General features: G+C 60.9%; 2 protein-coding genes across 3 annotated transcripts; one reads left to right on the top strand and one right to left on the bottom strand.

Annotated features, from left to right (window-relative positions):
* Positions 1–11,577: 11,577 nt before the first annotated feature.
* On the top strand, positions 11,578–25,201 carry AGPAT2 (1-acylglycerol-3-phosphate O-acyltransferase 2). Its single transcript, XM_036260417.1, has 6 exons — positions 11,578–11,771; positions 21,401–21,534; positions 21,794–21,969; positions 22,204–22,299; positions 23,794–23,866; positions 24,648–25,201. Exons 1-6 carry the CDS (start codon positions 11,590–11,592, stop codon positions 24,821–24,823), a joined length of 837 nt encoding a protein of 278 aa, XP_036116310.1. The 5' UTR covers positions 11,578–11,589; the 3' UTR covers positions 24,824–25,201.
* Positions 25,202–25,657: 456 nt separating this feature from the next.
* On the bottom strand, positions 25,658–34,343 carry EGFL7 (EGF like domain multiple 7). Of its 2 annotated transcripts, XM_036260418.1 has the most exons (10): positions 34,299–34,343; positions 32,732–32,822; positions 29,225–29,343; positions 28,943–29,059; positions 27,880–27,995; positions 27,664–27,759; positions 27,406–27,570; positions 26,758–26,822; positions 26,102–26,264; positions 25,658–25,923 (listed from the first exon to the last, which is right to left on the bottom strand). In XM_036260418.1, the coding sequence occupies exons 3-10, from the start codon at positions 29,299–29,301 to the stop codon at positions 25,901–25,903; spliced, it is 822 nt and encodes a 273-aa protein (XP_036116311.1). In that variant the 5' UTR covers positions 29,302–29,343; positions 32,732–32,822; positions 34,299–34,343; the 3' UTR covers positions 25,658–25,900. The 2 variants fall into 2 exon arrangements, with proteins under 2 accessions (XP_036116311.1, XP_036116312.1); XM_036260419.1 differs by lacking the exons at positions 32,732–32,822; positions 34,299–34,343 and adding an exon at positions 31,780–31,791.
* Positions 34,344–68,062: the final 33,719 nt, after the last annotated feature.

Below are 68,062 nucleotides of genomic sequence, written 5' to 3'. Positions count from 1 at the left end.
AGTTCCCTTCAGACAGGGGTTCAGGGGGGTGTGGAGAACGGGGGTCCCGCATGTGTGGGGGATGCCTTCAGGCCCAGGCCTGGGGAAGGTGAAGTCTGCATTGCAACCTGAAGGATGGGAGGTGCTGAGGTGGGCGAGGAACGCAGTTCCGGGCAGAGGAACAGAGTGTGCAGAGGCCCGGGGACACCAGGCTGTGGGCAGACGTGGTCCCTGTGTTTGTTTTGAGAGCTTGCTTGGCGGTCCAGCAGGGAGCACAGCCGCTCGTATACTCGTGACCGAAGACCGTCCTCTCCTCTGGACGGACCCACGTGGATTGGTGAGGCAGGAGGGGCACCCGCCTAGCCAGCCAGACCAGCCGAATCAGCCCCGGCGATCAGGGGGGCGACAGATGTGGCAGCCAGATCGCCCTCGCACCCGAGCCCGTGCTTTGTGCAGGGTTTGCGTGTGCAGGGCATCGCCACGGCTTCGGGAAGGGCCCGCCATAGAGGGGAGCCACCGTTCTGACGTGTGTTCATAGTAACCCTCACTCCCCGCGCCACGCCGCCTCTTGCAGATGTCCACGTTTCTGGGGGTTGAAGCTCCCACGAGGGTGGGGGGAAGGGGAGAAGGGGCTGAGCGCGGGAAAATGGGCTGGGACAGAAAGGCCTGGGCCTTGGACCGCTTCCCTGAAAACAGCCTCGCCCTGGCGATGCCTGTCCTTGCAGAGGCCTTAGATGTCCTGTGTAGAAAGGCAGGTCGATGTCCAGCCACGACAGATGGACGAATGGACAGTTCTTTGTTTGAATGGAATCCCGCTCCATGTGTGTGGTCCGCCCAGACAGTGGGCCATCTCTCGGCGGTAACGGAATGGAGCCTGCACACGCTGCTACACGGCCGAGCCTCACAGACGTGCGAAGTGAAAAGCCAGACACAGAAGGCCACGTGTCGTACGATTCCACGTACTTGAAATATCCACGTACTTGAAATATCCACGTACTTGAAATATCCACGGATTTGAATATATTCACGTACTTGAAATATCCAGACAGAAAACTCTACATAGACAGAACTCAGATTCGAGGTTGCCAGGGGCTGGAGGATTGGGGATTGGAAGTGACTGTCTGCAGGATTTGGGGGTTCCTTCCGGGTGATGCAAATGTCCTGGAACAAGACAGAGGTGCTACTTGCATGACACTGTGAGTGTGCTCAATGCCACTGAACCGGGCCATTGAAAATGGCTAATTTCACCCGGCCAGTGTGGCTCAGTGGTTGAGCATTGACCCTGCACCAAGAGGTCACCGGTTCGATTCTTGGTCAGGGCACATGCCCAGGTTGTGGGCCAATCCCCAGTCGGGGGCGTGAAGGAGGTGGCCAGTCGATGTTGTCTCTCACCGACATTTCTATCTCTCTCTCCCTCTCTCTCTAAAATAATAAAGAAAAAAAAGAAAATGGTTAATTGTATGCACAACCAGTGGACACAGACAATAGTTTTGGGAAAGCAAAAGAGGGTGGGAGTGGGGAGAAAGGGGTTAATGGTGGAAAAAGAGGGGACATCTGTAATGCTTTCAACAATAATACATACATACATACATACATACATACATACATAAAATTGTTAATTGTATGTTCTATGAATTTCACCTCAATGAAAAAAGACAGGTGAGCAAGAAAACATAAACAGCCCTGGCTGGTTTGGCTCAGCAGTTAGAGTGTTGGCCTGTGTCCAGAGAGACCCGGGTTCGGTTCCCGCTAAGGGCACGTACTTCGGTTGCAGTTTGTCCCCGGCCCTGGTTGGTCGTGTGGGTGGCAAGCACTCGATGTGTCCCTTTCATGTCAATATTTCTAGCTCTCTCTCTCCCTCCCACTCTATCGGAATAAAAAATGGAAAAATGTCCTCGGCTGAGGATTAAAAAAAAAAGAATACATAAACGTCTCCTGTAGCCTCGACATCCAACCGATGTTATCACTGTAGCACCCAAGTGCCTAGCTTTCCAGATGTTAGCATTCTCGTTATTGGTGAACACACACAGTCACACGCAGCCCACGGTCCCCGCACGCAAACGTGTGTCGTTTCTATAAATGGGGTCACTTTTCTTCGATAGTCTTTCTCAGCAGAACTGGAGTCCTCCGCCTGATTCCTGGGACCCACAAGCCCTAAGTGAAGTTTTAATCGCTGTGCTTTTACTTTGGTGACAGGTAAGAGAAACTGCTGAACCATCGCCACAAAAACGAGCTGCCCTTTGGCATCAGAAAGACTTGTTTTTGTCCTGGCCGGCTTGGCTCAGCAGTTAGAGCGTCAGCCTGCGGTCCACAGAGACCCGTGTTCGGTTCCCGCTGAGGGCACATACCTCGGTTGCAGTTTGTCCCCGGCCCTGGTTGGGTCGTGCGAGTGGCAGCCACTTGATATGTCCCTTTCACGTCGACGTTCCTCTCTCTCTTTCTCTCTCTCCTTCCCGCTCTATCTGAATAAAAATGGAAAAATGTCCTCGGGTGAGGATAAAAAAAAAAGACTTGTTCTCCCCCAACACCGTGGACTTCTGGGGGGCTGCCCTGGCAAGGTGGGACATCGCTGGGGGTGTCGGGCAGACCTCCTGGCCCTGGAGAGTATTCCTTCCTGAGAACCAGGCCTGGTGCCCCAGGCGAGGGTCGCGCAGCATTTTGTTGCCTGAGTGGACTCTGGTTTATGTAACCGGTCGCCTGTCGGCGCCACTTAGGATGTCGTGAACTTTCTGTTCACCAAACAAGGCTGGGTGAGTGACCTTCTGGCTACGTCTGGGACCGTTCGTTAATTATTAACTTAGGACAGGTTTCTACAGGTGACATTTCTGTCAAAGGCTTTCCATGGGCTGCTTTCCACAGCAACACACTGCACGGTGCCCAGCCCTGGGGGGCTTTGGGGACACTGATGCGGGCAGGCCCCGGCAGGGGGGCCGACCAGGAGGAGTCTGGGGCGGCGGTCCTGGGAGGTGGCTGCCCACCCGCTCCTCCGCGCCCACGGCGGGGCCTTGCGGCTCCGGTCCTTCTCCTTGGCCCCCAGCCCCCTTCTCCTTCGGATCCTCAGAACGTGCCCTCTCTCTCCTGCCGCGGAGCCTTTGCCAACGCTGTTCTCTGTGGGGAATTCCACAGCCCCACCCCGCCACAGCGACCCCTTCTGGTGGGTCCCAGCTCAAACGACCCGTGCACAGAGGCCCTTGGATCTGACGGGTCGCTGGAGCCCCCTTCATGCTGGGCTTCTGCCTTGGACCCGGACCCCCGCACCACCTCCCCATCAGGCTCTCTGCTGACCCTGAGCTCCTGCAGCCACAGCCGAGTCAGTGGACTCCTCATCCCGGCGCAGGGCGAACACAGACACACGCACGCACACGCACGCGCACAGATTCACACCCAGCTGGGCGCAGGCCTGGGCTGCTGATGAACCTGTGACCTTGCAGATGCTCACCGTGGAGTCCAGGCACAGGGGCCGCTAGAAGGTCGGGCCACTGACCCTGCAGCTCTCGACCCTGCTGAGTCCATGGTCCCCTCTGCCTCCTGGACACTGCAGCACTGTCCCCCTGAGAGGCACTGGCAGCGAGGGGTGGCGTTCGTTGTGGTCAGAGGCAGAGTCCTGGAGCCAGGCAGACAGGCCTGAGCCTGGCACGTGGCTGTGGCGCTGCTTGTCCTCTGAGCCCCACGTTGGCCGTCCGTGGAGCGTGGGGGGCAGCCCTGCATTTGGGGGGCCACCGTTTGGTATGGCACGAGGGCCTTCTGCACTGGCTCTAACTCAGTGCTAGGCTGTGGTTTAATCCCTGGAGTCCCCCTAGGCTGACTGTCCCAGGAGATGTGCAGAGGCCAGACCCCCAGGGGCCCCCCAGGGACCCTCACCTCCCAGCACGGCTGGTACGAAACTTCCAAGGACCCGCCTGTATTCAGTGAACTCGACCGACCCTCCAGCCCAGGATTCCGGGAAGGATTCGAAGCTGGATATTTGTTCGTTCGTTCGTTTACACACTCATTCATTCATCCACTCACTCATTCATTCACTCATTCATGCATTCACTCATTCATTCATTCATTCATTCATCGACTCATTCATTCATTCGTTCATTCATTCATCGACTCATTCGTTCGTTCGTTCGTTCGTTCACACACTCATTCATTCACTCATTCATCCACTCCCTCATTCACTCATTCATTCATCGATTCATTCATTCATTCGTTCATTCATTCATTCATTCACACGCTCATTCATCCATCCACTCATTCATTCACTCATTCATGCATTTACTCATTCATTCACTCATCGACTCATTCATTCATTCGTTCGTTCATTCATTCATTCACATGCTTGTTCATTCATCCACTCATTCATTCACTCACTCATTCATCCATTCCATATTTACTGAGAACTTGGACTCTGGAGCTGGATGTGGAAAAAATGGTGAGCAAAACCTGTGCCCTAAAAGCCAGCACCACTGGGCAGCAGAGATGGGCCCACATGGTTTCGGTCTGAGACACACCGTCGGACAGGGGATGGCTGCAGTCCTGGTGGCCGGGCAGCGGGGCAGGTCCCACCCAGGAGAGACATCACAGCAAGCTTCAGGGCCAGGACGGCCCATGGCAGAGGGAGCTGCCTGTGTGGCGGCGGGAAGGGGGGCTGGCTAAGCCCCCACACGGGGTGGCACGCTAGTGGCCTCGCTCCCGCAGGTGCTCGGGCACATCATGGCGGCCTCGGAGCCGGGTGGGGCAGAGCAGATGTCATGGTTCCAGCCCAAAGGGCCGCTGTGCACACACATGGATTGTCAGGAGATGTCGCCCAGCCCCGCGGAGGGACGCCAACCGCTCCTGTCCAAGCCACAGAGTGACGGGTGAACTCCTGATGTGGCCTGTCGGCCTCACTGTGAATGTCCCTCCAAGGTCCGCCTGGAAGGGAAGCTGGCCCTGCTGTTCACAGTGTCCAGGGGCTGGGCTAGGGGGCCCAGGAGGGGAGGTTCCACCTGGAGGCATGGGCCACGTTTCCTCTGTGGGCGACCACAGCTCAGAAACCACAGGCCCTGCCCACCAGACCTCTGCAGGGCGCTGCTCTCGGAAGGCAGGTTCTCCCCAGAGGGCTGCAGCCGGTCATGCCTGGAGACCCCTGTGGCCTGTGGGACAGGTTTCCGCAGCCTGCGGGCCCCTGCCGGGCTTCCACGCTTTGTCTGGCTGGCCGGGACGCATTTCCTTGGGCCAGGCTGGGCTCCAGCCCTCCTGTGAAAACAGCCTCCAGGGGCCACCAGTATGGGGCCCACTGAGGGGACAGGGAAGGACAGTGGGCTCTGACCCCACGTGGCCGGGGGAGTTTGGAGGAAGAAGCCGACGCTCGAAGGGGGCAGAGGGTGAGGAGGACAGCACCCTCCCCCAAATACCGCACCACTTCGGACACAGAAGTCACCCCCGCACCCTGGGCCAGGCAGAGCCTCGGTGCCTGCATCCGGGCCTCTCCAGGCTGACCAGTAGGCTGGGCACTGCGTGCTCACTGCCAGGCAGCTGGCTCTGGGCAGGTGGGAGGCCCTGGTCACTGTCAGGTGGTTGCTTCCCTTCCTCCCAGGGACAGAGGAGGGTCAGGGAACCTGGAGCCCCACCCTCCGTCCCTCTGCCCCAGGGCTGCTTCCTCCCTCCTGGGGACTGTCCACTAGAGGGCAGTGCCGCACAGGCGACCGCGGAGGCCAAGCTGCCCGGCAGGTGGGCACCGGGGATGCCCGACAAAAACCAAGGGCGTGTTCACCCTCAAAAGAGTCCATAACGAGTAACATGTCTTAGCACAAATATGTCCCAAATGTCACACGAGACATACTTAGGCTAAAACAGTGTTCCCTGTTTATCTGACATCCTACCCCGAGTCCTTGGCACTTGCTGGGCTGGGAGGCCCGCTCGGGGACGGCGCAGTCTGGGTGGGGCGGAAGCACCTGCGAGTTCCAAGCTCATAAGCTCAGTGACTAATACTTAATCAGGATGGATCACCAGGAGGCCACACCTGCCCCAGCTCTGACTCAGGTAAGTGCCTTGGGACCGCCTGACGACGCAGGACCTCTGGACTCTCACCCACTCACCACGACTCGGACTCATTATTCCGGACCTCTGGGTGGTGACGGGCGTGGTGAAGGTCACAGGCCAGAGCTCCAGGTGTGCTCGCTCCGGGAGGGAGGCCTCCACTGTGGTGGGCGTCGTCGGCACGCTCGGGGCTGGGCCCGGTGGTCCTGGGCCGTGTCTCCCCTCCTCGTCACCCAGGGGCTCGCCCTCACCCCCCCTGCCGGCTTCTGCTGCCTCCGCGGGCCTGCCGCGGGCCCTGAGCTCCTGAGGAGTTCCCTCGGTGTGGAGGTCGGGGACAAAGGGAGGCGCCGTGGAAAGGAACCTGATGGGACGCATTCCCAGAGGACAGGTCACGGTGTGCGGTCACGTCCAGGCTGCTCCCGTGCACCCATGTGGCCCTCAGCAGGTCCCCTGTCCCCTCCTCCCGCCTCCACAGCGGCTTCCTGGTGTCCCCTCCTTAGCGCCAGATGCATCAAAGAAGCTGCCAAACTCTTCTTCCAGGGAGCACCTGAGATCCTGTCCCCTGGAACATGTCCGTTTGTTCAAATAAACTTATTCAAATTCTCTCCAGGTGTGGACATTTCTTACATGGCCACCTGGCTTGGAGGAGGAAGGAAGACCTCTGGAAGCCCTGTGTGGGTCCCCTCTGTCACCCCAGGAGTGTGGCTCTGGGGCTGAGGACTGTCCTGCAACAGAGACCCCACCAAGTGAAGTCCCATGTTCCCACGTGAGGCCTGGCCCCTTGAGTCCCTGCCTCCCACTGGACCTGGACAGATGGCTGCCCCAGGGGGCTCACAGGCCACAGAGTGCGGGCAGAGCTCAGGCCCAGGTCCCTGCAGAGCCAAGCTCCTGACCTTGTGCCTTCTCTTATCAAGAGAGGGGAAACTGCTCCCTAAATTGGCCAGGCTGGGTCTGCAGACCGGGTTTGCGGGGTGTGACAGCACGGCCCGTGCTCACAGAAAGGGCGTCCTTCCTGGCCACAGTCCTGGCCGGAGCAGGCGGCTCGGAGCCCCCGGGCCGCAGAGTGCGGGGAGTTCAGCGGGGAGGTGAGGGAGGCCAGCCCAGCCCAAGAGCCCGCCTCCCTCGCCCGCCCCCCTCGCCCGCCCCCCCAGGGTCAGAGGCAGGTTGGAGAGGACACCCCAGCCTGGGTACTTCCCTAGGGCTTGTTGCCTCTGCCCTGCCCGGTGGCGAGAGGCAGGACAGACGCGCTGCCCCTCAGCAGCCAGAGCCGGGTGGTGCAGTAAGTCAGAGGGCCTGCTCAGTCCCAGGGGCTGGCCTGGGAGCACAGGGGCAGCTGACTGAGTCTGGATGCCAACTGGACCATGGGTGAGGTGGCCAGAGGGCAGCCAGCCTGGGAAAGAGCTGCTGACATCTGGCATCTCACACACAGCCCGTCCCGTTTAACCTCACTCGGCGCCCGAGACCCTTCATTGTCCTTTGGCACCGATAAGGAAACTGAGGCCCGAGAGGAAGGGCTGGTCTGAGATCCCCTGGGGGCCGGCAGGGCCACCTGGGCCCGACCCTGGGCTCTAGGGTCACCTAATCCTGTCTCCTCCCTCTCGCTGGCCAGGGACCTCGGAGGTCTTCTCAACCTTCTGGGCACCTCTGTTCCTGTCTGGCAGTGGGGGTTGGGCGAGGTCATCTCTGCGGACCCAACAGGACTGGAGTACCGGCCAATGTCAGAGGCAGGATGGCTGGTGGGGTGACTATGGCACCAGGCTCTGGGGCCCCATTTGGCTTCTGCCCTGTGATTTCTGCCTCTCGGCCCCTTCCTGGCCCTGTGACCAGGCAGCCCAGGGGCACATCCAGATGGCTTCCCATTGGCCTGAGAGTGGACCGCATGCTGCGGCTGCCTGTGCCCGGCCCTCACCCTCCTCCCCGCCTCCCCGGGGAGTTGGTGGCCCCAGCCCTCCGCAGAGCCTCAGGAATTGGGCGCAGAGGCCTCCGCTCATCTATTTTTAAACACAAGCCCATGAAAGATTCACCGGCTGCTTCATTTCCAGGTGGCAGGGTGGCTTCTGCTCCTGTGGCACACTCACCGCGGGGCCGGGAGCTCTGCCCACGCGCCGCAGCCCAGCTGGGCTCACGCAGGCCCTCCCGCCGGCCGCTCTCCCTGCCACCTCCCTGCCTCCCTTGGCCTGCAGGCCTGGGTCCCCCAATCTCCCCAGAAGGGAGCCTCCTAAAGAGGCCCCAGAGGGAGTGGGGGCTCCGGGGGCTCTAGGGGCTCCTCCCCCTGCCTGACCTGCTATGCAGGCAGAGGCTCCCTGGCCCACGCCAGCCCTGATCTTGTGGGATCTGAGGGCCTCTCCCCTCCCTGGCCTCGCCTCATCCTGGGCCGGTGTGAATGAAGCAGTCTCTGTGCTCGGACACCCCCACGAGAGGCAGTCAGGAGTGGCTTTGGGGACTGGGGACAGGTACTCCATTCATCCCAGCTGATGAGGAAACTGAGGCTCAGGTGCAATCGGGTGACCTGGGGATGGAAGCAGATCAAGGGACCTCAAAGGCTGGGCACCCCGGCCCTACCCCTAAGCCACGTGGCAGGTGCTGAGGGGTCACACGCCGATTCCAGGAATGGAGGGCCTCGGCCCTTCCCTCCAGACCCCAACCAATCTAAGTAAAACAAAAACCACAGGGCCCTACACTGGCCCCCCCAGGAGGCAGCCATGCTGGACAAGCACAGGGCCTGGTCAGCCTCTGGCCAGTCTTCACGCCAGAGCCCGAGTGCCCCCTGTGCCCCGGTGGTGTCCCCTCCCCTTGGCTGTGGGCGCCCAAGGGCCTCAGGAGGTGGTGCTAGCCCAGCTTTGACCATGTCACCTGATGCCATGTGCTGTCTGGCCGGGTCCCAGCAAATGCCCAGGAGGGCTCTCAGCTGTTGTCGGGCAGGGGATGGGCTGACTCAGCCATGAACCCACCCAGCAGCTCCTCTGGGTGGTTGTGGGGACTCAGGGCACCCTGGCCACCCAGGCAACGCTGTCCCTCTTCCCAGATGGTCTCGGGAGGCAACAGTGGAGCCCACGCCAGCCCCGGCTTAGCTGAGAGTCACTGATCTCAGAGGAAATCTCCTTTCTCAGCATCACCAACCCAGAAGAGTCTCCGGGTTTCACCTTCCAGAAACAGGGAGTTTTTGTTAGCTTTCCAAACAGTAAAATATTGGATATTTGTCTCAGACCCGTGACACCCCCGCCCTCCCGGGGCCTCTGCCAGGCCCAACCCTCTGCCTCTCCTTTCTCCAGGGACGGTTTCTTTCAACATATCCCCAAGGGGAGGATGGAAGCGAGGGAGGAGGTGGAATTGGGTAACAGCCTTGCTCGGCCGTCAGTCTGAGGACGCAGCAGCTTTGTCCAAAAGCACTGCCCGGGACCAGGAGGACGGGGCAGCGTGCCCAGCGACGGGCAGGCTTCCCAGGGCAGTGGGTGTGGGTCACCGTGATGGGGTCAGTTTCCGCCCGTCACTTCCTGTCTGGGTGATTGCCAGCTCTGGGAGCCCCGGTTTCCCATCCGTGAAATGGGGGTGCATTTGCTCTGGAGAAGTGTTTGTTGAGCACCTACTATGTGTTGTTCTCAGTGCTGGTCATACAGCAGTGAACAGAACAGACAGAACCACTGGAGTGCGTTTCAGTGGAGGGAGGGGCAGCAAACCCACACACACACAAATGTGGGACTAGGTCCTAGAAGTGCTAAGAAGAGTGTGAGGGGGGCAAAGGAAGGGGTGTGAGTGATGGGTGGGCCCCTTGGGAAGGGTGGCGGCTGGGCGCGAAGGGACCTGTAGGAAGCCGTGGAAGGGGAATGCAGCCCTTTCTGCCTTGGGGTTGGTGAGGACTGGATTCCATTCACTAAGTACCCTCAGGGCCTCCCGCTCAAGATGCTGTCCTCCTCCTCCGAGAAGCCTGCCCTGCCTGGCTCCCGCAGAGCCACCGGCACCCACCAACATCTCTCCAGTCTCTCTCTCCTTGCCCAGGGGGCGGTAAGTCCTCCCGGGCTTTCTCAGGTATCCCGTGTCAGTAGTGGAAACTGATACAAAATGATGGCAGAGACTGGACCAGAGAGCGCTGGGCGAGGCTTTATTGCACGGTGCCGGCAGGTACAGTGCAAAGGCACACGCCCCCCCACATCTGTGAACAGCGAACACCTGTGACCCGGCGGCTGCAGCCCAGCAGGAAAGGCCACCCCCCAGGGCAGAGGTCGCCGCTCCTCTCAGGAACCAAGGGTTTCTGTGTGTCAGAGGGAACAGCCTGCCTGTGGGGGGGGCGGGTGGGGGGGCATCCAGCAGTGACTCATTTCAGTAACAGGCCACCTCTTTTGAAAAAAAGAGGCAGCCAATAATAGTCCTGATGCCCTCAGGGGCTCGGCACAGGTGGCCTGAGTACTTCTCTTTCTTTTTCTTTCTTTTCCCCATTTTTTGTTCAGATAGAGTGGGAGGGGGAGAGAGAGAGAGAAACATCGACGTGAAAGGGACACATCGAGTGGTCGCCACCCCCACGACCCAACCAGGGCCGCGGACAAACTGCAACCGAGGTACGTGCCCTTAGAGGAACCGAACCCGGTCTCTGTCTGGACCGCAGGCCGATGCTCTGACCGCTGAGCCACACTGGCCAGGGCCAGGTGGGCACTTCTTAAACCACAGCAAGCAGGGACCGCAGCCACCAGGTGGAGAGGAGCGGGAGAGGAAACTCGGTTTCACAGGCTCAAATCTGCTCTCCGATCTCGGGGTGATGGAGTGGGCCCTGGCAGCCTCGCCCCCGGGCCCCCAGGCCAGAGCTAACTGCACCCTTGTCATGCCAAGCTGGCCGATCGCCTGAGCTGATGTGAGCACAGTCGCCTGCTCTCTGCCACTGGCCCGGTACCAGCCATGCCGGCACCCTCAGTCCCGCCCAGAAACACGCCCCATTCACCCCCTAACCCGCGGCGTCCACCTAGACGCTCAGGGCGGGGTCGTCCAAAGGCCAGCTGGATCTCCCTGAAATGGCCCGAGGGGACCCGAAGGGTCAGGCTGCCCGTGCAGGGGGCCGTTGGTCACTCGAGAGCGGTTCAAGGGCCCATTTGCGCGGCGACCGCCTCCTTGGGCCGCCTTTGGAGCTGTGGTCTGGGCTCAGGGGCCACGGTGGAGGGGGGCAGGGGGACGGGGCGGCCGGGCGGGCGAGGAGGCCCAGACTGTGGGGGGCGGTACCAGAGTCCCAGCGACCAGGCTGCCGGGGCGCGGGGGCTGGGAGGGGGCGCGGTGCCAGGAGCTAGGTGACCCGGCGGCGGAAAGGGGAGTGCCGCGGGGCGGGCCCGGGGACACGGGCCGGGCCGGGCCGGGGGCGGCGCCGGAGCCCAGTGGCCGGTGTCGGGGGAGTCGCAGGGCGCGCCGCACCTACCGCTTCCCTGGCGCGCGCTCTCCACCCCGCGCCGCCCCGCCCCTCGGGCCTCGCAATAAGGGGCGCGGGCGGGGCGGGGACGGGGCGAGCCGCCGGCAGCCCAGGTCGGCTTCGCGCCCGCCGCGGAGCTGAGGCCGGGAGCCCGAGGCCAGCGCCGTCGGGGCTCCGCGGGCGCACCGCCGAGCGCACGCCGGGCGCACCGCGCGGCCATGGACCTGTGGCCGTGGCTGAGCGCGGCGCTGCTGCTGCTGCTGCTGCTCGTGCAGCTGAGCCGCTCCGCCCGCTTCTACGCCAAGGTCTCCCTGTACTGCGCGGCCTGCTTCGTGATGTCCATCGTGGCCGCGGCTGTCTGCCTGCTGCGCCACGGCGGCCGGACGGTGGAGAACATGAGGCAAGGGGCCGGGCGGGCGAGCTGGGGGGCGGGGGGCGCCCGGCCGCCGCCTGCTTCCGCTTCCCCAACTTTCTTCTCGCCTCTCCCTCCTTCCTGCCCCGCCCGCGCCGCGCCTGGGCTCTCCGGCGGGCGGCGAGTGGGGAGCGCGGCTGGGGAGGCGGACGGGGGAGGCCGGGGTCCCCGGGAGCCGGCGTCACAGTGTCCCCGCGCCCTGGCCCGGAGGCCCCGGCCGGGAGCAGGCACTGACGCCTGAAACAGGTCTCGGCCTCCGGCGCCGCCGCGTCCCTGCGCCCCGCCGAGGGCGTGCTCGGTGCGCGTCCCGGGCGGGCGGACAGTGGCGCAGCCGCTTCCCGGGGAGCAGGGGCCTGGGCCTCTCGGGGGAGGCTCGATCCTGCTTCCTCGCGGGGAAACCGAGGCCGGGACGGCGCAACACCGCCCCCGCCTGGCCTCGGAGCTCTGGGGCGCTGGATCGTCTCCTGCACCCCTTCTCCCTCCTGCCCGCCACCTGGTCCCAGGCTCCCTGGCAGCTTCCTCCTTTCCTTCCTCTGCTCGGGAAGGTGCTGAGGCTCCGCGATGGGGAGGGGGAGGGTTGGCCCTCAGGGTCCACTTTCAGTCCAGGTGAAGGAAGGGGTGGCGGCTGGACCGTTCCTCTGGAAGTCTCCCAGGCCCCAGCAGCTGGGTGTTGGGGCGTGGGGGGTAGGGCGTGGAGCAGGGCCCCAGGCTGGGCTGACTAGAAGAGTTGGGGGCCTCTCCATGTCAGAGGCTAGGGGGAGTGGCTGCCAGAGATGGGGCTCCTTCTTGCCCTTTGATCCGATTTCTCATGCAGGGCATAGCTGTTGCTAACATTTCTCTGTGAGTTTTAGTATTGCAACAGTCTGTTGGCTGTGACCTTGTGTGGGGACACTGGTCCGAGCCCCCCACCACCCAGTGGTTAGAGAGCAGTGTGTGAGGGTTCCTGGCTTTCTGCCATCTTTGTCCTTGCCTGGGGCAGGCTGGTGCTCCCAGGACTGGCCCTCACTGCCTGGGTCTCCCGGCCCTGTCTTCAGGGATTAGTGACTTCCCTCGCTACTGACTTGGCTCAGAGTGAGGGCCGGTGGGTGCTCAGGAAGACTGTGCTCGCCCCCACACGCTGCAGATGGCCCGAGCATTGTCCTAGGGAGCATCCCAGGCAGCCAGGCCCAGGTGAGCCCCAGGTGAGCCCCAGGTGCAGCCCTTCAGCAGCGGTCCTCCCAAGCAGAGTGTCCTCCGGTGTGGGCAGGGCAGGGCCTGTTTCCAGAGAAGAGTGTTTCTTCTGAGCTGCCCCGGGCTGCTGCAGACGACGTTGCAGGCCTGGCCTGAGGTTCAGGGCCCGGGAGCCTGTTCACCCTGGACCTGCCGGGGCTGGGCCTGGAGGAAGAGGAGGGTGGTTCTGGGTTCTGGGTATCGCCTGGAGCCAGGCCAGGGGCTGGTGCGTCTGGTTCTGAGGCAGCAGGGGCCCCCCGGGGTGCAGGCAGGGAGCTGGGCCCAGAGCTGGTTTTCAGAGCGACAGAGATCCTGGAGGTGACCCTTCCCCTCCCCCGCTCTGTGTCATCAGGTGGCCTCTTTATAAGCGGCTTCCCTGACTTTTAAAAGGCCCCTCTGGCTCTTTCTGGAGGAGGCTAGACTTGAAAGCTGCTTCCCCCTGGGTCAAGTCAGGAGTCCCTGACGGGGTGGTTGGACCTGGCAGGCTGGCCCTCCAGCCCCGCCCCGCCTGGCCTCAAGGGGCCTGGGTGCATTCTTCTCTCCTCTGGTCCCAGCCTCTCGTGTGCTCTCCTCGGGAGCCTGGGGGCCCCGCTGGTGCGCGGTGGGAACTTCCTGTCTCCTCCCTCCCCAGGGGAGCCCCCAGACTCAGGCTTTGCAAAGGGCCCACTCCAGGACATAGGAGCAGGTGCCGTTCTCGCCAGGGAGAAGGTGGGCCTGGGAGCAGAAAACCCACAGCCTGTGCCCCAGAGCCCACGGGGGTGGGTCACAGTGATGACTCCCAGCGATGACTAGGGCAGGGTGACTGAACGTGACTTTGCAGAGGGATGTAGCTGGGAGGCTGACAGATGCAGAGTGAGGAGGTGCCCTGGTGCCCTGTGCCGCTGGTGCAGGGCCCTGGCGCACGGGAGGTGGTGTGTTGACGTGTGGGAGGGGCTGAGAACAGGATCCCTACCCCTCCGAGTCTGCCCAGTTTGTCCTGGGACCCATGAGCACCCTGGGTGCCCGCCTGGCTCTCTCCAGCCCTACCCTGACTCCGGAAGGCCTCTCCCTCCCTGCCAGCCCCCACTCCATCCCCTGAGCCCCCACGGTGCGCCCCAGGTGCCTCAGCCTTGGGGGTGGATTACTGTATGTTCCTTTTCTCAGATGAAGAGTCTGAGGTTCAGAGAAGCAACTTGAAAATAAGGCCTCCTGCCCTGGCCCATTTGCACAGTGGTTAGAACGTCGGTCCGCGGACCAACGAGTCACGGGTTCGATTCTGGTCAAGGGCATGTACCTCGGTTGCAGGTCATCCTGGGCCCTGGTCAGGGTCATTCTGGAGGCAACCAGTCTATGTGTATCTCTCCCATCCATGTTTTTTTCTCTCTCTCTCTCTGTCCCTCCCTCCCACTCTATCTGAGGATAAATGAAAAAATATCCTTGGGTGAGGATTTTTTTTTCCTGTATTGATTTTAGAGAGAGAGGAAGGGAGAGAGAGATAGAAACTTCGATGAGAGAGAACATAGATTTGCCCCCTCCTACACGTCCCCCACTGGGGATGGGCCCACAACCTGGGCATGTGCCCTGACCGGGAATCGAACCGGCGACCTCTTGGTGCAGATTCGACGCTCAACCACTGAGTCACACCCGCCTGGCTTGGGTGAGGATTTATTTATTTATTTTTTTAATCCTCACCCGAGGACATTTTTCCATTTTTTGTTCAGATAGAGCGGGAGGGAGAGAGAGGAAGAGAGAGAGAGAGAAACATCGATGTGAAGGGACACATCGAGTGGCTGCCACCCGCACGACCAACCAGGGCCGGGGACAAACTGCAACCGAGGTACATGCCCTTAGCAGGAACCGAACCCGGGTCTCTCTGTACCGCAGGCCGACGCTCCAACCGCTGAGCCAAACCGGCCAGGGCTTGGGTGAGGATTTTAAAAAAAAGAAAGAAAAGGCCTTCAGGAGGTGGGAAGGGGTGTTGTCCGGGTCCCAGAGCTAGGACATGGTAGAACCAGGGGCGGTCCCAGCGAGGGCGACTCCACAGTGCTTGCTTCTCCCCTTTCCTCCACCCCCCCCCCCAGAGGCCAAGGGCCCACTGTGGGGCTGGAGACCAGGCTTCAGGGCCGCCCTGAGCTGGGGAGTGGGGGCCGCCTCCCTGCTTGGTCCCTCCACTATGTTCCGTCTTTCTCCTGAGCAATGGGCCCTTCTCCGCGGGGCTCTGGATGGGCACCCAAGGGGGCTGTGCGGTTAGACCTGAGTTCTGAGTGTGAGCGGAACAGTTGACTGTTCTGAGCAGACTGGGGATGAAGCCAAGGACTCCTCCCGGGCTGGTGGTGCCCTGTGTGCAGCCCTAGGGAGGAGGAGCAAGCCCTTCCCTTGTCCTGGGAGACAGACGTCCTTACTGCACCCATTTGACAGAGAGGAAAGTGAAGCTCAGAGAAGCCGCGTGTGAGGATTGGGCTCCGCTGCAGGCCAGGAGCCCTAATCGCAGCAGTTTAACCAGGGTTTACTTTTTTTTTTGTGGTACGTGCCCCTAGCAGGAACCGAACTGGGACTCTCTGGTCTGTAGGCCGATGCTGAACCGCTGACCCAAACTGGCTAGGGCCAGAGTTTACTTTTTAAAAAATATTTTATTATTGACTTTTTAGAGAGAGAGAGAGAGAGAGAGCAACATGGATGTGAAACATCGATTGGCTGCCTCCTGCACGCGGGGATCGAGCCTGCGACCGGGGCATGTGCCCTGACCGGGAATCGAACTAGGACCTTAGACCATGGGACAACGCTCCATCCACCGAGCCACACCGGCCGGGCCAGAGTTTACTTTTTCATGCATCAAAGTAGACCACAGCTGGGCAGCCCGAGTCCACAGAAAGCTTCCAGTTCCTCCGTCCCGTGGCCACCATTGTGGTAGGACCTCTGGGGACTGGACCATCCTGTGGCCAGGACCTGGGCAGCGTGGCTCTTAGCTGCAAGAGAGGCGGGGCGGTGAGGCCCTTGGCCTGCACAGGCCATGCCCACATAGGACATCGAGGGGAGAATGGGCCATCCAGGCCAGGGGACTTGTCCATGCTTCCGGGATTGACCCCAGAATGGCCAGCCTCTTAGCCAATGCTATGAGAAACTGAGTGGTCGGGGGGAGGGCTGCGTGGATGGGGACACAGTGTGGCTGGGCAGTGCCACAGCACCTGGGGGCTGGCCTGGGGCTCTGGCCTGGAAGGGAAACCCACCCTGTTCTGCAGAGACAGACTGTTTCCTGGGCCCAGAAACCAGGGCTCCCACCAGCCCTGGAGACTTGCCGGGAGGGTTTCCCCGATAGCTTGTCGCTCGTGGGCCAGTCTTTCCAAGCCCCTGCATTTGCCCTACTCTGCACACCCCCTCTTAGCACCTCTGGGCATCTGCACAGGCTGGAAACCCCCGCCCCCACCCCACGCCGGTTCTTGTCCCCTTCTCGTGCTCCAGCTCGTATGACACCTGCTGGAAAACACCCCAACTCTGCCAGGCAGCTTCGCTGGGGCCTCCCTCCCTGGGGCAGACCCATGGTTGGCTGCTGCCTTCCCGACAGGGCTGCCCCTAAGTGAGCCCCCACATCCCCGCTCTGGCTCTGGCTGGGGCTGGCGCCTTGGCCCAAACAGCCCGCCTGGGTCTCCTGGCGAGGGCGGAGATCAGCACGTGGCCTGGCCTGACCTTGAACTGCCTCCCGGCCGCCCTGAGCAGGGGCCAGCGGGGCAGCAGTGGGCTGCGAGGGGTAGCCAAGGTACTTGGGGTTCTTTCACGGGTATCCCAGCCTCGTTGTGTTCAGTCTCTCTGCACACTTCCCATTTCACAGGCAGAAGTGGAGGTTTGGCTCAGCGGCCGGAGCATCGGCCTGAGGACCAGAGTCCCGGGTTTGGTTCCTGCTAGGGGCACGTACCAAAAAAAAAAAAAAAGAAGTGGACGTTTAGGGAGTTCAAGTGCGTTGCCCAAGGTCACGGCTGGTGAGAAGGTAGTCACGGTCCAACTGCGGGTCTGTGTGACCTAGAGCTTGAGAGCGACCCAGGTGTCCTCGTGCTGTGCACGGAAGGCTCAACAGGGCAGTGTCCCGGAGCCCAGTCTGGGCTCCCATGGGCCCCAGAAGGGTCTGTGACGTTCGCAGCGCCGGTCTGAGGCTCAGTGGCGGGCTCCTGAAAGACCCGGGGAGCCAGGACATCCCCTTTGCTGTGGACCTGGCTCCTCCGCAGGCGTTGGGAAGGGCCTGCGCTGGGGCCGCCTGCCTTCAGGGGGAGCTCACTCCAGGCACCCACCAGGCAGCCGTCCCGCTGGGCGAGGCACCCAGCCCGTCCCCTGGGCACCGGGGCTGCCCTGGGGGTGCAGGGATGCAGTTGGGGGCTGGACAACGCGGGACAGCAACCCCAGAGCTGTGTGACCACGTCCGGGCACTTTGCCCGAGCTTTGGGCTGGCACTTGGGAAAAGGCCTGGCTGGGCAGGGGCAGCCTGCAGGTGACGGTCGCTTTGAGCATCCCGGCTTGCTGATGGGCTGAGTAGGGCGGTAGGGCCCAGGGGGGCGAGAGGGCTCAGAAGGAGGGTCAGTTCTGAACCCGGAGCCCAGCCCTCCCCCAGCAGGCCCTTTGCCTGGAATCCGTGTGTTTTCAAAGCCAGGTTCAGAGGTGGGTTCTGGCCCACGCTGGCTCCCTGCTGAGTGGCCTCGGGAGGGTCACGTGACAGCTGAGCCTCAGCCTCCTCGTCTGCAGCATGGGTACAGTGAGCGTCTGGACCTTGTGGGGTTATTGTCTGAGCAGGACGGACTCATGGAGGACTGGAGGTGTTCGGCCGATGCCAACTGTGGGGGCTGTTCCCACCACCCGGCTTTCTCTGCCTGGTGCCGTGGCAGGGGGGTACTCGGAAGTGGCCGCTGGCCGCAGGAGCCCCCGCGAGCTGGGTTTGCTTCCTTGCCTGAGGGAACACTGATAAATGACTATGTATAGCTCCTCCCCACGTTCCTGGAAAACCTGGAAGACGGGGGTCACTGGGAGAAGGGAAGCGGGGCGCCACCCGTGTGTATGTGGCCGGTGGAAAATGGCTGGTCCTGGGGACTGTCCCCTCCCAGGATGCCCCTTCCTTTCGGAGCTCACTGCAGTCCCCTGGCTGCCCCCCAGCTGCCCCCCGGCTGCGGTGCTCCTTAGTCTGAGAGTAGTTGTTTGTAGAAGTGTCGGGAGTATGCTGCTGGGGAGCGCGGGGGGCCCAGGTCCTCGCAGCCCCACCGTCTGTCCCTGCCGAGCCTCTGGCCCGGGTGCACCTCCTGGCCAGGCCACCCGGCCCTGCTGCCAGAGGTTGATACATAGTATCTTTCCTAGTTCAAAACCTAGATTAGGTACAACAGGCAAATAGCCCTGGAGAGGACGGGGCTGGCTGCAGAGCAAGGCCAGTGCGGCCGACGCCACTGACCTGGACACGAAACGGTGAAGCGAGTGGGACGTGAAGTGTGTTGCACCACAAGTTATTATTGTATTTTTAATATCCTCACTGGAGAATATTTTTCCGTTGATTTTCACATAGAGTGGGAGAGAGGGAGGGAGAGAGAGAACCCCGACCCTGGCCGGGGGCCGAACCGAAACCGAGGTACGTGCCCTTGGCCAAAATCGAACCCATGACTCTGGTCCACGGGCCAACGCTCTAACTGCTGAGCCAAACCGGCCAGGGCTGCCACAAGCGTGTGTGTGTGTATTTTTAATCTTTTATTTATTTTTCTTTATTGATTTTAGGAAGAGAGGAAGGGAGAGGGAGGGAGATAGAAACATCGATGAGAGAGAACATCGATGGGCCCACAACCTGGCACGTGCCCTGACCAGGCACCGAACCAGCGACCTCTTGGTGCAGGGTCGACGCTCAACCACCGAGCCACAGCGACCGGGCTACCACACGTTTTTTAAAAAAGAAAAACGGCAGCCAGCAAAACCCACTTCGAGGGGCAGCCCTGCCGGTTCCGCAGCCTGCGCGTCTCCCTGTGCAGCTGGGGCGAGCAGCCTGGTGCCGTGGGAGGTCCTCGGGGCTGCAGTCGGGCTCCCACGTAACAAGGGACCTGGTCGCCCTGTCCTCACCGCCGCAGCCTGTGAAATGGACCCCAGTTTATTCCATCCTCCCTCCTGGGGCTGGTGGTTCCAGATTTTTCTAACTCAGGGTACACTGGCGTGTCCCCGCACCCACGACAGCCTTCCTCCGAGCACAGGGCCTCCCCGAGGGCTCGTGCAGGGCACTGCCAACCCGCCAACATCCTCCATCGGCCCGTGTCTGCTTCCCGTTGCCTCTCTCCAGGCCATTGCCCAACGCCTACCGTTACAGCTGCTTTTTCTTTCTCTTTTTTTATGTTTTTATTGATTTTTTTTTAGGGGGAGGAGAGAGAGAGAGAAACATTGATGTGAGAAGCATCGATCGGCCGCCTCCTGCACACCCCCCCCGGGGATGGAGCCCGCAACCCGGGCCTGTGCCCTGACCAGGAATGGAACCGGAATCAGTCCACGGGACGTTGCCCAACCCACGGAGCCGTACCGGCCGGGCCGGTTCCAGCTTCTTATCTGTGCCAATCTGAAGCGTGACAACAGGCCTTCTTGTTTTGATTGGCATTTCTTCACTCGACTTTTCCCATGTGGTTTGGGCACTTCCGGTTTTGCTCTGTCAACTGTGTGCTTGGGTTCCCCCTGGTCCCTTTAGTCCTCACAGAGACCGCAGAGGCTCCGGCAGGTCTCCCAGCGCCTGTGCGGGGCCTGCAGCCTGGCCCAGCCCCGGCCCCGGCCAGAGCGATGGGCAGGTGCCCCTGAGCCTCAGCTTCCTCGTCCACAACACCGAGCAGTGAGAATGGCCTGCTCTCCCCACAGGAGTGAGGTTCAGTGAGGCACAGCTGGACACAGGACAAACCCTGTGTGAGCCCGCTCGGATGCGGTCCCTGAGGGGTCAGATTCACAGACAGCAGACGGTGGGGCCAGGCTGGGGGAGAGGCGGGGAGTCATGTCTAATGGACGTTGTCAGTTTGGGAGGATGGACAGTCCTGGAGTGGGTGTGGCAGCCTCCCCACAGCGAGTGTCCTGACGCTGCCGAGCTGTGCGCTTGGACGTGGCGGGGACGGTCAGTGTCGTGTATTTGATCACAATTAAAACCTGAGCCTGGCTTTGAGGCAGGGGACCCCGCTCTGTGAGAGCCAGCTCTCGGGAACCTCCCGGGTAGAGCAGGAATCTCTCCTTCCCACAGGACCGCGGACCTGGGGGCTGGGGGCCGTGGTCACAGGGATCTCCTGGGAGAAATGGGACCGGAACCCTTGGGTCCCTGGGTGGCGTATTCCCAGGGGCCTACAGGGAGCTGCTGAGCAGTGAGCTCACACCTTGGCTCTGTTCTCTTGAGGGCTGACCCTAAAGGGTACCTGTCCTGTCCCAGGTATGAGCCGAGTCCCCGCAGGGCAGGAGACCCAGGCCGCAGCCACCTGCAGACACAGTTCCTGTGGGCAGTCAGGGCGACACTGTGCCCCTCTGCACACACCCCGTCACGGTGGCCATCGAGTTCCGGAGTGACCCAAGGCAGCCTCCTGCGGGACAGGGCCTGGCGGGGCCATGGGCTCCCAAGTCAGGAGTCCCAAGCCCACCTGCGTCCTGACTCCAGTTTCTCTCCCTGGGACCTTCCGAGACCTGCGCCTTCCTCTGTGAAAAGGGGACCTGGCCTTGCTCTGCAGGCCTGTGAGGAGCGAGGGGGCGTGGCCTGGGTGTGCCTGGCCGGGGAGTGACCTCCCGTGGGTTCAGAAGTAACGAGATCCTCCTGCACAGGTCCAGGGGGTGCCCGTGCTCGCCCCCTCCCATGGCACGGGTCCAGGGGGTGCCCGTGCTCGCCCCCTCCCGTGGCACAGGTCCAGGGGGTGCCCGTGCTCGCCCCCTCCCGTGGCACAGGTCCAGGGGATGCCCGTGCTCGCCCCCTCCCGTGGCACGGGTCCAGGGGGTGCCCGTGCTCGCCCCCTCCCGTGGCACTGCCTTGAGGGAGCAGGCACTCCCCGACTGGGCCTCCTCCCCTGCAGTGTGTGGGTGCGGGGGCACAGGGACCTCTCCCGGGTGGGGTCCTTCCGTTGCTGACATGGCTCAGACCCAGACCCAGATGGTCCCTCGGGCTCTCCAAGCCCCTTCCAGCTGGGTCCTCACTTGGCTCAGCAAGCAGGGGTGTGGACTGTGGGCCGGGCAGCTGGGTAGGGCCCTGGAACGCAGACAGGGATGCAGGCGCCCTCCCCCTGCTGGGCATCTGCCCCCAGAGGCTGCAGGTGTTGGGAGCCAGGGCAGCCCTCAGGGTCCCCTGAGTGACAGGACCTGAAGGCTCTGGATGGGAGGACAGCGCAGTCCTGTAGCCAGCCCACGAGGGAGGGAGTGGGGTCTCCCGTCTCACCACCCAGTGGACTGTGGCTCACTGGCCCATCTCCCTTTAGCATCATCAGCTGGTTCGTCCGGTCCTTCAAGTACTTATACGGCCTTCGCTTTGAAGTCAAGGACCGCCACAAGCTGACAGTGGACCACCCCTGTGTCATTGTCTCCAACCACCAGAGCATCCTGGACATGATGGGTAGGCTCAGGGTCCGAGGGAGCGCCTGGTCCGGTGGGGCTGCTGCCTCAGAGGGGTGGAGGTGGCTGGGCTGAACCTGCGGTGCGGGGCTGACCCAGGCCAGGGGACCGTGCCCCCCTCCTTTCACCGCACGTGGCCAGGGGGACTACCCAAGGGGGCGGAGGGGGAGGGGGAGGGGGGTCGGGCCCAGGGCCGCTCCCTCCTTCTCGGGGAGGTGGCCCAGGCCCTGAAGCCTCCCGCACCTCCCGCCACGCTCCAGGCCTCATGGAGATCCTCCCGGAGCGCTGCGTGCAGATCGCCAAGCGGGAGCTGCTCTTCATGGGCCCCGTGGGCCTGATCATGTACCTCGGGGGTGTCTTCTTCATCAACCGCCAGCGCTCCAGCACCGCCATGACTGTGATGGCCGAAGTGGGCGAGCGCATGGTCCAGGAGAACGTGAGTGCGGCGTCCACGCTCCGCCTGGGGGGAGGGCCGGTGTCCCGGCGGCCCCTCCGCGCACCTCCTTTGGGCATGAAGCGCGCCGGGGCTCCTCTGGCAGCTGTACACAGAAAAGCAGGGGGCAGGGCCTCCCCCACTGAGGAGTGGACTCCTTGGAGGGAAGGGGCGCAGTGTCCCTGGGGCCGGCCTCCCCCCCACCCCTCCCACAGCTGCCTCCTTTCTCCCCTGCAGCTCAAGGTGTGGATCTACCCTGAGGGCACACGGAACAACACCGGGGACCTGCTGCCTTTCAAGAAAGGTGCCTTCTACCTGGCGGTCCAGGCCCAGGTGTGCAGGGCCTCGCCTTGGGGGGGGCTGGTCCGGGTTGGCTTCAGGCCGATGGTGCTTGCTGGCCAGGTTAGGCTGGGGCCTCTGGTACTCAGGGGCCACCTCCCCCCTGCAGGTGGCAGGACCTCCTGACCCCTCCAGCGCCTAAGCCCTGACCTGCTAAGGACGGTCCCCCAGGTCTCGTCACCCACTCTGTTAAGGCTGTGCCTGCTCAGGCTGTGACCAGCTGGAGTAACACCTGTGCCCGCTGTCCCTGCGGCTTGTGCCCGCTGTCCCTGCGGCTGGGGCTCCTAGCTGGCCGGGCGAGGGCCCCCGACAGCCTGGGCCTGTTGGCCGAGTTGGCCCGTAGGAAGGCTCGCTCGGGCCCCCAGCACCCCCGGCTGGAGCGGGGTTCGGCAGTGGGCAGTGGGCATGGACGAGAAGGGCCTGAGGCGGGGGACAGGCTCTGGCCAGAGCTGGAAATGGGCTCCGCTATGGGTGGGACCTTATACTTTCTGGTCCTTGACCTCCAGGGGTGCAGTGTCCAAGAGAGGCGGGGTTGTGGTAAAGGGTGCCCTGTCCCACCGCAGGCCCATGCTGGGGGGTTCATGTAGGGAAACCATAGTCAGGGCCAGGGTGGGTGTGGCAGCTTTTCTGCTGTCTCCCCTGTGGTGGGGAGTCTCGGGCACCCCCTAGTCCTGGTCCTGAGCAAGGCCGGGGAGCCTCCTGCCACAGGCTGCAGCTGGGGCCCTGGCAGGTAGGTGGCTGAGCCCCAGGCCGGGGCCCAGGGGCCGGACTCTGATCCCAGCCCTGTCCAAGCTCCTGCCCTGTGGGCCTGCGGCCCCTTTCTGCTGGTGGTGTGGGGAGGGCTGGCGAGAGGGGAGGTGACGGTGACGCGCCAGGAGCAGCAGCAGCTCAGCTAGGACACTGGACACCATTTCCTGTCACCTCCCCGCCCTCGCTCCGTCTCCCCTCCAGGGTAGCCTCCCTGGGTCTCAGCCTGCACCCCGCTGGTGCCACCCAGAGGCTCCCTCACTGGCAGGGTTAATGATTAGCCCCAGGCACCGGTTCTGACGTTGCACTCACTGCTGGACTTAACCCTGGTGTTTTTCCGGGAACACCAGCAGGCCCTGCCCCTCCCCCGCCTGGTGCTGCCCCCAGCCTTCCAGGGATGGAGGGGGGAAGTTGGGAAGGGCGTGTGGGTGGGAAGGCCTCAGGAACCTTCTCCAGTGCACTGGACAGGGCCTCGCCCCCTAGGTAACCTTAGGACCCAATGGGGGTCACAGATGTGAAGGTCATGTGTCAACCTAGGAGGGCTTCCTGGAGGAGGTAATGCTTGAGTGAAGGTGTATAGGATGAGTTTATGGTGCCCTGGGCCATCCAACCCATAAAGGGTGTCCCAGGCCCGGGGGCTCAGCCTGTGGAAGGGCTGAGGCAGAACCAGGTGCCAGTCTGACAGCCACGGGTGCTGGGCTCCCCGGTCTGGGGGTGAATCTGGTCGTCTCCTGTGCACAGGTGCCCATCATCCCCGTGGTGTACTCCAGCTTCACGTCCTTCTACGACCCCAGGACAAAGCTCTTCACCTCAGGTAGCACCCTGCGCCGTCCCTGCGGTGCCCGGGCCCCTCGGGTATGGTTCCCACTGCCAGTGGTCACTGTGGGCCGGGCCCCTGCCACGCAGGGGAGGAGGGATGGGAGGAGAGGATGAATCTAGAGTCTAGGCCGGCGGCTGGGGAAAATGGTAGTGGGCCCCTTCCTAGTGAGCACACAGGCTCCCAGCGGGGACGGGGTCCCTGAGCTCACACAGGCCCCGGCTGTGCACGCAGCTCGGGCTCGGGGCCAGTGCGTCCAGGCCCCACTCCGAGGGGCAGCAGCCTCCCAGGCACCCCCACACCCACGGGCCACGGAGCTCGGCCTCTGCCCTTCCCTCCAGACCCCGCACCTGGCACCCAGGTGGGAAGGTGGGGTCCAAGGAAGTGGGGAGGAGCCAAGCTCACCACTCATAGTTGGGACCCCAAGGACGGCCGTGGAATGGGGGTGGGGCTGCCTGGGGGGCACACGAGAGTTTTCAGGGGGGGGACGTGTTCCGTGCCTGGGTGGCGCTTGGAGGGGAAGGCGCACTTGTCCGAACCGAGTGTGTACTTAGGAGCCAGTGTGACTGTCAGTAACTGACTGCTAAAAACCAAGCACTTGAGACCAGAGGGCTCTGCAGGGAAGGCCGGTCAGTGGCCGGTCAGTGGCCAAGGGGGAGGGGAGAGGGTTCAGCTGGTGCCGGGTGAGGAGAGGCTGTAAGCGTGGGAGCCAGGGCAGCAGGCACGGTGGGGCCCCGGCCCTCCGGGCCCCTGACTCCTACCCCGCCCACCCCAACAGGAACCATCAAGGTGGAGGTGCTGGACGACATCCCCACCAGTGGGCTCACCGTCGACGACATCCCCCAGCTCATGGACACCTGCCACCAAGCCATGAGAACGACCTTCCTGCGCATATCTAAGGCACCCCAGGAGAACGGGGCCACCGCGGGGACTGGGGCCCAGCCAGCCCAGTAGCCACGGCTGCCATCAGGAGGACCTGGAGGCGCGAGGGCAGGAGCTGGCTCGAGAGTGGACAGAGGGACGCGCCCAGTCCCCACGCGGGTCCCCTCCTGCAGCGTGGCGGCTGTCGCCTGGGCCCCAGAAGCAGGGGGCCCCTTCCTGTCAACTGGTTTCAGATCCAGGTTGCTGATGTCCCTGCTGCAGAGTCAGCTGGACACCCCACACTCTGAGGGCGGGACCCCGTCCGCCCTGTGCCTCCAGGACTGGGTGTGGGAGCAGGCAGGGCCCGACCCAAGGCCTGCATCAGGCTGGGGAGGCGGGCTCAGGGCCAGGCCATGGGAGCAGAGTAGGTACTGCCTGTGGCTGTTTTTTATAAAGGACTCTTGGAAGTGCCTGGTGAGCTGTGGTCACTCAGGGCGGGTGGCCTGGGCACGCACGGGGTCTGCTGCGCTGCCTGTGCGTCCTCTCGGGGGCCCAGCGTCGGAGCCCCCAGGGCCCCCCAGCCTCTGTGTTCCTGTCCAGGGGCTGAGCCATGTTGTAATACGTCTTGCAAACAGGGAGGGTTGAAGGGGAGCTGGTGTGTCCGGAGGCCTGGCAGGCGCTGGGGAAGGAGGCTGAAGATTTGCTCTTTAGCCACTGGCTAGGGCTGGGGCCACCATGTCACCAGGATGAAGCTCTCTGGCCAGTGTCACTTTCTCAGAAGCTACCTGCTATAGCCCCTTTTGGAGGGGGGACCAAGACTACCTAGCTGGGGCCCCTCCCTGCCCTGTGGCTACACCTTCTTGTCCCACCAGCCCCTCAGCTCCTGAATGCCCCCACATGGACGCGGCAGCTCTTCAAGTCTCATTTTATTCTGACAAAGATCGGGATGGAGCTCCCCCAGCTAACAGGCTGCCCAGCCAGTGGCCCCAGGCCCCAGGCTCTGGGCAGGGAGCTGTCGTACCTCCCCTGGGCACAGGCCAGCCGGTGCAGGGGCTGCATTCACGCAGGACCCCTAAGCCCACCCTGCCCTGTTTCTTCGGCCTCGGCCTGCGGCCCCTCCCACCCTGCCCAGTGGGGTGGGGTGCAGCTCGGCGGGTGGGCACAGGCTTGTCACAACTCCTTCTTGCAGGAACCTGTGGGTAGAGAGGGTCAGAGGTCACTGCTCCCCCACCTGCCAGTCCAGCCAGATGTGCTCCCTCAGGTGCGGTGCCCGGTCCCACCCCAGGCCTCTGGTACAGACTGGCCCAGCTCAGGGAGCTCAGGCTACGGGGCACTGTGGGGGGGGAAGGGGCGTGGGCCCCCGGCACTCACAGGATCCCAGCTGCTCCTCCAGGAAGGATATCTGCTCGCTCAGAGAGTCGATGCGCTCCAGCTGCTGGAAGGAGTGGGCCAGGAGGCTGCCCGGGTCGGGGAGCCCGTGCTCCAGGGCCCTGGAGGTCAGGCTGTGCAGGGGGGCCAGCACCAGCTGCAGCTTCTGTGGGGCAGGCAGAGGCTGCTGGGTTAGGGCCTGGTGACCCCGGGCCAGCCCCTCACGCTCTCTGTCCCACAAGGCTTTAAGGAAACTGGCTGTGGCCCGCAAGGGCTCTGTCACCCCCCACCTCCCCACCCCACCTTGACCCAGCTCTGGCTGCAGGGCCTTGAACGTCCACCAGAGGGAGCTACAGCCCAGGAGAGCCAGAGGCCTGTAGGCACAGACACTGGCCAGCCAAGCCCTTGCTCCCCAAGGACAGGAGCTGCTCTGGGGTCAGGTTCTCCGCGTGGCCCAAGGGGACAGGGCTGAGCTCGGCCCCTCCTGTCTTGGGGTCCCAGTCATCTCCTACTGTCTCTGCCCTGCACGGAACCCAGGCCAGGGGCCCCCTGGGCTGTCAGTATTGAAGAAGCCTCCCCTGGGACCCCGCTGAACACCAGGGCCCACAGGAGACAACGGGGGCTGGCCGAGGGCCCTGGGTCCCCAGCCCAGACCTCACCTGCTCCAGCACGTCCACCCTTGACCGAAGCTTCTGGACTTCCTCCTTCACCTCCCTGTCCACTCCTGGGGAGACCGGGTGCTGAGCTGGGGAGGCCTGGCCAGCACCCCCCTCTGCCCCGGTGCGATGAGCCCCTCCCCTCATCCTGGGCTCCCACCGCCCACCAGGCCGGCCTGGAGCTCGGGAGGTGGTCCTGCCAGCTCAGCACACCCTGGGCAGTGGCCCCCCACCGGCCCCTCAGTACAGGGTCCCCGTCTGCTGGGAGGGGTCGCCGCGTGCGGGGTCCCGGCTGTGCTGAGGTCCCCGCCGAGGTCCGCGCCGTGCTCCTGGCGCCGGGCTGCCGACGGCGCATTATTACTCACGGTACGAGTTTGAAGTGTCACAGCGCGTACCAAAAGTAATAATGTCCCGTCGCCAGCGAAGGTGCGGTGTCTCCAGGCTGCCGGGCGGGGACACAGGACCCCAGTGTGCGGCCTTCCTCCACTCTCTGGCTGAGATGAGGCCCCCAGCACCCCTCCCACGGAGCCCGGGAGAAACCGCTGCCCACCCTCCTGAGGGAGAGCCCGCCTCTGCCCGCAGGCCCCTGCCCTCTGGGCCCTCCCGCCTGGCCCCAGGGCAGCAGCAAAGCGGACCAGCTGGGGAGTTTACCTCTGCCGGGGTCCGGGGCCGCCCTGGGGCTCCCTGTCCTGGGCAGGCAGAGTGCCCTGTCCGAAGACGGGCTGTACCCCTCACGACACTGACACCAGTAACTGCCTGGAGTGTTGACACAGCTCTGGGGACAGCCGCCCCCTCCAGCACTGCACTCGTCCACGTCTGCGGGAGACGGGGTGTCAGGCAGGGACAGTGAACCCCAGGAAGGACCTGTCAGAGCGCCCCGGAGGACCCCCAGGGAGGGGCCCGCCTCACCTGTCTGGCAGCTGCTTCCCTGCCATCCCGCAGGGCAGCGGCAGCGTCCTGGCTGGACACAGCTCCCTCCGTGTTGGCACGGCGGCCGGCATATCGCTGTGGGTGGGGGAGGGCTGTCATCAACTCAGGAGGGTCCCCAGGGCCCTGCAGGGGGGCAGGTGCCTTGCCGGGGTCCGGAAGCGGGATGGGCTGCTCTCTCGGTGCCAGGGGCCTCACCTGCTCCACAGGCCCCGGGGAGCCCACGGGTCCTCTTCCAGCCGGGGCAGCAGGCGTAGCGAGGCCTGGCGGGCGCTGGCCCCGGGCTCCGGCGGTAGGCGGTCTTGTAGACAGTCCTGGGGGGGGGCGTGGGGGCAGCTCAGAGGGGCTTTTCCCAGACGTGCCGAGTGAGGCGCCCCTCCCAGCCACTTGCCTTCCTGGTCCTGAGCCTCCGGAAGCCCCACAAACAGTCTCCCCCAGAGTGGACAAGATCACCCAGGTGTGCCCCAGACGTCCTCGTCCCCAGGGACAGCAGCTCAGGGTCACTGCACAACCCACCTCCCTGCCCCGCACTTCGGTGTCAAGTGGGCGATGCCAGTCGGGGGTCCACCGGCTGGGCCTCCTATTGTTTGGGCGGGAACCTAGGCCCCCAGGGGAGGGGGCTCGCCAGGTCACTGGCAGAACCGGGGGGCCTCCTCAGTCTGCTGAGGGCGCTGTCCTAACCCAGTGCCTCCCCGACAGGTGACAGGCGAGGCTCACGAATGGGGTTGTAGTCACAGAGCATGGGCACCCGGCTCAGGGAACCGCGGCGAACATTCTGGCTGCGGTCCGAGCCTGCGCCCCGTGCACAGGGAACGGGGCTCCACCGCACGCTGGGCGTGTCTCAGGCTCCCCAGGTCTTGGAGAATCTTACAGAAATAAAACGTTCCCCGTGCCTGAGAACCGAGATGCATGCCCCTCGCACAGACACAGGCTGACGGGACATGCTGGTGGGGACGGAGACACGACCTCCATCTGTCAAGGGGCGAGGGGTGCCCACTGGAGCCCCGAGGGCATCACCCCAGGTGGATAGAACTTAAAGCCAGTGCTGCCAGGGTGGGGGATCAACCCTCCACAATGGAGGAAGGCAGGACGGGGGACCCCTCTCAAAACGAGGGTGGGGGGCAGCAGAGCAAGGACTGATGTCGAGGTCACCACAGTGCCATCGTGACCATGTGCAAATAGCCACCAGTCTGCCACCGGCGCGGAGTGGCCTCGGCTTCCCAGGAGGCACTGCCGGGCCCAGGGTGGCGGGCGGCCTCACCGGTATGTGCTGCAGACGCGGTGCCCGTCGCAGGTGGTGAGGAAGGGCTGGTACACGCGCTGCACAAAGGACTCCGACATGGGGCCCTGGGGAACCCCGACGGCACACACCCTGCGGCTAGAGGCGGGGGCCAGGGGTCAGCCAGGGCTCCCAGAGCCGGACCCTCCCAGCCCCGCACCCAAGAACCCGGGGAAAGGCTTCTCAACACCAGTGGGGGGAGGACCTTCAGCAGGAGCCACAGCCCCCGGGAGGAGGGGGTGCCCAGGGAGGGTGCGGGCTCACCCAGGCCTGTAGATGAGCTCGGTGCCGCCTGCCGCCAGCACCAGGACCCACACCAGCAGCTCCCTGTAGCCCCACATGGCCCGCGTCTCCGGGCGGGACGGCCTTCTCCGCAGGCTGGCCTGGAGCACAAGGGAGGGCCCTGTCGTTCCCGCTCAAGTTCCCACCAAGCCCATGTTCCCTGCGGGGACTGTCCCCTCACCAGCCACACACAGCCCACCCAGACCCCACCAACCTCGGCCTGGGAACAGAAGCCGGCGCCCTTGCTTAGGGCAAGAGGCACCCTGCCCCTGCTGTCCTGCGCTGGACGGACAGGGAGGTACGTGAAGCTCCAGGACAGGTCACTGAGGCCGGTGGGGCCCCGGGCGCATCGGCACCAGCTGTCCCTCCCGGCAGGGGCTCAGTGTCTCCTTGTCACGGCAGGGCAAGGGCATGCTTGCACCCCGACCTCAATCTGCAAACGCGTTAGTGGGCAGAGCTGGGTCCCAGCTGGCTTGGCCGTTCTGGCCGCCAGCCACGGGAAGCGTGGGAGCCCACCAAGGGTGTGGACATTCGGCACACAGGAGTCCTTCTGGCTCTCGGACGGGGTGGGGACCTGCATTTAGGAGGGGGAACTCCCACGCTGGGGACTGAACCAGTCTGGGGCAGCGTGCCCACAGCCTCCAGGGCTCCCAGACAGCAGCCCACTGGGCACCCACCTGGCAGGGGGCTGAAGCACACACACCCCCCCCCAGTGGAGCTAATGGCCATTCCTCTCCGGTGGGGGCGGGAGCCAGGGAGGCCTGGAGAAGACTCCTGGGAATGTGAGAAACCCAGCCCGGAATTAATGCTCTGCAACTTGCCCGGGGACTGGAGAGGGCAGTCTGCAGTCTGGGGGAGCAGGGAGACGCTGTCCCTCTGCAGCCAGGGCTCTGGGGAGCGGGGAGCTCCCTGCTCCCATGTTCCTGCTGCCCCACCTGAGGCCCGGAGTCCTCCACTGCCCCATGAACTGTCCTGAGCCCTGCACGGCCCCCCACAGGACAGGGCACAGAAAGGGGCTGAAGTGTGTGGGCGCTGGTGGGGGAAGAGTTAGAGTGAGGCAGTCCCCTTCTCTGGGACTCAGTTTCCTCAAAGACACCCCGGGGGTCTCAGAGGCCCCTCCTTTGGCTCTGCCCATCAGTCCATGAACTGTGGCCACGTGAGCAGTTACTGAGTCCTCCATGCCCCCGAGCCGGACTGTGAGGGGAGTGAGGCCGTGTGGGCCATGTGGTCACTCAGCGGGGGGCTCACTCCACCCTCCTGCCCACCTGCGCTGGGCATCCACGCTGGTCTGCCCCACCCCCACCCCGGGGACAGCCAAGGTGTCAGGACTTAGTTTGGGGGCAGTAGGACTTCTCAGAGTTTCTGGACGGGCCGGCAGAGCGGTGGGGAGGTGAACTGAGGGTGGACCGTGCGGTAGCACGCTGCTAGGGCCAGGCCTGCTGGTCCAGGCCTGGTTGAAATGGTGGGGACAGGTGGCACTGCGTAGTAGGCCCTGGGAAGGCAGCGGTGGGCAAGGCAAGCCCAGTGGCTGGGGTGGGCAGGGCCATGCCAGGGTTCAAGACCCCTGCGCTCATCCCGGAGGTCAGACCTCTGCAGACACCGCTCCGGCACCTACCCTACTTATCCGAGTCGCTTCACGGGGAACCGTGCTTTAGAAGAGACAATTTTTGAAAGTCATGCCTTCCCCTAGGCCGGAGGAAGCTGATGGCACTGCCCGGCCTGTGCTGGGCTGGCAGAATCTCATTTCCCTTTAGGGCTGCAGCCCTGCTGGGGCCGGAGGGCCAGGGCAGGGGCGGCCCTAAGCCTCCAGGTCTGCAAGCAGTAGTGCCCGTGCCCTCCGAGGGTCAGTGTGAGCCCTGCCCAACACCCTCCCTCCGACCTGCCTGGCCTGCATCCTGAAGCCCTCACCCCAGCCCCTACCCGGAGACGCTGGGTCTGCAGAGAGGGGGCCTGCTGGGTCGCCCCTTTCACTGGAGGGGTGCTCCGCACGTTCGGACCCACAGAGAGGCGGAGTGAGGCGACGGACTGACCACTGGGGATGCGCCCACTCCACCGCCCGTCCCACGCCTCCCTTCTCCCTGTAGGGCCGGCTTCGTGTGGGGTGGGAGTCAGAGTGCGGGGGCACCCCCGCCCCGCAGAAGGCTCAGCCGGCCTGGGCTGCGAGGTTCGGGGCCTGCGAGGCCCTGAGTCAGGCCCTGGAGGGCTCGCAGGGCCCAGATGGGGAACGAGGGGCCGCGGCGCCCCCTACCCAGGCCCCGCGGTCCGGCCGGGCGCCCGTCACCAGCAGAGGGCGCGCGCTGCCAAGGCCGCTGGGCCCATTCTGCAGACCCAGCCGCAGCCCCGGGACGGCTGGAGGTCGGCTCTCCGCGGGTGGCGCCCGGCGCCCCCGGCCCGCGCACCTCGCCCCCGCCCGCATCTGCGTCGCCCCCAGCGTCGCGCGCCACGAAGTCCCCGACCTCCCCCGCCGGCGGAGTGGCGGACGGCCCCTCCCTCGCGCCCCCGCGCCCCCGGCCCTGCGCCCCGCTCCCTGCACTCACCGCCCGATCCGGGCGCGCACGCGCCGCCGCCGCCACCGCGCCAGGGGCCCCGGCCCCGCCCCGCCCCGGCCCCGCCCCACCTGGCCCGCTTGGGCCCGCCCCGGGGTGGGCTACAGCCCCGCGCCCTCCCGCCCCATTGCGCAGATGGGGAAACTGAGGCCCTGCCGCGGTAGTGCCCCCCGGCCGGGCAGCGAGGCAGCTAGAGCCCGGGGCTCCGGACGCACAGCGGCCTCCGAGCGCCCCCGCCCCGCCCGAGGAGCCCGGGCCGCCGGGCGCACGGCTGCAGGGCACCCAGGACCGGACGCAGGCCAGGTACCTGGAGGCCGCGTGGGGAGCCACACCGACCAGGCTTGACTCGCTCTCAACGGCACCCCACCCCCGCCCCCACCCCACCCCCAGGCTGAGCACGAACCGCAGGGATCCCCACACAACGGTGGCCGGGTCACTAAGCTCAAGCTGACTGCACTCTGCGGCCACGCGTTGGGTGGACATCATGACCCCGGAATCCTGGAGACCCCTTATTCCCCCGAGGTCACGGCTGGGCCCGGTGTGACACCAGCCTCCAGCCCATGCAGAGTCAGGGTAACACCCGCTTTGTTCAGGACAGTCAGGACCACCTCTGAGTGCTCCTCCACCCCCAGGGAGTCCCCCCTAAACCCACGGTCACCGCTGGGGACTCCTGGGCCCATCTTTTCTCCTCTGCTCCATTTCCGCATTTGTAATGTGGGTTAGAGCAGCTCCACGTGGCAGAGTGCCCACCTGGAGGCAGGGGCCGCAGAGCGGGAGCAGGTGCGCCTACCTGGGAGCTGGTACCATTTGGTCATTCTGGTACCTGGCTGTTATCCACCCTCAGACTCAAGCCTGCGGCGATGTGTGTGCACACAGGTGAGATTCCAGGCTCAGCCCGTCCCCTGCTGCTGCCCAGAGCCCCTGGGATCGCTGTGGGACTCACCTGGGGAAGGGGGCTCCGTCATGCCCCAGATGCGGGTGGCAGCTGCTCTTCTGGGTTATGGGGGCCACCTGTGCCTCCCCTGTGCAGGGGTCTGCAGGTCAGAGACAGTGTAGGTTAGTGCACAGCCTTGGTCACCCTGATGTCCAGGGGGGTGCAAGGGGGGCCGGGGCCAGCCCGGATGCCACGGTGGGACCTCAGCCTGTGCTCGGCCTACAAACCCCCACCCTATGAGGGCCCAAGCTGGGGCCTCCTGGATCTGCCTGCGGCTCACACCCTCAGCCTGGAGGCGGACCAGGTTTCTGTCTGTCAGGTGGGCGGTGGCCTCTGCCCTGGGTTCTCGGGAAGGACCGTTGTGCCGGCAGCCCGAAGTGTCTCTGCAGAGCCCGGTGCTGGGTGAGGGTCCTGCGGGCTCACAGGGAGGGGAGGGTCTTCTCGTAGGGCCAGCAGCTGTGGGGCGTCCAGCTCGAGTCTCCCCTGGTGCATGGGAGCTCACAGGAGGGAGGGCACCCAGGTAGCTGGAAGGGAGTCCCCAGAAAGAAGCCTCTCCTTCCTGCCGTCGGCGGCCACTGCCCTGGACCAGGAGACCCTGGAAGCCCCTGGCAGCTGGTCCGAGGGCAGCAGACAGCTGCTGCTGGGTGTCTGTACTGTGCGGGCCCTAAGCTGGGCCTTAGGTCTCCTGGCCCTGGACCCGAGCAGGGCAGCCCTGGCCCAGCCCCAGGCAGTGAAGAGTTAAGAGCTAGACCTAGGGGACTCCCGGGCTCTGGCCCCTGCCCCCATCCTGTCCCTGAAGCTACGGGTCACTTGACCCTTTGACCTCCTGCCTGGGGAGCTGGGTCAGCTTGTCCTCACTCTGCCTCACCTCCTGCTTCCTCATCTGGAACGGGGCGGTCCTCGGACAGACTGCTGCGGGGGACCCCGACTACTACCGGCAGAGGCCCCCACTCCAGCTGGGGGTTTGGGGTGGGGGTTTGGGGTGGGGACTTGGGCCGCTCTGGGAGGGGCAGAGAGAGGGAAGCAGGGCCTCCCCCAGGGCCAGCGGGGCCCACACCACACGGCACCAGGCTGTCCCTCTGCCTGAGGACCCCGAGGCCAGGCCAACGGGGGGTGGGGGGGACTCCTGGCCCCGGGCTCAGTGTACCGATGTGCACACCTCATCCTGGCTGCAGGTCTGGTTTGGGGTTCCTATTCCTCCCGGGAGCACTTGCCCACCCTCGGGGATGCCCCAGGGATGCCCCAGGGATGCCCGGGCCTGAGGGTGGGTGAGCTACGTGGAGTGTGGTGGAAGGAGGGGACCAGGGAGGGGACCCCGCTGTGCTGCCTCCTGCAGAGGTCACAGCGCTGCCAGGCCACCCAGGGGTCAGAGTTGGGGTCGGGCAGGCCAAACCCGAGTCCAGACTGGGCCGCCCACCAGGGAGCACCCTTAGCCTAGGGGCCCGAGCGTCCTCTGGGCAGTGGGGACGGCACCGGGAAAGAGGACACGGAGACGGCCGACAGGTGCAGTGGTCGGCGGGAGCTCACCCCGCGCCGCCTGCTCCCTGCTCTTCCAGCGCCAGTCCCGCGACCATACCTGATGCGGCCCACACCCCGGCTGGACCATGGCCACCGCCGCCGCCGCGTCGGGCCCAGGGTGGACCCTGCCTCTCGCCAGCCGCCCCTCGCCACCTCCCGCGGCCCGTCTGCTGGAGCCTCCGCCTCGGCGGCCGTGCACGCTGGACAGCGGCTCGGGGCAGGAGGCTCCCCCCGGGCGGGGAAGGGCGGCTTTTTATGCTCCCTCCCGTGTAAATCGGGACTGGGATGGGCCCTTCCCGGCCGGACTTCCTGTGTGTGTTCTCCGCTGATAACGGGATCAGTCAGCAAACAGGAGGCCCAGGGCCCCGTGGGGGGCCGCCGAGGGAGGGGCCTGGCCGAACTGTGGGAGGGGTGCTCCCCCTTCCTCCCCCCCGGTTCAGAGTCTCACCCTGAAGCAGCCACAGCCAGGCTGCTGACCCAGGACCCGCTGGTCCCACATGTGATGGACATGCAGGGCCAGGGCCTGCCCAGTGCCGTGGGTCCGCCAGGCTTGTGGGACCACGGGCCACAGAATGGGACTCCCCAAAGGGACCATTGGTGCTGTGACCCTGGACTCTCCCCCAGGGCGCGTGGCAGCACCCCGATGTGTACCACGGGTGGGAGCCCAGAGAGGAGGCCTGGGGGGGCAAGGAGTCTGGGTGGTCTGAGAACAGCCTGTCCGTGGGTCCCTGGAGCCCAGAGTGGCCGAGGGCAGGGGACGTAACGGGAGACGCAGACATTGGCTCAGGGCTGTCTCCCTGGGAAGGGCTGCCCATGGGCAGTCAGCCCCTGGCTCTGGCGGTGTCCCAGCTCCCTTCAGAGGGACACCCTCCTGGGCACAGCGTGCTCCCGGCTCTCCTCCGTCCTCGGCCTCCAGAGGCTGAGGTCTGCAGGGGTGGGGGTACAGGCGGAAGGATGCGGGAACTTTAGGTGGCCGAAGGGGGTGCTTCCTCACATTGGTGGGGGTCCAGCCCCGGTCTGGCCCTCAGGTTCTTCCTTCATTTAGGAGACTGGGGAGCCTTGCAGGCCAAGCATCAGTGGCTGTCACGGTGGGTGACAGGTGACAAGGGGAGCTGCTGAGGACCTGCCCCGACGGCACAGTCGGCCAGGGCCCCCGAGAGGGCGGGGCCAAGCATGGCTGTCCTCGGGCACAAGCCCTGCCCTGAGCCCGGTCTTGAACCCCTCCGCGCACCCTCGCCTCCCTCCGGCCCCCCTTGGCGGGTGTCCTGGCCAAGAGGGAGGGGAGCAGTCTGGGAAAGTCCCCGCTGGGATGCTGAGCGCAGGACTTGCTGCCCTCCCCACCCCCAGGCCAGGAAGGGGCGGCAGGCCCGCAGCCAGGACCAGGGGCTTCACCTCTCCAGGTCTCAGTTTCCCCACCTGTCCTCAGGGACAAGAGAGGTGGTAGCCACCAGGGCTGTTGTGACAGCTCAGGTCCTGGGACTCAGGTGTTGTCGGTGGAAGCGGCGAGGGGGCCTGAGGTCCCCCCCACGAGGCTGGCGCTGGCAGGCAGAGCCTCCCACCTGCCATCTCACCCCGCCAGCCCACAGTGGCCACACTCTGGACACCCCTTTGCCTCACTTGGCCCCCCTTGCTCTCCCACCCAAGGGCCGGGGTGTCCTGCCAAGTGTACTTGACAGAGGATAGGGCCGAGTTGGGCTTTGTCCCAGCTCCCAGGAGGTGCCCACACCACCCCGGGGGGAAGAACTGGCAGACTTCAGGCCTGGCTGTATCCACCTTTTCTGTGTACAAACAGGGAAACTGAGGCCCGGAGAGGGAAGAGCCCAGCAGGGAAGCGGAGCTGGGTGATGGATCAGGACAGGGGGTCCCCCTTTCCTGGCCACCTCCTGTCCGCTGCAGGTTGTCAGGCACCTGTGCCGGGGGCGGCCTGAGGCTGGGAGCAGGTTAAAGGGGCGCCCTTTTCTCTAAAGCAGGGCACGTGGGGAACTTTCTGGAAGGATGCCCCACTTGCAGAGGTGACTCCCGGCGTGGAGAGGAGAGGAAGCAGAGTCCTGCGTCCTCCAGAGGTCAGTCAGTGCTGGCCCCTGGGCGCACATGCGGTGGGGCTGTGTCCCTGCCTGCTGCCCACTTGTTTTGGGGTCCCCCACTGCTCCGTGATCCCCTCCTGACACGCTCTGCCCTCACCCCATCTCCTTCCTGGACCAAGACCAGAACCAGTTCGAGGGAAGGAGGCCTTGGCTCGAAGCCCGCCCAGCACAGCTCTGCACTGTCCAGTTGCCTAAAACCCACCCTGTGTCCACCCTCAGGTCCCCGGAGCCTCCGGGCACATGCAGGAGGTGGGCTGGGGTCCTGCCAGGGCGCGGCAGGGAGGGGAAGGGGCTGCCCAGGACAGGGGGAGGGGCGCAGGCAGAGGGCAGAGATGGGTGCCGTCTGACACCCTCAGGCTGCAGGAGCGTCCTGGGGCCTGGGACGGGGGCTGGAAGGTGACCTCACTGTGTGCTACGGCTGCAGGGGGCTCAACCCGGGCAGGCCTGGCCCTCCACCTCTGGTGGCGTCTGTTTAGGATCATCGAGCACACCCCCGCCCCCCGCCCCCAGCCTCTGTCCCCAGAGGGCCCAGCATGGCCCACCTCGCAGGCCCAGCACAGAGGAGGCCACTGGGTGGGATTGGTCCGTGACCTCTCGGAGGTCCAGGCCGTGCACACCGGGGTGGCTCAGAGACCTGGCCTGGGGCCCGTCAGCTCCAGGTGTGGCATCCATGGTGGGGGCCTTGGTGCCCTGGTGCTAGCTTTGCTTCCGTCGCTGGAGGCTCTGCCCACACTGGGCCTCAGTTTCCCCACCTGCCCCATCATCTGTCAGGCGATTACTGCTAAGGAACTTGGATCGGAAAGGGGTCATGCGGCCTTACCTTCCCAGAGTGTGCTGGTCAGGTGGTGGGGCTGGCAGAGGTCCTCCTGGGACCCTCCCGGGCCCCCCTCACCGCCGAGCTTTTGACCTCTGCAGCCCCAGAAGAGGGCAAACCCAGCCCCCAGCAGAGGCCAGTGTGGGCGCCTCAGGCCGCGCGAGGCAGAGGGGCACGGGCCCGTGTGAGCCGGGCTGCAGGAAGGGAAGCGAAGCACAGGACAGGGAGAGATGAGCTTCCTGTTTATCTCCAGCGCGGCTGGGCCCAGGGACAGGATGGCGCAGCCGGCCCGGCTGGGCCCAGCTTCACACCAGCTGTGGCTGGACTTTCACCAGGGGATGAAGGGAGGGAGCTGGCTGGGCTCCAGCACCCCTGGGCGGGGAGCTGTCTGCACCTGAGTGGGGCCAGGTCCCAAAGGGAGCGGAGTGTGGTAGGAGCCTGGGCCTGTCTGGCTGCCTGGGGTCCTCCCTGTCCTCTGCCCTCCCCGCCGTCATGCCTGCCTCCACACCTGTCGCCTGTGCTGGGACGCCCGGCACGGCGCCCACGGAACACCCCTGACTTGAGAGTTGCCCCTGTGACCGAGGCTCACGGGGGAGATGCGTGTCCAGGGTGGGTCAGTGGGAAACAGAAGTTCCGTGCGTGGAGCTCAGGGGTGCCTGGACAGCAGGACACTCTTGGGGAACCCCTGGCTCCTTTTCCTCACTGCCCCCCAAGCCTCCCTTCCCGGGAACCACCCCTGGAGACCCAGGACACATCCCGTCTCAGTGCTTGGTTCCCGGAACGTGTCCCTCCTGCCACTGCCCCGTCCTGACACAGGCTGCTACCACCCCGCCTGGGTGACCTCCTCCTCGGCTCGGTGGGCACCCCGCCCCCCCGCAGTTGTCAGGGAGCTTTGTGCAGGGTGACATCAGGTCTTCTTGTGACATCCCTACCTTAGCTTCCCCAAGGCTTCCCCCAGCACCCGGACCAAGTCCGCTCCCTCGCACGGGACCCAAGCACCAGCTCCACGGGGTGGACAGGGCCTCGCCTCGCCCCCTGCACCGGGACAGAGCCAACCTCACAGGTGGCTGAGGGCACCAGACGGGCATCCCCACCGAGGTGGCTTGCAGACAGGCATTGCAGAGGAGACTTTGCAGAGATGCACAGGGCCCGTGAATGTTCACGTGGCGAGCACGCCCATGTACCGGCTCCCCGGCCAAGGGACAGGGCCCTGCTGTCACCCCCAGACACCGCTCCCCTGACTCTTGCAGTGTAACTGTGCCTGGGTCAAGGTTTCAGCCCACAGGGGCTCTCGGTGCCCACGCTGGGTCCGGCCTCATCTGCCCACAGCACGTCTGTGAGACCTCCCTGTGCTGTTGTGACCTGGCCGTTGCCCGTCCCCGGAGAAGAAACCGGAGCTCGCGCGCCAACTCCTGGCAGCTGAGGGTCTGACCCGTGGCTCCCCTCTGAACCTCTTCGCGCCCTCTTAGCAGAAGCACGTGTGAGGACGTCCCTCTTGGCTACCTGTCCCTGGGACTGTCCCGGCGAACACTGGTCCCAGGATAGCATGAAGCCAGCACCGCCTGGTGGGTCACCCCGCCAGCAGCGTGGGAGCGTCCGGCCGCCCCGCCCCCTCGCCAGCACTTGCTATTGTCCGTGTGGGCATTTTAGCCATTCGGGCGATTTTGCTGTGCCGTGGCTGTATTATCTTTTTATTTATTTTTAATCCTCACCCGAGGATATTTTTCCATTTATCTTTAGAGTGGGAGGAAGAAAGAGAGTGAGAGACATCGATGTGAGAGGGACACATCAACTGGTTGCCTCCGACACAACCCCGACCAGGGCCAGGGATGAACTGCGCCCGAGGTACGTGCCCTTGACCGGAATCGAACCCGAGACTCATTGATCCAAGGGCTGACGCTCTAACCGCTGAGCCCAACCGGCCAGGGCTTATCTCCATTTTTTGAACCATAGAGTTCTTCCTTGGGGAAGACGCAGGAGGCCCCTGGGTGGGGTCAGAGTGGGCAGGGCCCTCAGGAGCAGGGCACTGGGGGGTGGGGACCCCGGTTTGGCTTCGCTGAGCAGTCTGAGCCCCTAGGACATGAGCCAGGTCGGCGGTGCAGAGAGAAGGGGCTGCCTGGGTGAGCTGGGGACGCTGGTGGGATTTCTGCTCTGGGTGAGCAGTGTGTCCTGGTTCCCAGGAGGCCCCCTGAAATGTTTGTCTCCAAAGCTCTGGCCAGGTTGGGGTGGGCACTCCCGGGTGGCTGGGCCGACTCCTGCAGGAGCCTGCGGAGCAGGGAGCTCTCACGACTGAGCCTGAGACCCACCAGGTGTGTGGCCAGACCCTTGAGCAGCACCCCAGTTCCCCCCCAGTCCCACCACTCTGGCTGGTCTCAGGGCCAGGCTTCCTGGGGAACTCAGGTCCAGAGGCCCCGCCCCACCCCTCCGAGCTCCCCGCACGGGGGCCAGGGGAGGGGGCTTGCCCCCCCCCCCCCCCCCCCCCGCCTGGCACCCTGTGCGGAAGCCCCACTCAGTCCGGCGGCAGTTTGCTAAGCGGGGCGGATGGGGCAGCCATCAAGGTGGAGGGAACAAACACCTTATCTCCTGGGGCGGAAAAGGAAGTTCCCGAGAATGGGGTTGGGGGAGCTGGTGGAGGGGGGCCACGGTTCAGCAGCCCCCCCCCTTTGGAGCCATCCTGTCCCCTCCCCCCCGTCCGCTAGGGGAGAGCTGGGCACCAGGCCTCCGGAGCCGTTGGGGTCAGGGGACAGGAGAGACAGCCCAGGCCGGCAGGCACTGCCCGGCATGCTGGTGGCTCCCGGGGGCTGTCACCGTCCTGTGAGGGGGACACCGCAGTCTGACCCCGTTCAGGGAGGAGACATGAGCTCTGTCTCGGCAGAGGCTGACCTCCAGCCCAGAGCCAGCGGCACGGCGGCCCCAGGCTGAGGCAGACGGTCCCCAGCACCCCAGCGGTCAGGGGCGGCTGCCGGGAGGTGTGGGAGCCCCCTCCCTGGGCTCCGATGAAGCCCTGGATGTGAAATGCCCGAAGGCAGCCCCGCTCCAGGGTGCCCCTGTGTCAGATCAGGGAGTGGCGGGTGTGGGGAGCCCTGGGGAGGATCTGGGGGTCTCTAAACTCTGTTGTGGCGGACGCTTTGGGCCTGGCCTTTTGGTGGGGGTGCGGAGTCAGGAGGAAGAGAGGGGGTCCACAGCTCCCACCCGATTCTCTAAGGGGTCTGTGACCCCTCAAATTCAGAGCCCGAGTCCTGTGGGTGGCCCTGAGGTCCCTCCCGCCTTCCCAGGCCCTGATCCTCAATCTGAAGTCGCCCATTACTACCATTATTTGTTAATGTCCTTAAAAATGTCAAGAGAGAAAGGAAAAGAAAAAAAAAAAGAAAAGGCCAGCATTTGCTGCCCGGCCAGAAATCTCTGTTTCCTCTCAGCCAGGAAACAGGAAGTGAGTGTTGGGGGCGATTGGGGACCAGGCCTGGAGAACAATGGGAGCCCCCACGAGGGGAAGGGGAACTGCGTCAGGGCCCGGCGGGGGCTGAGCCTGACCTCCCCCGCTGGCCTGGCCAGGCATAAATTTAGTCTTTTCCTGATCAGAAGCTCAAATGTCTCGTTGATGGGGGAGGAGGGGCGGGAACCACCTCGTCTCTGGGTGTCGGGGCTCCTGGGGTCTCAGGGACCATCTCGCTGTGCCTTCTTTTCCCCTGGGGCTAAACTGAGTCCCAGAGAGGTGGAGAGCCTTGTCTGGGGGCCACGGGGTGTGGGACGGAGCACCCATGGCCAGTTAGGAGAGGCTCCTCGGGGACCTCCTGCCCCCCAGCTCCCTGGACCCTCGCCTGCAACGCCCAGGGCTGGACCAGGCTGCCCAGCCCCAGCCCACGCCGCCCTGAGAAAGAAAGTCTGCCTCGCGGAGGCAGGAGACAGGTGACACGCAGACGCTCTGTCACCTGGAGCCATGTGACCTCGGGAGGCTACAGGCGGGGCCCTGGCTCGTGAGAACCAGGCTCAGCCGAGGTGCCTGTCTTCTTTCTTTCTCTTTCTTTCTTTCTTTCTTTCTTTCTTTCTTTCTTTCTTTCTTTCTTTCTTTCTTTCTTTCTTTCTTTCTTTCATATAGTGGCTTTATTGAGCTGTACCTGGCACACCACAGCGCCCACCCGTTCAAGTGCCCAGCGCGGTGGATTGCAGCCTGTCACAGAGAGAAGCCCTCACATCTGTTCTAGGACGTTTCCATCACTTCAAGAAAGCCGTGCCCTTCGGCAGTCGCGCGCCAGCCTCGGGCGCCCGTTCCCCAGGCCGCCGCCAGCAGCGCTGCCTCTGCGGGCTGCTCCGGGCTCTTACTGCGCCTGCTGTGCCCACGGAGCAGGCTCAGGCGTGTGGCCCGGGTGAGGGCCTCAGTCGCCCCTGGCTGAGCACCGGCTCCATGTGGGCACGGACCACAGCTTCTTTTTCTTTATTAATGTTAGAGAGAGAGGAAGGGAGAGGGAGAGAGAGAAACATCGATGAGAGAACATCGATGGGCCGCCTCCTGCACGCCCCCCACTGGGGATCAGGCCCACAACCTGGGCATGTGCCCTGACCGGGAGCCAAACCTGCGACCTCTTGGTGCAGGGTCCACGCTCAACCACGGAGCCACACCGGCCGGGCCCACATCTTGCTGCTTGGTTCCTTGGCTGCTGTGATCATGCTACTGTGAACATGCATGTATAGTGTGTGCACATGCCTTCCCTCAGGGACACGCCTGGTAACTGCTGTCCTTTGAGGAGCTGCCCAGTTTCCTTCCTGAGGTGGTGGTGTGCGACCACGCTCCCCGCCAACCCCAGAGCACCTGGAGGGCCACTGCCCACCTGCAGGGACCCGAAGGACGAGGTGACGCGTGTGAGAGCAGACCTGTGGCTCCTCTGGGCCGGGCTCGGCGCTGAACCAAGGCCTTGTGAGACCGCATGGACGTGTGTCACGCAGCCCGTGGCCTGTCCCCTCTCCAGACTGGGAGGCAGGGTCACGTCCAGAGCCCACAGGAGCCTCTCTTCCCAGTGTCCTGGACTCGGGCCCGAGGCCCCGGGAGCGCAGAGGTTCCCCGGAACGTCACCGGAGTGTTCTCAGGCGAGCCCTTCGGAGTGGCTTGCCGTCCCGCCCAGTGCCTGGAAATGCTCTGCAGCCCAGCTCCCTGCTCGGGCCCCCGATCTGGGGGTGCTGGGGCCAGGACCAGGAAGGCAGGGCCCCCACCAGCTTAGGGAGAGCGGAACCTGGTCTGGGCTGTGTGCTCAGGGTCCCTGGAGTCCAAGGCTGTTCTCCCCAGACCCCAGTGTCCTCCATCCATGAGAACGACCACACCCCACTGCAAATCTTAGGGTCCCACACTGCGCTGAGGAAACTGAGGTCCAGAGAGGCCACATGCCCCCCTTGGCCACGCGGCCAGTCCTTGCTCACTGCCTCTCCCTGCCCACGTTCTCGGATCTGCGTGGTCCCGGGTCAGCTGGTGCTTTGGGACAAGGTCCTCCGTCTTCCTGACTCTGCTCCTCCCCACCAGCACCACCCCACGTGGAGCCTGGTCTGTGTGCCCCACTAGTGTGCCCGAGTGAAGTGGCCCCCCAGGCCTGCCAGCAGCCCTCAGGCCCAGCACAGAGGCGTGGGGGTCCCCCCAAGTGTGGGGTCCGTGCTGCTTCCAGAGGCCACCATCTCAGCCCCGGTGACGCCCGCAGACGCTCAGGCCGGATGTCCCCGAGCCCACCCAGCTCCGTCCGTCCCCGTGGGGATGGTGGCCTTCCTGAGCCCGCTCTCTGGACAATGGCCGGAAACACCTCACTCCGGCTGCGGTCCTGGCCGCCGTGCCCCCGGAGCGGTGGGCGGCTGCCCGGCGGGCCCTGGGAGCCCGCCTGCCTTTGTCTCCGGGCCGACCGTGGACGCTGCCCCACGGAGGCCTGGGCTGGCCGCCTCCCCGCGTCGGGCAGGAGGCTCCGCTGGTCCCCACGGAGCGCAGAGGGCTCGGGAATGTGCTCCGCGGTGATGGCGAGGATGATGCTTTCCCGGGTCTGATCAAGAGGTGCAGGAGCGCCCCAACTCTCGCCCCACTCAGCTCCCCGTTTCAAAGGAACAACGTTTGGAAGGAAGAAAGCCTCCCGGGGTCACTCCCTGACAAGAAGGGGCAGCGGAGCCCCAGCTCGGACCCTGCTGCAGGGTTGCGAGTCTTTGGGGCAGAGAAGCAGCCGCCTGTGCCTGGGGCAGGACAGGAAGGGCCTCTGGGCCCAGCGCCACGCATTCCCGTTGTATTTTCTAATCCCGAGGTGCAAACCCGTTCTCAGTGTGCCATCCGGGGTGCAGCGCGTGCCGGTCCTGAGGGGACTCGCGGTGGACAAGGACACCGCTGTGCCGCGTGCAGGCTGCCTGGCGTCTGTGGGGCCTGCGGGGTGCCTCCAGCACCCTCCCGTGCCCAGGGTGCAGGTGCACGGCTCCGTGAGTGGCGCCGGGGCAGGCCCATCCTTAGATCGCCTTTGCTGAGGTCTAAGTTACGTTCGTTCAGGACTTACAATAAGACGTGCACAATTATTATTTTTATTTTTTATTTTTGTCGATCGTCACTCGAGGATATTTTTTCATTGATTTTTAGATAGCGTGGAAGAAGGGAGGGGGAGGGGGGGAGACACACACACACATTGACTGGTTGCTTCCTGCGCGGTCCTGACCAGGGCTGGGATCGAACCTGCAACCCAGGGGTGTGCCCCTGACTGGGAATCAAACCTGAGACCCTTCAGTCCACAGGCCGACACTCTAACCGCCACACCACACCAGCCAGGGCAGAGATGCACATTTTTTTAAAAAAAATTTTCCCTTTATTGATTTTACAGAGAGAGGAAGTGAGAGGGAGAGAGAGACAGAAACATGGATGAGAGAGAACATTGATTGGTTGCCCCCTGCACGCCCCCCACTGGGGATCAGGCCCACAACCTGGGCATGTGCCCTGACCGGGAATCGAACTGGCGACCTCTTGGTGCAGGGTCAACGCTCAACCACTGAGCCACACCGGACAGATGACATACACATTTGTAATAGACTGTATTTATTTTTAATATGTTTATTTTTATTTTATTTTTTAGAGAGAGGAAGGGAGAGAGAGAGAGAAACATCGATGTGAGAGAGAAACATTGATCTCCTGCCTCCCGCACGCCCCCTGCTGAGGGTCAAACCCACAACCCAGGCACGTGCCCTGACCGGGAATCGATCTGGGACCTCTCAGTCCAGGGGACAATGCTCCATCCACTGAGCCACACCGGCCGGGCATCATGGACTTTATTTTTTAGGGCAGTTTTCGGCTCATAGCAACATTGACAGGAAGGGACAGAGGTTCCCCCAGAGCCCAGCCCCACACGCACAGCCTTCCCGCCATCGAAACCTCAGGGACCCGCACTGACTCACGTCACCACCCAGAGTGGCGCTCGGTGCTGTGCCCTCGTGGGCTGGGCCCCACACAGCCCACACGCCCCTGAGGTGCCCTTTGAGGGGGACAGTTTCCGGATGCTGCTGCTTCCCCGCGGTACCCCCACCACAAGCAGCTGATCGGACCTCGCCTCCCACGGCGACGCCCCCGCACCGCCGGCCGGTCCTCCCTGGAACCGCCGTGGTGCCCGAGCTCTGCGCGGCGCCCGTGCTGCGTGTGGGTGCGTGACCCGTGCCCGTCCGCTGCTGAGTGGGGCTCCAGGGTGGAGGTGAGCCTCGGTTTCTCAAAGAGGGACAGAGAACCACCGCATGACCCAGCCCTGCCCTGCTCTGCAGTGAACACGGAGGGGTGAGGCGGGGCGCAGAGAGAGGTGCGGGACACCTACGGCCCACTGTTAGTAACCGGGAGGCGGGCCCCCAAGTGTCCGTCAGCTGACAGGACAGACGGCACGTGGCGCATTCCCCCGAAGGAACATCACTCAGCCACCAAAGGGAACGAGGCGCTAACACTCGGGGGGCACGGAGGAGCCTCGAGCAGGGCTGAGCGGAGGAAGCCAGCCGGCGGGACGGGCGTCACGGGCTTCCGTTCACGTGGGGTTCCCCCCAGGTGCAGAGCACGGGCAGGAATGGATCCGTGGGCGGTGGGGGTGGTTCCCCGTGGCTGCAGGTTCAGCCTGGGTGCTGAGACCTTTGGGGACAGCGCTGTGGTTGCCCAGCCGTGTGAACGCCATTCATGACCCTGAACTGAATGCACAAAACCAGCAAAAACGGCCACCTCCCCTTATGTGTGTGTTGACAGAGGTCAAAGGAATTAACCAGGTCAGACGCCCAGACTCGCCGCGGTGCCCCGTGAACAGAACCAAGTGCTGGGTGTGCCATCAGGGAGGCTGCCTGAGCTCCAGCCGAGTGCTGCCCACCAGGCCCTGCCGACAGACGGGGGGCCCTTACCAACCCCGCAGATGTGGTAGCATGTGTTAGGGAGACCCCAGAGCCGGTGGGGGGCCAGCATCGAGGGCCCCAGCCCAGGAGGGTGAGTCTTTATGCCTCTGGAAACACCTGGGGCAGGGTCGCCGCCTCCTGGACTCTGCCTGGATGGGGCTCAGATGGGGCTCCCTTTCCCCAGCCCGGGGTCACTCCTGGAGTTCAGGGGCTGGGATGGGTCCCATCTGGGGCTGGTGGAAGCCCTTCAGCCCAGCTCACCAGACCCGCTGGGTGGCCGAGAGCCGTGGGCACTGGGCACCGTGGGCAGTGGGGGCAGGGCAGCCGGTCCTCTCTGCCTGGAGTCGGCTCACGGGGACCTGCTCGTTTTAGGACAGACGGCAGGTGAAGCAGCCCGGAGGCAGGTCCTGGACGTCAAGCAGTGTCCGCACCGGCCTGAGGGTGAGGACCAGCCTCCCAGCTGTCCTGCTTCCCTGCGGGGAGCCGAGCAACGGCCCTGGCGGGAGCTGGGCAGGAAGGAAGCCAGAAGCTGCTTCTCCGCCTGGTCACCTCCGTCCAGATTCCAGGGCCAGACCCGCAGCCTCTGCCACCTGGGGTCCCAAATTCTTCCAGGCCCCTGGACCTTGGCGTTCGGGGGCGGGGGTGGGGAGGAAGGCGGCCCCCGGGAGCTCAGGCCTCCCCGCCCGGGCAGGAAAAGCTGACCGGAGCCCAGACAAAAGGCGGACGTGCAGCTGGACATGTGGCCCTTATCAGGCCCTGCACGCAGCAGGCACCGGCGGCGGAAACGGCTCCCGGCTGCCTTCCTGCCGCCCGCCGCCCACCACGGCCACAGGCTGGGCCTGTGCGGGGCGCGGGACCTGGCCTCCGGGGGCTGGGCTGCAGTCCGGTGGGCGGGTGGTGTCTCCTCGCTGCCCGCTGACCCCTCCCGTCCTGCCGACGAGGAAACTGAGGCAGTGACCCGGCCACGGTCCTGGGGTGGGGTCCGACATAGTCCCTTCCCTCAGGGCCGATGGGCAGGCACAGGAGGGTGGGAGAGGACCCAGGCAAGGGTGTCGCCCCGGGGACACGGATGTCACAACCCACCACACTGGACACGGGGGGCTGCACATTTTGTTACTTATGAAAAGTATACCTTGAACACACGAGGAGGTGGCGCAGGCAGTGGGCCGGGGTCGGGAGTTTTCCTGCAAGGACCCTCGTCATTGGGGGCTGGGGCTGGGGGGTGGGGCTGGGGGTGGGAGCCTGGTCCCGTGGACCCTTCCCATCAGCCACACGCTCTGGATAAGTCTCCACGGAGCCAGAGGCTTGTGCTCTGGGCCGGGCAGCGTGTCCTGGCACCCCGCTGCCCGCTGAGCCTGGTCTGAAGGGCCTCAGGCGCTCATGGCCTCTCCCTCCATGCACCCCCTGTTGGCCTGGTCACCCCCTTCCCGAAGGAAGGCAGGAAAGGGGACCAGTTCTCAGTCGTGGTACCTGGGGACCCTTACAACTCCCTGCGCGGGCCCCTCCCAAGCCGAGGGTCGGGCAGGCAATGTGACTTTGAAACCCCCTAGGGTGCCCCTGGGAGGCCCCTCTGACGGGTAGAGAGCCCGGCACAGTGGGAACAGGGCAGGGGGTCGGGGAACCTCACACACTACAGGACAGAGCAGAGGCAGCAGGTCCTGAAGGCCGCCCTGGCTCCCGGGGTCACGCAGGCCATGAGATGACGGGGAGGCACAGGGTCCCCGTATCGAGAAGGAGGCCCCAGAGGCTCGCCCCCTGCAGCCCGAGCTTCTCCTTCTGGCTGTTTGGGGTTGGTGCGTGGGGGGGCGAGTGTCCCCATCCCCACACATCACGGAGACACAGGACGCCAGGCTCAGGCTCCAGCCTCGGCTGGGCCGTGGGCCGTGGTCTCTGTGTCCCTGCTGGTGACCCGCCATGGGCCGCGCTGCGGAAGGGTTCCTGCTGGCCCTGGCGGGGGGCCTGCCACGCACGGCCTGGAGGACGCTCTGGCCAGGCTCCTGCCGCCGCAGCAGCACCGTTGGCCCGTCTGTGCGGGGCGCGGGGACCTGGCCTCCGGGGGCTGGGCTGCAGTCCGGTGGGCGGGTGGTATCTCCTCACTGCCCGCTGCCTGCTGGGAGGTCGGCGCTGACCCCTCCCGTCCTGCCGACGAGGAAACTGAGGCAGTGACCTGGCCACGGTCCTGGGGTGGTGGCCGATATAGTCCCCTCCCTCGGGGCCGATGGGCGTGCACAGGAGGGTGGGAGAGGACCCAGGCAAGGGTGTTCCCATCACTCGGGGTCAGCCTCGAGCTCTGCGGTGCTGGCCCCGGCCCCACGGCAGCCCTGCCAAACCAGAGGGTCAGACGTGCTCGGGAGCCACGGAGGGACCAGCCTCTGTGTCCAGAGCACGTCCACACTCAGCCCTGGCCTGGCCCGGCCTGGCCCGAGGCCCCGCTGCTGACCAGAGGACGGAGGAAGGCCCCGGCGGCCTCTGGCTTCCTTGCTGACCCCACCCATCTGGGCGGCTCCAGGAGCACTCGGGTGTCCGTGACGTCCGTGGCCTGGCCGCAGGACCTCACACTCCAAGACCTGCCCAGAGCCCTGGAGAAGGGTCAGGGGCTCCTGCGACCCTCGGCTCCCACCTCCCTGCTGGGGGCTCGCTGGGGGCAGGATGTCAGCACAGACACCTCTGTGCCTCACATGCAGACACGCCCCCCGACGTCAGCACCAGGCCATGCCAGGCCCAGAGGGAGGGGTGAACCGGGGAGGGCCCTGGCAAGTCTCCTAGGATCCCAGCTGGGGGCCCCTCCCTGGCAGCCCCCACCAGCCCCGGGCCCCTCTTCACAGAACTGGGGCTTGAGAGGAGCAGACAGGCAGACACAGTGCAGCTCACCCCGTGCTGCCCCCAGCAGTGACGGCATGGGAGATGGCCCAGGGCCGGTGGGGGCAGCCAGCTCTGTCCCAGCCCTGGGCAGCCCTGGGGCCCCTGAGCGGAGGGGGCACCTGGGACCCAGCACACCCCCCTGACAACCTGTGCACCTGTCCCCGGCGGCCCCGTGTGCTTCTTCCCAAAGGTGCTCCAGACGCCCTGGGGACAGGAGACTGAGCTCAGGGAGGAAGTGGTTTCTGTCCTCGAGAACCATGTGCCCCGCAAAGGGCTGGGAGCTCGCTCGGAGGCTTCACCGGAGCCCGTGCCAGACCCCGCCCGTGCCCACTCGGGTCCCTGCCAGCCGGCTGTGCTGAAGCTCACGTTGGCGGTGGCCTCGGGAGACGGACCCCTGGCCTCGGTGCCCGCACCCCGACCGCGCTGGGCTGGCGCCGGCAGCTTCCCTGCTCCTGGGCTTTGCCGCCGGGGAGGACTCGCCACCGGGCCGTGGATGCCCACGTCCTTCTGGGAGAACGGCCCCCGAACCTGGGCTCGAAGGCGGGAACCCCACAGGGGCTTTTCTGTGCTGGAAAGAGGCATCGGGGTCACCGCTGAGCCTCAGGCTTGCAGAGCGCCCAGAGCGGAGGAGACAGGACAGGGGCGCCCGGAGGCAGGCGTCTGAGAACATGATGGCATCGGGCAACGACCTGGTGTTCACGGCCGGGAGCAAAGCTGGCTCACCCCCTCCAGCAGACCTTGTGAGGGTCCGGCCGGGCGTCTGGGGGCTGTGGCTGCCGGCGGACAAGGTCACAGGGCCCCCGACCTCTCCGCAGGGCCCCACAGCCAGGTGCTTGCTTCACACGTGGTACCGCGGCAGTGCCCGGGTCCCAGGATCGTGGCCCTGGCACAGTGTGATCTCTCTGTCCCCGCTGCTGAGGTGTCCAGTTCAGCTGTAAAATACAGGGTGACACTGACCGTGCCCACCACATTCCGGTGCACAGCTCGGCGGCGGCGTCAGGGGCGCTCACTGTGGGGCAGTCGCTGCGTCCCCTCCAGGGCTGTCCACCCTCCCAGCTGACTCTGTCCCAGGAAACGCCCGCCCCACCCCGCCCCGCCCCGCCCCCAGCCCGGCACCCACCAGTCTGGCTTCTGACCTGTGAATTTGGCGAGTGGGGCCCTCACTGTATGAATCAGGCTTCTCCGAAGGTGTGTGGCTCCCACCTCGGTGCTGGGGGCCCACAGGGGCAGGGCCCTCAGGAGAGAAAGCAGGAACACGAGGGACCCTTGCACACTCTGCTCATGGCAGCGCTGGTCACAACAGATGGCCCATACCAGCCACCCAGATGTCCACCACAGAGGGAGGGATGAGCCCAACGCAGTCCGTCCCCAGTGGAATAGTATTCAGCCTGGAAAAAGAAGGAAGTCCTGGCTCCGCTACAATGCGGTTGAGCCTGGAGGAGGTGGTGCTGAGGCAGAGAAGCCAGTCACAGGAGGACCAAGCCTGTGGGACCTACAGACACGCGGGAGCTGGAGGAATCGACAGAAAGGGTTTGGTGGGTCGAGAGCTCCTGGCTTGCGGCTGGGAAGAGCTGGGGATGGCCGAACACGGGAATTACAAGGTGGTTAGCATAGCCCGGCCGGTGTGGCTCACTGGTTGAGCATCGACCCTGCACCAAGAGGTCGCCAGTTCAATTCCTGGCCAGGGCCCAGGCCCAGGTTGTGGGCCCATCCCCAGTGGGGGCCTGTTGGAGGCAGCCAGTTGATGTTCTCGCTCATCGATGTTTCTATCTCTCTCTCCCTTCCTCTCTCTCTAAAAATCAATAAAAAGAAAGTTAAGTAGCCCTGGCCGGTTTGGCTCAGCGGTTAGAGCGTCGGCCTGCGGTCCAAAGAGACCCGGGTTCGGTTCCCACTAAGGGCACGTACCTCGGTTGCAGTTTGTCCCCAGCCCTGGTCGGTCATGCGGGTGGCAGCCACTCGATGTGTCCCTTTCACATCGATGTTTCTCTCTCTCTCTCTGTTCCTCTCTCTCCCTCCCACTCTACCTGAACAAAAAGTGGTAAAATGTCCTCGGGTGAGGATAAAAAAAAAAAAAAAAAAGAAAGTTAAGTAGAGACACAAAGGCGTTAACCTAGGAAGTTCCCGCCCCTGCAGTCAGGGTCTGGTGTGTGGCTGAGCTTTGCCTGTTTGGGCTCCGTGTGCACGGAGTCGACAGCGTGTCCCGTCGGGTCTGGCTTTCGCTCGGCAGCCTGCTGGAGTCGTAGCTGCCGCAGTGAACTGGTCGACGGGCCGTAGCTGTAGCTGGCCCGGGACACGTGGGAGCTGGCGTACCGGGCGTGCAAGCTCCAACTCTGAAGAAGGGGTCTGCACGGTCACGAGGCAGTTACGTTGACGTCGGAGACGCTGACACATTTCGGCGAGTCCGGGAGGGAAGCACAGGGTGGTGACCGGTGGGAGGAGGCGGCTCCTGCTGGGGAGCATGGACCCAGGCGGTCCCTGGGGCTGGAGCGAGGTCACCTTGAGTGAGCTCGATGAGACAGTGTCAACACATCCCGTTCCTGTCCTGAGCTTGGACAAACCCAGACGAAGCCCCGTGTGTTTCCACTTGGGTTCCTCCCACCCAGAAGCATATGTTTTACGTTATGGGGAACGGAGTTTGGATTTTACTAATCTGCCGCCTTCCCTGTCTGCCCCGCCCGCCATATGCCTGCAGCCTGCATTCTAAAGGCTTTTATTCATTTATTTTAAAATCTTTTCCTTTATTGACTTTAGAGAGAGAGGAAGGGAGAGAGAGAAACATCGATGAGCGAGAACATCGACTGGCCGCCTCCTGCACGCCCCCCACTGGGGATGGGCCCACAACCTGCGCATGTGCCCTGGCTGGGAGTCGAACTGACGACCTCTTGGTGCAGGGTCCACGTTCAGCCACTGAGCCACACCAGCCGGGCTACATTCTAAAGGCTTTTAAGTGAACTTTACATTTCAGACTAGATTTAGACTTACACAAATGACCCAATATGGACAACGTCCTCATGAACTAAAGTCCGGACTTCATTCCGAGTTTCTTAGTTGTTGCCCAGGTCCCTGTCCTGACCCAGGACCCCATCCAGGACCCCAGGACACTCAGTCACCATGTCTCCTGGGCTCCTGCGGGCTGGGACAGTTTCTCAGACTCTCCCTGTCTGGTCAGGTGTCTGTAGACTGTCCCTCCAGCCTGTCCGTCTGATGTATTTCTCATGACTGAGGCAGATGGGTTTGGGGAGGAGACCACGGGGGGAGGGGCCCTTCTCATCACACCCCACAGCGGGTGTTTGCTGCCCACGTGACTTCTCACCGATGACGTCGGCCTCGGGCACCTGGCTGAGGCGTGCTTCCAGGCTGAGCATTTGTGAAGCCACTGTGCCATCTTCCAGCTGGTCTCTGGGAAGGGGTCCCCGTGCACAGCCGGGCCTAAGGAGAGGGGCTACGCACCACCACGCTGGGGGCACCTTCAGAGAGCACTTGGAATTCTTCTGCATGACAGGTGCGTCCAGTGTCCCGTTACTCACTCCTTCCCCACGTGTACCATGTGGGCTCATGGGGACTCTCCTCACACGCGGGTTCGAGTCCAGCTCACCTTGTCCCAGCTCCGGCCCACTGGGGACACTTTCAGGTTGGCGTCTGAATCCTTTTTTTTTATCCTCACCCGAGGACATTTTTCCATTTTTTGTTCAGAGTGGGAGGGAGAGAGAGAGAGAAACATCGACGTGAAAGGGACACATCGAGTGGCTGCCACCCGCACGACCAACCAGGGCCGGGGACAAACTGCAACCGAGGTACGTGCCCTCAGCGGGAACCGAACCCGGGTCTCTCTGAACCGCGGGCCGACGCTCTAACCGCTGAGCCAAATGGGCCAGGGCACGTTTGAATCCTTTTGATGTGCCTGCCATCATCGCGGGTTTTGGGGTGCAGGGGGAGCACTTCTTTGCCTCCTGGCGCCACAAGGAGCTCCAGGCTCATAGGGGTGTGTCCTGCTCCGGCCCAGAAGCAGCTTACGTCCCCTGGAGTGGGTGTTAGAGACCAAAGCTGGGTGCTGGGTGCCCGTTGCCATTGGGGTGTCACAGCTTCCAGCGCCCCTCAGCTGACAGAGTACAAGCTGCAGGAGAGTGTTGACGTACACGTGTCTGGGACGCCCCCAGGTGTGACCCTCTGCATCTACATGAAGCTGAACGTGGGCCTAGCAGGAGTCTCCAGCTCTAGTCCGTCCCCCAGGGGTCATGCTAGCACCTCCCCTGCTGACCTGTGACTCCACCCCGACAGTGCTGGGCTCCCGCCATTTAGGTCCGGTCCCATTGCCGTTCGCGTACCTGGCGGGCTCAGCGTTGCTGCCCTGCCGTTCTGTGGGCAATGGTGCTATTCGCAACGATGCTGCCACTCAGCCACGCCGTGCGCCCACGGCTCCCTAGTGCCCGGTGCGTCCGTGGCTGGCACCGCTGTTCGCCGGCAGTACCGTGTCATTGGCGTCTGTGTGTGGGATCATGTGAATGATGCCCCCTGGGACGTCCTCGTACACATTTAGGGTGACTGGGGTAGGCGGATGAGACAGGCCACTAGTGACCTCACCCTGGTACACCCTTCTAAAGTGAGCGCGGTGGGACCTATGAAAACGACCAACGTTACACCCGTGATCGAGGTCCGTTATACAGAGAAAGGTCATCAGATGACAGTAAGTGAATCATGCAGTCCCTTAAACAGCAGAGGGGTTCCTCCGGTGGTGGTAGAGAAGGGAGTCAGACAAGGATTCTGTGCTGCTGCTGGTTTTAAAGATGGAAGGGGAGCGGCCGGTGTGGTTCAGTGGTTGAGCATCGACCCTGCACCAAGAGGTCGCCGGTTCGATTCCCGGTCAGGGCACATGCCCGGTTGAGGCAGCCAGTCGATGTTCTCTCTCATCAATGTCTCTCTCTCTCTTCCTCTCTCTAAAATCAATAAAAAAAAATTTGTTTTTAATAAATAAAGATGGAAGGGCCCTGGCCAGTTTGGCTCAAGGGAAAGAGCGTCACCCACAGACCAAAGAGTCCCAGGTTCGATTCCGGCCAAGGGCACGTATCTCGGTTGCAGTTTGTCCCCGGCCCCAGTTGGGGTTCTGCAGGTGACAACCAATCTAAGTGTCTCTCTCACATTGATGTGTCTCTCTCTCTCTTCCTCCCTCCCTCTCTCCAGCTCTATCTGAAGATTAATGTAAAAATATCCTCGGGTGAGGATTAAATAAATAAATGAATAAGGACGGAAGGGGCCCTGACCAGTTTGGCTCAGCAGTTAGAGCAAGGGCCCGTGGATGGAAGGGTCTCGGGTTCTATTCCCAGTCAAGGTCATGAACCTGGGTTGCAGGTTTGATCCCCGGACCTGGTCAGGGTCATGCAGAGAGGCAACCAATAGATGTGCCTCTCTCACATTGATGTTTCTCTCTCTCTCTCTCTCTCTCTCTCTCTCTCTCTCTCTTCCCCATCTTCCCTCCCTCCCTCCCACGCTATCTAAAAATCCATGGAAAATACCCTTGGGTGAGGATTAACAATGACAGCGAAAAAGACGGAGGGCATGTGCCATGGATGGGTGTGGCCTCGGGGCATGGGGCCACCCGCGAGGAAATGGGGACCTGGCTGCTATATCGCCCAGGACTGGCCAGCAGCTCCAGGAGTGTGGGAGCGGCTTCTTCCCTGAGCCTCCAAGAAAGGGCAGCCTGGCCGACTCCGGCTTTAGCCTGTGAGGCCCGGGCCACACGGGACTGTGACCTGCAGACCTGAGCTCACCGGTGGGTGCTGTTGGAAGCCGCCAAGCTTGGGACAACTTGTTACACAGCAATCGGTAACTGACACGGCGACCCGTTTTCATTTCTCTCGGATGCACACCCGGGAGGCACACCGGGGTTAGGAGGAGATGCACATTTAACTCGGGAAACTCGCAGAGTTCTCTGAATCGTGTTGTCTTTTCCTCTCCCGCTGGCCAAGTGTGAGAGAGAAATAGGGGAACATCCGTGCGCTTGCCTTCCACGTGCACCCCGAACCACAGCCTGGGCTTGTAACTTGACCGGGAATTGAACTGGCGACCTTTTGGTGCACAGGGTGATGCTCAACCACTGAGCCACATCGGCTGGGCTAACTGTCTTACCTTTTTATTTATTTATTTATTTATTATTTTTTAATTTTTTATCCTCAACTGAGGACATTATTTTCATTTTTTGTTCAGATAGAGTGCGAGGAAGAGAGAGAGAGAAAAACATTGACCTGAAAGGGACACATCGAGTGGCTGCCACCCACACAACCCAACCAGGGCCGGGGACAAACCGCAACTGAGGTACACGCCCTTAGTGGGAACCGAACCCAGGTCTCTCTGGACCGCAGGCTGACCCTCTAACCACTGAGCTAAACCGACCAGGGCTGTCTTTTCTTTTTAATCCTCACCCAAGGATATCTTTCCATTTATCTTCACATAGAGTAGGAGGGAGGGAGAGAGAAACATGGATGTAAGAGGGACACATCAACTGGTGGCCTCCCGCACAACCCCGACCAGGGCTGGGGACGAATCACAACCGAGGTACGTGCCCTTGGCCAGAATCAAACCCGCAACTCTTTGGCCCATGGGCCGATTCTCTGACTGCTGAGCCAAACTGGCCAGGGCTGACTATCTTTACCAATAGTTGTGGTCAGTCTTTGGGTTTTAGCTGTCATCAGTCAAGGGGCGTGCACTGATCTCTCCCTGTGTTTTTTTTTTTTTTTTAATCCTCACCCGAGGACATTTTTCCATTTTTTGTTCAGGTAGAGTGGGGGGGGGGGGGAGAGGAACAGAGAGAGAGAGAGAAACATCGATGTGAAAGAGACACATCAAATGGCTGCCACCCACACAACCGACCAGGGCCAGGGACAAACTGCAACCGAGGTACATGCCCTTAGCGGGAACCGAACCCACAACCGAGGTACATGCCCTTAGCGGGAACCGAACCCGGGTCTCTCAGGACCGCAGGCCGACGCTCTAACTGCTGAGCCAAACCGGCCAGGGCTCTCCCTGTGGTTTTAATTTGCATTTCCCTGATGTCTACACATGTTGGGCACCTTGCCACGTGTTATTAGTCACTTGTACATCTCTTTTTGAGAAATGTCCATTCAGATATTTGGCCATTTAAAAAAATTGGGTTGTATGTATTTTTATTGTTTGTTTGCTGATGCTCTTTACATATTCTGGACACAAATCCTTTGTCAGAGATCATACTGTGACTCCCCCCCCCCCCGATTCTGAATGGCCTATTCATTTGCTTTTTCTTTTCTTTTTTTCTTTTTTTTTCCTCGTCGGAGGATACTTTTTTATTGATTTTCAGATAGAGTAGGAGGGAAGGAGGGAGGGGGGGGAGAGAGAGAGAGAGAGAGAAATATCAATGTGAGAGAGACACATCAATAGGTTGCACAACCCCAACCAGGGCTCAAATCACAACCGAGGTACTTGCCCTTGACCAGAATCAAACCCGTGACTGTTTGGTCAACACTCTAACCGCTGAGCCAAACCAGCCAGGGCGGATTCCAAAATGGCGACAAAGTGAATAAAAGCTACACAGACCGTCTCCCAGGACCAAACTGGAATTACAACTAAAATAAAGACAAATCATTGGGAAAAAGCAACAGAAAAGCAGCTTGCGAGGACCATATAACCAGGGACACTGACTCGATCCCGGTAGGATTGCGGAGGCGCGAGATGGGGGCTGGGAGCCCACAGACAGCAGCGGCCTTAGCTGGGAGCAGCGCCCTGGGGGTAAACTCTCAAGCGGCTCCACAGCCCAGAGTTGGGACAGACGCTAAAATAGCCACAGCCACTCACCCTGGGCTCCGGCAGAGGGAGGGCGGACTGGACTGGAACTGTGTGGGGACACTTGGGATTTGGAGGGTGCTCAGAGCTTTTACTGAGTTGCAGCCACGCAGGACGGTGGTCATCTTACTCCTTCCCAGGGCTCTGGGGAGAGGCAGCGGGCCCTCTCTCAGAGATTCAACCCCACCCAGGTGGGCCATTAAAATGCAAATTGGGGCTCATTAACAACCAGCATCTGCCCCACCCTCGGGAAATCCCCTTACCCTGAACACCTGAGGGAATTTTTCATTCACCTGAGAACCCAAGGCTCTTTAAGTAACTGCTACTGATAGCCTCCAGGTAAAAAGCTAGAGGATAGCTGAACCATTCCTGGGCTAGCAAGTCTAACCAGGAAAGTAAGACTTGACAGTGGTGTTTAACGTGGGTCCTCCCTCCCTCATCCAAACCCAGGAGAGGGAGCCACAAACAGCAGAACACCAACATCCACAGGAAAAATTTGGCAGGCTCCAAAGCCCACTGTGATAGCCAAAATGGTCCTCTACCGAAGATGAGATAAATGAGGAGCAGTTAAGCAAGTTAACAGAACTAGAATTCAGAGCCATGATCTTGAGGGAGCTGAACAGCATGAGAAAGGACATCAACACCATGAGTAAAGACATAGAAATTGAAAATCACCCAACTGGAAATTAAAAACCACCAAGAAGAAACGAAGAATGACATATCAGAAATAAAGAACACATTGAAAGGTCTAAACAGCAGAGTAGAGGAAGCTGAGGACCGGATCAGTGAATTAGAAAAAATCAACAATCAGAAAACCAAAAGGAAAAAACAATTAAAAAATAGGAAGACAGCTTAAGAGAACTGTGGGACAACTGGAAATGTAACAATATTCACATCATAGGAGTCCCCGAAGAAGAAGAAAATGAGCAAGGGTTAGAGAATATATTTGAAGAAACAGTGACAGAAAACTTCCCTAATTTGGTTAAAGAAGAAGGCATTCAAGTTCAAGAAGCACAGAGAGCCCCAAGTAAGAAGAACCCAAACAGGCCCACATCAAGACACATAGTAATTAAAATGCCCAAAATTAAAGACAGAGAGAATCCTAAAAGCAGCAAGAGATAAGCAACAGGTTACTTACAAAGGAACCCCCATAAGGCTATTAGCTGACTTCTCAACAGAAACACTACATGCTAGAAGGGAATGGCATGAAGTAATCAACGTCATGAAAAACAAGGATCTGAATTCGAGACTACTCTACCCAGCAAGGCTATTATTCAAAATAGAAGGTCAAATAAAGAGCTTCCCAGACAAAAAAAAAAGGCTAAGGGAATACATTAGCACCAAACCAGCTCTGCAAGAAATGTTAAAAGGACTGTTGTAAATAATAGAAGAAATAGAAAGACCACAGTAAACAAAAAAATGGCAATAAATAAGTACATATCAATAATCACCTTAAATGTAAATGGACTGAATGCTTCGATAAAAAGACCCGAAGTAGCTGATTGGATAAGAGAGCATAACTGATCTATATGTTGTTTACAAGAGACCCACCTCACAACAAAAGACTCACATGTTAAAAGTGAAGGGATGGAAAAAAAAATCTTCCAAGCAAACGGAAAGGGAAAAAAAGCTGGAGTTTATCAGATATAAGTATTGTTACTCCAGCTTTTTTTCTCCTTTCCGTTTGCTTGGAAGATTTTTTTTCCATCCCTTCACTTTTAACATGTGAGTCTTTTGTTGAATACTCATATCTGATAAAATAGATTTCAAAATGAAGGCCATAACTAGAAACAAAGAAGGCCACTACATAATATTGAAAGGATCTATCCACAGGAAGATATAACCTTGATAAACATATATGCACCCAATGTAGGAGTACCAAAATATATTAAAAATCTTCTGGAGGACTTCAAAGGAGAAATCGACAGCAATACAATCATAGCAGGGGACTTCAACACCCGCTGACATCACTGGATAGATCCTCTAGATAAAAAATTATCAAGAAAACAGAGACTCTAAATGAAGCATATTTATAGAGAATTACACCCCAAAACTAGAGAATTCACATTCTTTTCAAGTGCACATGGGACATTCTCAAAGATAGACCACATGTTAGGACACAAACTAAATCTCTACAAGTTCAAGAAGATTGAAATCATATCAAGCATCTTCTCAGATCACAGTGGCATGAAACTAGAAATCAATTGCAAAAGAACATGCAAAGACATTTGAACACATGGAGGCTAAATAGCATGCTATTAAACAATGAATGGGATACTGAGGAGATCAAGGAAGAAATTAAAAACTTCCTGGAAACCAACAAGAAAAATTTCTAATAGACTATCTAACCCCACAACTTAAAGAACTAGAAAGCAAATAAAAAGAAAACCCCAGAGCAAGTAGAAGGAAGGCAATAGTAAAGATCAGAGCAAAAATAAATGACATAGAGAGACCAAAAAAAAAAACAATTCAAAGGATCAATGAAACAAAGAGCTGGTTTTTTGAAAAGATAAACAAAATTGATGGACCCTTAGCTAGACTCACCAAGAAACAAAGAGAGAGAACCCAAATATACAAAATCAGAAATGAAAGAAGAGAAGTAACAACTGACAACACAGAAATAGAAAAGATCATTAACAACTACTATGAACAATTATATGGCAACAAATTTGACAATCTAAGCGAAATGGACAAATTTCTAAAATACATAGTCTCCCAAAACTGGACTGGGAAGAGATAGAAAATTTGAACAGACCAATAACAACTAAGGAAATTGAAGAGGTAATCAAGATTCTTCCAGCAAACAAAAGCCCAGGCTCGGACGGCTTCACGAGGGAGTTTTACTGAACATTCAAAAAAGAACTAACACCCATTCTCCTCAAACTATTTCAAAAAATTCAATAAGAAGAAAGACTTCCAAACTCATTTTATGAGGCCAGCATAATTCTAATTCCAAAACCAGAAAAAGACACCTACAAAGAAAGAAAACTACAGGCCTATATCCCTGATGAACATAGACACCAAAATCCTGAACAAAATACTAGCAAATCGGATCCAGCAATACATCAAACGAGTGGGATTCATCCCAGGGATGCAAGGCTGGCACAATATTCGCAAATCAATAAATGTGATACACCACATAAATAAAATGAAGAATAAAAATCACATGATCATATCAATTGATGCTGAAAAAGCATTTGACAAAATCCAGCATCCATTTCTGATAAAAGTCCTCAGCAATGTGGAAATAGAGGGATCATATCTCGACATAATAAAGGCCATATATTGAAGACCTGCAGCCAACATCATACTCAATGGGCAGAAACTAAAAGCATTTCCCTTAAGAAATCTACTAGAGTTAATAAATGAATTTGGCAAAGTAGCAGGATACAAAATTAACGTCAAGAAATCGACAGCATTCTAATACACCAATGATGAACTCATAGAAAGAGAAACTGAAAAAACAATCCCATTTACCATCGTGGCAAAAAATTTAAGATACCTAGGAATAAACTTAACCAAACAAGTAAAGGACCTATTTGCAGAAAACTACAGGACATTGAAAAAAGAGATCGAGGAAGATATAAAAAAAAATGGAAGCACATACCTTGTTCATGGATTTGAAGAATTAACATCATTAAAATGTCCATATTACCCAAAGCAATCTATAGATTCAATGCAATTCCCATCAAAATATCAGTGACAGATTTCACAGAACTAGAACAAATACTTCAAAAGTTCATATGGAACCAAAAAAGACCTTGAATAGCCACAGCAATCTTGAAAAAGAAGGACAAAGTAGGTGTGATCACAATACCAGATATCAGATTATACTACAAAGCTACTGTAATCAAAACAGCCTGGTACTGGCACAAGAACAGGCATGTAGACCAGTGGAACAGAACAGAGAACCCAGAAATGGACCCAAGACATTATGCTCAATTAATATTTGACAAAGGAGGCAAGAGAATACAGTGGAGTAAAGACAGCCTCTTTAATAAATGGTGCTGGGAAAATTGGACAGCTACATGCAAAAAAATGAAACTAGACCATCAACTTACACCATACACAAAAATAAACTCAAAATGGATAAAAGACTTAAATGTGACCCATGAATCCATAAAAATCCTAGTAGGAAATGTAGGCAACAAAATTTCAGACATCATACGCAGCAGAATTTTCACTGATACATCACCTAAGGCAACAGAAACAAAGGAAAAAATGAACACATGGGACTACATCAAACTCAAAATCTTCTGCACAGCAAAAGAAACAATCATCAAAATGGAAAGGCTACCCACTGTATGGGAGAGCATCATTGCCAATGATACATCAGATAAGGAGTTAATTTCCAAAATATATAGAGTACTCATACAACTCAACAAAAGGAAGACAAAGAACCCAATTAAAAAATGGGCAGTGGAGCTGAATAGACACCTCTCCAAACAGGACATACAACTGGCCAAGAGACATATGAAGAAATGCTCAACATCACTAATCATCAGAGAGATGCAAATTAAAACAACAATGAGGTGTCACCTCACACCTGTCAGAATGGCCCCCATCAACAAATCATCAAACAACAAGTGTTGGCGAGGGTGTGGAGAAAAGGGGACTCTAGTGCACTGCTGGTGGGAATCCAGACTGGTGCAGCCACTATGGAAAACAATATGGTGTTACCTCAAATAATTAAAAATTGAACTGCCATTTGACCCAGTGATCCCACTTCTAGGAATATACCCTAAGAAGCCTGAAACACCAATCAGAAAGAATATATGTACCACCATGTTCATAGCAGCACTATTTACAATAGTTAAGATCTGGAAACAGCCCAAATGCCCATCAGTAGACAAATGGATAAAAAAGCAGTGGTACATATACACAATGGAGTACTATGCAGCTGTAAGAAAGAAAGATCTCTTATCCTTTGAGATGACATGGAGGGACCTGGGAAGTATTATCCTAAGCGAAACAAGCCAAACAGAGAAAGACAAATACCCCATGATCTCACTTATTTGTAGAATATAATGAACACAACAATCTGAGGAATAGGGTAGACCCAGAAACATGGAAGTAGGGTACAGACTGAAAACCCTCCGAAGAGGGGGTGATGGGGGGAGGGAGGAGATAAACCACAGAACTTATATGCATGTACGCATAACCAATGGACATGGACAACAAAGCCGGGGATGGGGTGAGGGGTATGGGGAGGAGGGTGTCAATGGGGTAAAAAAGGGGAAACATATATAGCAAAAAAATAAATAAATAAAACACACCAGCCAGGGCACCTATTCATTTTTCTTAATGATGTCTTTTGATGAGTAGAAAATTTGGATTTTCATGAAAACCAACGTATCGATTTATTTTCTTATAGAGCTGGTGTTCTTGTGACCTGAAAGAAATCTTTGCCCACCCTTAGGTCAGGAAGATTTTTCTCTTATGTTTTCTTCCAGAAGGTTCTGGGTTTTATGCTTAGGCCTATGATCCATCCTGACTCCCGTTTTCAGCAGAGTGAAATAAAATTGGAGGTTCCCTTTTTTTTTCACTATGAATATCCAGTTGCTCCAGCTTGTTTGTTAAAATGATTTCTTTGCCAATGGAGTCGACTCGGCGTCTTGGTTGAACATCACTTGGCCATGTGTTTGGGAGTGTATTCCTGGACTCCCCATTCTGGCTGTCATTAACCCGTTTGTCTAGCCATCTGCCTGTCTTAATTACTACACGATGTCTTAATTACGACAGCTTCAAAGCGAGTCTTTAAAGTGCAGGGCCTTCAGTTTTGTCTTTTCCAAAAGTCTGTTAGCTGTTTTAGATCCTTTGCAATTCCATTCAAATTAGAACCGGCTTGTCAAAAACTTGTTAAAAGCCTGGTGGAGTTGTAAGGGAACTTGCAGTGAGTCTGTGCGTTATTTTGGAGAGAATGATTGTCTCAGGAACGTTGAGTTTCCCAGTCTACAAACACAGTGTCTCTCTCGGCTAGCTTAGGCCGATTGCTTAGGCCTCCCCCGGTTCCCTCAGCAAAGTTTTCGATTTGAAAGTCTCCCCGCTCCCCATTATTTCGATTCTTATGGAATTCGATGTTTTTAATGCTATCGCAGATGTTTAGACATTTAATTTTCCAGTGCTTCATTACTAGCACAGAGAAATGTGATTGTTTTTTCTAAATTGACCCTTTAGCCTGGCGGGTGTGGCTCCGTGGTTGAGCGTCGACCCAGGCACCCAGAGGTCCCCAGTTCGATTCCTGGTCAGGGCACATGCCCAGGCTGTGGACCCGATTCCTAGTGGGGGGGCATGCAGGAGGCGGCCAATCGATGTTCTCTCTCGTCAACGTTTCTATCTCCCTCTCCCTTCCTCTCTCTCTCAAATCAATAAAGAAGGATAAATAAATAAATATATAAATTGACCCTTTACCCCTCACCCTTGCTAAAAGAACTTAGTTCTACTAGCTACTTTTGTGATTTCAAAAGAATTTTCTATCTGTATGTCTTCTATTTCCTGCTGTTGCCTTCCTGCCTGGCTGGGGTGTCCTGTAAAAGGTTGTACGGACACAGTGGGAGTGGACATCCTCACCTTGTTCCTGACCTTGGGGGCAGCATTCAGATTCTGGCTGTCGGTTCCGCGTAAACGCTCTCATCAAGTTGAGTGAGTTCTATCATGAGTGCTGTTGAATTCTGTCAAACGCTTTTTGTTGTGTCCATTAAGGAGATTGTGTGGATTCTCCTGTTTGCTTTGTTAATAATTAGGTTGATGGATTTCAGGGTGTTGAGCCAGCCTTGCATTCCTGGGATGAGCTCCCTTTCTTATATATGGATCCATTAAACTTACTAATGTTGTGTTAAAAGATTTTTGTGTCTGTGTTTATGAGGGGTAGTGGTCTATAATTTTCTTTTCTTGGGTTATTTTGCGTTATGTGGGTCTCAGGATAATGGTAGCCTCATAAAATGTTGTTTTCTGTGAGAGTCTGTGTAGAATTGACATTCCTTCTCAGAACGCGTTCACCAGTGAAGCCGTTTGGGCCAGGAGTTCTCTTTGTGCCAGGATCATAAAGTATAAATGGGGTCTTTTTCATAGATATAGGGCTGTTCTGATTACATATTTCTTCTTGTGCCTGTTTTTTGTTTGTTTGTTTGTTTTTTTATTCCCCACCTGAGGATATTTTTCTACTTATTATCAGATAGGGTGGGAGGGAGGGAGAGAGAGAGACAGAGAGAAACATCGATGTGATAGAGCCACATCGACTGGTTGCCTCCCGCACGACCCAACCAGGGCTGGGGATGAACGCCAACCGAGGAATGTGCCCTTGACCAAAATCGATCCCGAGACTCATTGGTCCGTGGGCCGACGCTCTAATAGCTAAGCCAAACTGGCCAAGGCCTCGTGCCTGTTTTGATCATTTGTGTCTTTCAAGGAATTTTTCCATTCCACTTAAATTGTCAAATTTTTGCTTTGTTTTTTTTTTGGTACATCCCCCTAGCAGGAACCGAACCCGGGACTCTCTGGTCCACAGGCCGATGCTCCAGCAGCTGAGCCAAACCAGCCAGGGCTTAAATTGTCAAATTTTGGGTCGTCGAGTTATAAATAGTGTAGAAATAGTCTCCTAATGCTTGTGGAATATGAAGGGCCACCTCTCCTTCACTCCGAATCACTGCCATTTCCTTTTATTGTATTCTTTGGTCAGTCCAAACGGACATTTATTGGTTCCATTGACCTTTCGAATAGCCAGCATTTGGTTTCACTGGTTCCCCCCCATGTTTGTCCATTTTCCATCCTCTGGTCTCTACTCCTCGTGCGTTCTCTTCTGTCCGCGGTCCCAGGAGCGGGGTCTGGGTCCCGCCGGCTCTCTCTGGGGAGGGGTCTTGGGACCCTTCCTCCTGCACTGGGGAAGGGGTGGGGCACTGGCAAGTCTGCAACCCAGGGCTGCCAGGCCCAGGCCCAGGCCCAGGCCCAGACTGTCCTTGGGGGTCTTCGGGGACACAGCCAGGGGTCAGTGGCTTTGCCGGGCTCTGCCTCTCCCAGGCCTTGTGTCCCTGTACCCTGCAGGGCTCAGCGACACACCCCTGCTCCCGACATCCCTGCTACTGAACCAGCTCCCCGTGGAGCCACCTGTGGCCACTAAGGGGCAGTGCGGCCCCAGGAATGACCCAGAGAGAGAGACAGACAGACAGACAGCACTAGAGAGCCTGTGACATCCACAAACCCTCCGCAAGCCACTCATAGGACTTCTCAGATCCTCCCCATCCGAGCCCCTCCCCTCCTGAACCTCTTATCTGAGCCCCTCCCAACCTGGGTCCCGAGTGGGTGCCAATGGTTAAGGTGGTGGAGCGCCGCAGGGCTCACTCGGCCCAGCAGGTGGCGCCAGGAGCTCAGGGAGCAGCGGGGCCTGCAGATGGAGGGGCGGGGAGGGGCATCCAGTCCCAGGCCTCCTCCTCAGCTTCCCTGGGGCTGGGGGCTGGGGGCTTCCCTGCTCCCCTACTCCGGGAGGCTGGGCTGAGCCCCAAGCCTTGGCCTGGAGTATGGGGGCCCTACCAGGACTCCATGAATTCAGTTTTCACGCCCCAGGGTCATTTATTTATCATGCTGGGGGAGGCTGGGGGCAGGCTATGAGGGGTTGAGTGGGCAGGGGTGCAGGGGTGAGTGGGTGAGAGGCAGACACCCCAGGGATCCTGCAGATGGGGCACAGTACCTGGACCTTCCCCGTCTGGGCATGAGAGAGTGGGGAGACCCGCCCAGCCCAGAGGAGCCTGAGGCTTAGGGCCAGAGCAGTGCGCAGCGGGACCCTCCGTCTGTGGCACCTGTCGGCTGAGTGGGCCTGGAGCTGGTACTTGGGGAGGAGGTGGGGGTATGTGGGGAGGAGGAGCAGGGTGACTTCATCAGGCTCTGGTCTGTCCCAGCACCTCCCCAGCCTCTCCCTCTCCCTAGGGACTAAACTGTGACCCCCTCAGTGGTGTGCACCCCCCCACATGGGCAGCTTGTCTGGGGCAGCACTGTGGGCAGGGAGCTCAGTGGGGGAGTTTGGGGGTTTGGGGTGCACTGAGCAGGGTAGGGCCACAGGCTAAGGGGCATCTCTATTATGCCAAGATGGGCAGGCCAGGGTGTGCCAGCCTCCAGACACCCCCCAAACAAATCAGAGCGTACGGTCAGCAGGCCTTTGCCAAGAGAGAGGGCTGGCACGCTCCGGAGGCCCTGTCCCCAGAGCACGTCCCATGCCAGGGCCTGTCCCTTCCCTGGGCCTGTCCCTTCCCTGGGCCTGTCCCTTCCCTGGGCCTGTCCCTTCCCTGGGCCTGTCCCATCCCTGGGCCTGTCCCATCCCTGGGCCTGTCCCTGCCCTGGGCCTGTCCCTGCCCTGTGGCCTGTCCTGGCTCAGCCTTGTCACATGCTGGCCCAGAGTCACAGGTCCTGGTGTTGCCGGGAAAACTGAGGTGCAGAGCAGGAAGCTGGTCAGGGCAGTCTCTGAGTCTCCCTAACGGGATGCAGGGAACCCCAGAACAGACCGTCGTGAGCGGGCACCGCCCCCCACGCCTGCCCACTCTTCTAAGCGCCTCTCAGCAACCACGTGGCTGTCCCCACCCATCCTCAGAAGGCCCTAACCCAGATGACAGGATCGGGCCCACCACGGGTGACGAGAGGCCGCTGAGGGGGGCCCTTCCTGGTTCTCCCTCCCTCCCCCTCAGGTGCAGAGCTGGGGGGCTCTGGGGGCGCGGTTTTCCCACCTGCTAACTGTGGAAGCAGGCTGAGGGCTTGAGCACTCGGGCTGGGGGCGCCCCCAGGGTCATGGACGGGGGCTGCAGCCTCCAGGCCAAGGCCCGTCCTGGCTCAGGGCCCACAGGGGCCTCTGAGCGCCTGGGCCCCCGAGTCCAGCAGAGGGTGGGCAGGCGCTGTCTGAGGCCGGCGGTGGGCAGAGGAACGTGGGAACAGGCGGGGAGAGCCACAGGTGTTGCCGGCCTGATTGATGGCGGTTTGGCCAGGGGAGCCCAGAGGGAGGGGGAGGCATGCAGGTGGGAAACCACCAGGCGCTGTGGGTCCTGGGTTGGGGCCCCATGGCCAGGGGAGGGCAGGGAGCGGGCAGAGCTCCGTGGATGAGCAGCGTAGGGGGCGGGGGAGGCTGCCCTGCCTCACCCTACCCCATCCCCCTCCTGGAATTCTGGATAAAGATCCCTCAACCTAAATGGTACCCCTCTTTGCCCCAAGCCTGCAGTGCCTTCTGTTGACCTTGGGGAACCTCCCTGGAGACCACCTAGCCCAACCCTTCATTGTACAGGTGGGGAAACTGAGGCATGGGGCCAAGTCAGCTCCTTTCCTGCTGGGACCCCTGCCTCACCCCCAACACCTGCAGCAGCATCTTCCCCTGACTCCAGGCTACGGTTTGCACCCCCCTCTCTGCACCCCTCCTCCCACCAGCCCAGCACCCTAAAATGCAGATGGAAACCTGCTCACACCTGCTTAAACCTCCTGTGGTCCCCGTGCCCGGGTAAAACCCTGCCCCACCCAGGTGGGTGGCTCCCCACAGGCCCCGCCCACCAGCCCAGCACAAGGCTCCACCTCCCAAGGCTCGGCCCCCAAAGCTCCTCCTCCCACAGACCCCGAATCCCAGCCTCCTTCCCCGAGGGAGGCCGCTGGAGCCCCTGGCTGTGTCCATTCCAGGAGGCCCAGGTGCTCTTCCTGCCTCCCCACCCCGCCCAAGCTGGCTCCCCTGTGTCTGCTTCTGGGCCCCACATCTGAGCTGCTTTTCTGAGCCCCCAGCCCAGGCTGGCCCCTTCTCGAGGTCCCCCAATGCCCAGAGGCCAGCTCCCCAGTCAGGCCCCAGGACCAGGGTCCAAGAGACTTCCAGGGGCTCAGGATAATATTTTCCTGTCTTTAAAAATCAGGAGAAAAACCGAAATTGTTGTTGTTGTTAATCCTCACCCGAGGATATTTTTCCATTGATTTTTTTAGATAAAGGGGAAGAGAAGGAGGGGGAGAAAGAGAGAGAAACCTCCGTGTGAGAGAAACACATTGATTGGTTGCCTCCCACACGACCCAGCTGGGGCCGGGCATCGAATTGGCAGCCCAGGTCCATGCCCTTGGCCAGGAATCGAACCCGAGACGCTTTGGTCCATCCGCTGTCGCGCTAACCACTCGCTCACTGAGCCAAACCGGCCAGGGCAAAAAACCTGAATTTTTAAGAACAAGAAAATTCCTTCATATATAATAACGTATTTGTCTTTAAACCAACACAGACATGAAATCTAATATTTGTTCCTTTTGTTCTTTATAGAAGAAAGGACTGGGGAAGGGCCTGGGGTCATGCCGCAGCCCTGTCCCCGAGCTGTCCAGTGTCTTGCTGACCGCACTGCCACCCTTTCCTGGGACTGGCCTGCCTGCCCGACCTGTGTCCTGGGCCCTGGCCCCGCAGGGCGCTGGGTGGACGCAGCGACGGGGCGATGCTGGTCTGGCCGTCCCTCTGGGCCCCCGAGGATGCCAAGCCTACCGGGCATCTCCCTGATCCCCTCTCCGGGTCCCTTGGCCTCAAAGCCCATGTGGTAGCTTTGGGGCTCCATCGGCCTTGGGGAACGGGCGGGCAGATGACCATCTGGGCGTAGGGAGGGCCCACCAATCTGTTGGTACCAAGAAGGCTTTGAAGCAGCCTGGAGGCCCCATAAACTGGGAGATGAGGGTGATTAAGCCCCAGTAAACCCAGAAAGGCGAAGGCCTCCTTGGAAGCAGCTGGGGGTGGCTGGCTACGGACAGCTGAGCATGCTGGGGGGGGGGGTCCTGTCTCTCGGGGGCTGGGTCAGTGCGCAGGCTGGAGGGTGCGGGCTGAGCATGTCATCTGCCCGCCCATAGCCCTGTGACGTGGGACCGATCGCCCCACTGAGTAGCTGGGGAGTTATACTGCCCGGGCGCGTGGAACCCCCTGGCCCC

Source organism: Molossus molossus, unplaced genomic scaffold (genome assembly GCF_014108415.1).
Source record: "Molossus molossus isolate mMolMol1 unplaced genomic scaffold, mMolMol1.p scaffold_m16_p_14, whole genome shotgun sequence".
NCBI lineage: Eukaryota > Metazoa > Chordata > Mammalia > Chiroptera > Molossidae > Molossus > Molossus molossus.
The sequence above is the reverse complement of the archived record's forward strand: the minus strand, read 5'-3'. Positions and strand labels throughout refer to the sequence as shown.

Excerpts from the sequence above, each read along its gene's own strand:
- AGPAT2 (XM_036260417.1), top strand. The coding sequence starts at position 11,590 with ATGGACCTGTGGCCGTGGCTGAGCGCGGCGCTGCTGCTGCTGCTGCTG. Across the intron at positions 11,772-21,400 it reads CGGACGGTGGAGAACATGAG|CATCATCAGCTGGTTCGTCC; the intron begins GCAAGGGGCCGG and ends ATCTCCCTTTAG. Across the intron at positions 21,535-21,793 it reads GAGCATCCTGGACATGATGG|GCCTCATGGAGATCCTCCCG; the intron begins GTAGGCTCAGGG and ends GCCACGCTCCAG.
- EGFL7 (XM_036260418.1), bottom strand. The coding sequence starts at position 29,301 with ATGTGGGGCTACAGGGAGCTGCTGGTGTGGGTCCTGGTGCTGGCGGCA. Across the intron at positions 26,265-26,757 it reads GGGTGGACGTGCTGGAGCAG|AAGCTGCAGCTGGTGCTGGC; the intron begins GTGAGGTCTGGG and ends CCTGCCCCACAG. Across the intron at positions 25,924-26,101 it reads GGAGGAGCAGCTGGGATCCT|GTTCCTGCAAGAAGGAGTTG; the intron begins GTGAGTGCCGGG and ends CTCTACCCACAG.